Here is a 69992-nt window from a genome sequence, read left to right as displayed (position 1 = left end):
AATGAGAGCTGACTTAGGATCAGTTTCGCCTATTTGTTTTTTAACCTTTATTTAACTAGGCAAGTCGGTTAAAAACATATACTTATTTACAATGACGGCCTAACCCGGACAATGCTGGACCAATTGTGCGCCGCCCTATGGGACTCCCAATCACGGCCGGTTGTGATACAGCCTGTAATCGAACCAGGGCCTGTAGTGACGCCTCTAGCACTGAGATTCAGTGCCTGCTGCGCCACTCGGGAGCCCAAAATAATGAATGGAGAGGAGAATCTGATTAAGTCAGCACTCCTACTCTGAAACACTGTGAATACGGGCCCTGCTAAACAATAGAACTTAGTCTCATTACTCACCATTCACAATATCCTTTTCAATGTAAGAATGTACCAATATTCAAACATCCTCCTTTCCTGTTGACCTTTACCTGAGCAGCAGATAGGATCACACTGTTGACCCCCAGCTGACCTGCCAGGGGTTCCGTCCTGTGTGGTGAGGGAGATGAGAGGTGGCCTGACCTTTGACCTCTTCGGGGAGAGAGCTGGACGGTGTCGGATCTCCTCTCCCACAATGCACTACACTCGCTGCTCACTGTGTTTTTCATCTGGTTTCAGGTCCTGAATTAGGTCAGTTAACAATGTTTTACCTTCTGACATTGGTTGATTGGCACCAGAGAAGGAATGTACGTATGTGGGTTCGCATGTGTCAACAACAGCATTTTAGTGAAAAGACAATACTTAAATTTGGATGCAAAATGGAGGACAAAAAGTATATGGCAGGGCTACGCCAGCTGGCAGACAGCTTCCAGGTAACCCTACATCAGCCCTGGGTTCATAGAGTATTTGTTTTTTTTCAAACACTTTGCCAGATGGGCAAGGTTTACACTTCTGGGACTATACCATTGGTTCCATTGAGCCAGAGAAGCACTTTGAAAGAAAAACAAATTCTACTTGAACCCAGGTCCATCTACAATGTTGTTACTACAGTTATTACTGTGCAGGTACATAGGCATGAGGGCAACTTGAAGGTAAAGTGCTACCGTGAGTTGGGGAGCACACAGTCAGGTCTTGATCCAAGCTCTGTTGATTGTTCCTCAGACTGACTTTCATTGGCCCTGCAGGGGCATTGGGCTGAGGTTTCAGAGGTGTTACATTTACAGTTTGTTTCAAGTCAAAAGCAAAGCTTGAAAGTGACCAACTGCCTCCTCGGCTTACAGGGATTAACCTACTCCGGTGGTGTTTTGAAACAGCTCAGGATTGTTTTACCATTTAACTTCAAATCTCTCCTGTCACAACTCACATAATGATAGTTCACCACCTGTGTCCCCCTTCAGTGTTGTGGACAAACTAATGATGGAGTTGTGGACAGACAGGACTGGGGTACAGTAGTACATCACAGTGGAGTTGACATGAGCTAAACTATGAATAATCACATGAGATATAGGTCCCTGGTAAAAAACTGTGGTACACTAGATACACTGTAAACTCTCTGGCATTTTTACCTCAAATACTTAGTAAGTTGTACTCAGTCAATGACTAGTCATTATTACTTAAAATATTGATGTGGTACTGACTCAACTAAATATTTGTAAGATATGATAACAAATTAACATTTTTACCAGCATACTCTACTGCAGCTGGATTTTTTGGAATAGTTTTTTATATTTGTGTTTTTGAATGTACATTTAGTAATTTGTGTATCATAACATTTTTAAAAAAAATCTAAGATAAATCATTGTTTTCTAAACTAATCCAATCATTGGATTTTTGCACCCCTTACTGAAATTGTTGTTCCAGTTTAAATGGCTTAGGTTTCCTCCCACTGTTCTTAACCCTGGCAGTTATTATGAATGTAGGTTGCAAGTGAATACACATTTCAACTGTTGGATAGCCTAATGCTGGCTAGATTCCAATAGGAGTTACACATCACTTTGCAAGCCAGTATAATGTGATTTACAGTAAGGGTTGCAAAATTCTGGTGAATTTCCCAGGTTTCCAGAAATCCTGGTTGGTAGATTACTGTAAAAATGTAGGGAATTTTACAACCCTACTTGCAGGCCTGATGTGGCCTGTAAACTATGAGTTTCAGGCCACTGTATTAGGCCTTATTATATATGTAATGGTTCAATTATAATTTTCCCCTAAGAACACACTTGGTGAATGCCCCCGAACTGAAATTGAACGAATTCTACAACGATGTCTCTGTCACTAACAAATACAGTCATGGGTGGTAACTCTACAATTCAGTCGAAAAGGCGAGGCACACTGAGACATTACTGGAGGCGTGGCTTAATGGTGGCGTTAAATTTAAGTATACCTTACTCAAAATAAATGCATTTTTATTACTCATAGGAAGGTAGTACTGCTCACTTCAGTTATTTAAGTTTTTAGGTAATCGTTTCCTCAAAATGTTTGAGTAGACAGAATTTATCCGGTTTTACAGTGTAGGGAATAAGTTGCTATTTGGGAAAGGAATAATGCCCTTTTTGGGTGAGATTCAATGGATTCATAGACTACATAGACTACAATTTTCGATTTTACTCTCAATAATGCATATGTAGTTTAAAATGACCTACTACAGATTGTATGGCAGAAGGCTACAGGCTATTAGGCTACATTTATAGTCCATCCCCGACCAAATGTTTTCTCTTAACAACATTTTTCTTTCACATTTGTTCAATATAATCCTACATTAAAGAACGGAATTTATCGTAAATTTTGTTTTTTTTAAACAATTTATTTGCATACTATTGTTTGAAAGAGAGCTAATAACTAGCTTCGGACAGCATGCTGGCCGTTCGATGGTGTTGTGGTAGAAAATGGCGGTGGTCTGACGGTATCCCCCTCTCCGCAGGCCCACTGAAAGAAACACGCTCTAGTCTAGCGTAGCCTAGCACACTGCCATTGTTAGTGCGGCTGGTGGTGTGATACAGGGCCTAATCATTGTGAAAGAAAATAGTATTTTGTACCCTTAATTGGATATCCCTATCTTATATTTTATTCACTAGGCCTATACCGATTTGTAGAGGAACTATCAGGTTTAGAGCATCCTGTCCATTGACATGGTCGACTAGGTTAGGATTACAGCATGTCGTATTGTAATCAACGAATTGTGTTAAAATATTCAACCAAAATAGTCTGACAAGTGATCATAATACGTTTCCATATATTAAATATAATCATAATAAACAGTGCCATGGATTTAATTTACCCGTTCAGCACGTGCACATTATTCATAGTCTATTTAGTATAATATTATAATATGTTAATTGCAAACATATAGCCTAGTCAATTAACAGATTGGGTTTAGTTGGGAAATAATAACCACGTTGTCGACACTAATTGTTTAGTTTCAATACTGTAAAAAATAAAGATTTAAAGAGGCAAAAAGCATCAATCTCTTTCAACAGCGGGTTGAATTACGTAGTGTGAAGTAGTCGGCTATACTCTCCCCCCCCCCCTCCTCCCCAAGATGTAAGTTTTATAGGCTATAAAATGTAATTGTAGAACGTCAACAAAGTTACAGCTTTTGGCCGAGGACTCCCGGTATCCCCAATAGGAAGATTGTTTTTATTTGCGCATGTACTACGGCAATTAATCTCTTTAATGACGTCCTCAATCATAAACTACTGTGATTTATGGACTCAGAAACAATGTAATCTATGTCTCATTCAACAGCTCTAGTCCATAGCGTATGGTCAATTCAATCATCGCTACTTTCCAGGAAAAATATTCAAGAGCAAAACAAGATGCTTTTGGAAACTATTTATTGTAACTTAATTAGAAGTAGCCTATTATTACTGGAATTATTCTAAGTCTGTTATTTTATTGTTTTGGGGTGAAATTATCTGTGGAAATTATCGCATTGTCGATTTCAGTAGTTTATATTTGTGATTTCCGTTTATGAGATAAAATCTGCTCACTATTGTCCATTTAACACCACTTTATATATTTCAGGATGAAGAGTTTTGCCTGCCATTCTGAAGGAAAGATTTCATCATAAAAAGATCACTTGTTGCAATAATATTCTTTGTAAGTATATGTCTAAAATCTAAGAATATTCTAAGAATATTGAGACAATTCTTTTCAGACCCATTGCATGCTAAATTAAAACAAAATTGTTTAAATAATGGAAACAAACGTTCAAGTGAATGGAAAATAGTAAAGGACATGATGATTATCTCTCGTAAATAAGTAAAATTTTATTCTAAGAAAATAGGCTATTTATAACATTATTGTACCGGAAAATGATACAAAAATGAAAAGATGTTGTATATTATTCTTTGGAGGCATAATATTGGCATCATTTTAAAAAACTATTCAATTGATGATTTTGTTGTTTTGAAACTTACCTCATTGGAGCCATGTATTAATCAATCAAGCAATTACATCAAAATAAAAACGGAAGCCAGTTATTTGTAAGAACATGGAAGACAGGAAGCTCTTCCTAACTAAGATGTTTGAGTTGTTTTCTCTTTTAGAATAGTTAGTAGCTCAAGTGTTGCAGGTCGATTGTTGTGAGCGTTTCTGAGAAAAAATCGAAACCTTCAGATGATAAACCCATTGGACTATCTATAGAATCTGACAAACTTGGAGAGAAGGAATCCGATGAGAAAACGTGAAAGTCCTGCAAAGAGACGTCGAGGGCCGGGGAATGGGCATTGTCCCCGCCAGATGCGTAGTCCGGGCCTATTGTTGACACGCATATAGGAACAGTGGGTGCCGTGTTAGGAAGATTTTTCAGATTTTTGTCATCGCTGTTTAAATGCGAAGCAGTTGAGCTTTGGGAATCTCCATTGTCATTGTGTGCATTCTGAGACTGTTGTTGTGAAGTTAAGGTATTCTGTTGAAAAGAGCAGCTTTCCCTCTCTAGAAGCGCGCCGGCGGGTAGGCCTACATTGTTACCAGCCTGGTCGAAGTCCTCCTCTCTCCCGTCCTCCAGACTGGTGAATGTCCCCTCGCCGTTCTGGTTCTCCTTGCAGTGGGTTTGTCTCTTGTGCTTCATCCTGCGGTTCTGGAACCAGACTTTCACCTGTCTCTCAGTTAAATTCAGTAAAGCAGCTATCTCCACCCGCCGGGGTCTGCACAGATACTTGTTGAAGTGAAACTCCTTCTCCAACTCCAATAGCTGGGTGTTGGTGTACGCTGTCCTCAGCCTCCGAGATCCTCCGCCACCACTCTCTGCAATCTCTGGCGACCCTGAAACACATTGAAACACATTTGAAATGTTCAACCAATACAAAAAAGCAATTGATGATTGAATATAAATAAATAAATGACAGTTGGTAAAAAAGCATCAAGCGGTTCTACTGCGCCGCCCAGCAAATGGTTTGTGGGAGCACAGACACCGCGCTGAGACGATTTATGAGCCCGGAGCAGAATATGATGGGTCTGCGTGGACCAGGCCGACTGGCTTGAAGATTAATGAACATGCCAGCTGCCGGTCGGTCGGCCTGCAGTAAGAGTAATCTATCACTCTTCATTACTGTCACACATTAACATTCTTCCACTGCATCACCAGTCAGCAGCACACTGACCACTGAGAATGTTCAAATAATTACACTTTTGCTAATAGATATTCTGCAAGTCATGTGGGAGAATTGCCCCCAAAATAGAATGTTGAGACCAGACAGACCTTTGCATTTTGATAGGCTAATGGGCTACCTACCCAGACTGTAATTTCATTAAAATATAATAGAGGCTAATCAATCATGTCTTACCTTGGGGAGAGAAGTGAAGCGGCGCAGTGTCGGGAGATGTGGCAGTAGTCTGGTGGTTTTTCTTGGAGGCTTTCTTCTCCTTCATCCAAGGGTACTCCGGGGGTAGGGCTGCGGCTGGCTGAGGGCTACAGACTCCATTCAGATTCTGCTTTGACCGGCTGTGGCGTGGGTGGCTGCCCGGGTTGAGGCTGGGAATGGTCTGCTCAAAAGGAGGAGGAATCAGTGTCGACTGTGAAAGCGTCGAGTTCTTGATTGATGAACTTTGAAATGCATCACCGACAGGGGTAAAAGATGTCAGGCACTCAGCAAGCGACGGCTGACTATTGATAAAACCGCTCTCTCGCTCAAAATCGTAATTCATCTCCTCTCTTCTTGTCTTGGAAAAGTCACCGGTCGTAATTTTGTGGGCGAGGAGAAAATTATGAAATTTCGTGACAAGTGTTTTTTTTCCAACAATGTTGCTGATTACGGCCGTATGGGGACAGCGATGCCATTAAACTATATTGCTTTCATGGAGACAACGTTGAAATTGGAACGTATTACTTGTCACATGATTACCTCTGCCCAATGACAATTTGGGGTTTAATCAAAAGAAGCCACTGTCCTCTGTGATTGATGGAGAAAGTCGGATAGGTAACGCCTAGTTCTGGGGGTACGGCCTAGTGTGCTTTATTTACACACAGTACTGTCCCCGAATGGAGGATAGTCCATTTAACAAGAGCGTGTGTGTGTGTGTGTGTTTCTCTCCTTTTGGATCCAACACCTCATTGTCCAGGGTTTATGTCTTAATGTAACCACAAAAGACGCAGTCATTATCAAAGTGAACTCGTTAATTAGAAAGTAATTCTGAGCAAGCCTGTGGCTCTGCAGAGTGGTGCACAGAGACAGCCGAGCAGACACCCAGTCTTCTCTCTCCTTTTCATTCTGAGAGCGAGAGAGCGAGCGAGAGAGAGAAAGAGAAATATTTTTGCACAGTCTGTAAAGTTTGTATTCTAAACGTAGGTCTTGATATTTCCAAGAATATGAATCTATAAGAATCTGAATACCTTTAAAGATGAGGACTTTCTTTAATACTCACCCACGTATTACTTGTTGTTCTCATGTCAGACTTTGTAAACAAATGTATAAAATATTTAACACATTATTTATACATTTCTTGCCTTCATGGAAAGCCATTAATTGAGCACAGATATATTAGAAATAAAGTGCTATTTGCATGTGGAACTATCACGGGAAGCATGAAATCCATGTCTGCATGTTTCTGGTGACCTACTCCTATTGTATGGAGATATTACAGTGTGGCACGTGGTTGTAAACTTGCATCATATTTCTGGAGACGCAGCTGCTTCAAATCCCCGTAATCCACCATCAATCTGCCAACGATGAATTGCATCAGAAATTAGAAAAATGCATGTGGATGAGACGTGTATATAGGCCTACTGACACAGGAAGAGTAGCCTCTGACGAAATATTTAGAAGAAAAATAACATTGAGAATGTAATCCACAATGAGTGACGGTTTACGCACGGATTTTACGCCTCAAATGAGACATTTATTGGTGTTTGTTCAAGTTGAATGGTCCCAGATCCGTATTTAATACCTTATTTTCATCAGTATTACTGACACCTAAGAATTGGCCTATTGCACAATATATTAACAATTGGTTATAGTAGTACTTTGGATAGATGCCTTCCCATTCACCTCCCATAGAATCATCCCGATTTGAAGTAAAACAATAAGATCTATATTCTTTATTAATAATTAAAAAAAAATGTCTATATTGTTTTCCTCCCTGTGTTGAACTTTGAAAAAGTGCTAGGCCCCGGGCTGTTTATTGCTTATATCCAGACAAAGAGCCTGGAAAGCCTGCACGTTATCAATCTTGCTCGCCAAAAGGTCTGACAGCTCCTTGCCCTAAGAACACATTTAAACCATCTAACTCTGCCTTAGATCATATGTGGCCGCCAGGAAGACTGCAACAACGTGCTACTTATGGGGGGAAACTACACAACTTGGACGTTTCTTTAATAGGAATCCATTTCCGAATATGGATGTTCTACATAGAGCAGACAATGATATCGACATACACTATAGGTGGGTTATCTTATCCTGCTATATTTTCTTAAATGGAAGGAAAATCTACAACATTTTCGTTTTCAAAAGAACAACGTTAGTGGGAAATAGCAGCAAAAGAGTGGATTGACTGAGATGGCGAGAAAGAATCGAATGGATTTGCTTTTACACGGCGTCTATTGTCTGCAGAGGTGAGTGGGTGTTGGCATTCTGCAAAAACCCCATTCAATCCCACGCCGTTTCTGTCTTTGGGCTGCCATAATATATATATATATATATATATATATATATATATGATATCATCTTGTCATAACTTCTAAAAACATTCTCTTACTGTATTTCGTGTTTCAAATAACCTACAATATAGTTGTTTTGATATTTCATTGCAATAGAGGCTATCTTGCATTGCCTTCGGCGCTGACAGGCAGATCGTGTGTTATTCTATTCCAAAATGTCCGGGACGGACAACAAAATATATGAAACATAACACCTTTTAGTTCTCTGCATGCCGTGAGAGAAGCCCATAGGCTACACGAAAATGTGATTTATTTGTTATGATTAAAGTTGATATTTGTACATAGGCCTAATGCAGTATCACACTGTCATCAGAGAGACACATTATGGTAATCATTTCATCAGAAAAATATCATCCAAACAGATGCTCAGTATATTGACTGTTTATTCGAGAAAAACATTTTGTATATATTTAGTTTTAGAACAAAGACGTATATCTTATGGTAGGTCTAAACCATTCAAGCTTATTTGGATATCAGATGTTTTTTCAGATACGAGGTGTAGCCACAAAATAGGTCTAGCCCGTGTTAAAAATTGTGTGAGGAATACAGAGAATCTATCGAAAAATATTATTTTTAATTATGCTATCATCATTTATTTAGTTATATCAATAATATATGAACATATACATTATTTATTATTACAGATGCACTTTTACTAAACAAAAAATAGTTTACTTTTATCCTTTTCATTTCAATTTTACGGCTAGAATTATTGTTTGTGTGTCAACTTCAATCCGAGATATAGCTGCATAAATCAATGTGACATTTTTGGTTGAATGAAGCTTAACTTCATTGTGATATGTATCTGGCAGGGTAGTGGACAGGAGCTACATTAACCGTCTGTCCCCCAGTCAAGACAAGACACCTGGGAAGCATGGCAGAAAAAAAAGTGGACTAGAAGGGAACCTTTTTTTCTCTTCGAGGACTAACGTTACTTATCGGAGGAAAGTAAACGTTCTCAGATTGTTGTCAGAATACTTTAATATTCCACATGGAAATTGTTATCAACAGCAATACCAAGTAGTAGTAGAATAGCTGCACTAGGCCTATTCATTTTGGGATCAATATAATAGTGAGAATAACCAGACATTACAAATAGTGTTTTAATTGTAATTAAGGGTTAATAATCTTACTGATATTTGACATTTTTTACTTTCTTTTGAAGTTTTCTGTTTAAAAAATCAAGCATCCTGTTGTATAGCGGATTCGGTTCAAGTCAGTGAATTGTTAGATCGAAGACAGATGACATTGATTAAAGGTCAGTTAATAGTTTGATGTTTGCATTGTCTTATTTCTATTCCTGAATTTCCTGAGCACAATAAAACCTTCTCTCACATGGATGTTATGTTTTGTCTTATGAATGAATCATAACCAGTCGAGTCGAATTATTGTTGGACCAGTATGACAATGTAATCCATACCTGCATTAAGCCCTTTGGGGGGGAATAGCTATGGGACATTATTTTCATGGAACAGGAAGTGAACACATAACATATCGAGTATTCCTGAACAGACATGTTGCAGTGGGATAGGAGGGGAGTAGTAAGACATGATGGATAAGACTGGGTATCCATTAGAAACATGTGTAGGTCTGTATATGTGGGGAGGAGGATCATTCACAATGGCGATGGCAGTGAGTGGGACTAGAGAGATGACTATCCACCTACATATGGTCTTGTTCTGTAGATAAACCTCCCCCACACAGACACAGCTCAAAGGATGATATGAGTGTGTAGTTACATATCCGGACATATGAATTCCTGGTAAGTCATACTCCCTTCCTGTAGCTATAGGGTTTATACCTTATGAATATAGCCTATAGGTCTAGGACATTATGCTGCTATGTTGGTCCCGGATATGACGGTAGAAGATGGATTCTGCGGAGAGGAGTATGTCACTGAACCAAAGATGGTGAATAAATAAAGATGTCCCACTTTGCCGTTTATCATTGAAAAAAGTTGTCATTTCAATACCGCTTAACGGAGTGGTTCTCCCATAGGAACCAGTGCATTAGCAGATGGGTCTGTTCTGCTTAGTTCATTGACTACATGAACCAGAAAGAAATAGGGAGTGGGATGTCTTGCTTCCTCTCCCCTCTCTGACGACATCAAGGGCGTCCAGGAATTGGGTCAGGAGACGACAAGGCCTTGTGCTGAATGATTTAACAACGTCATTTGTTTTCAAACGTGTTTTGTAGTTATGAGGTAATATTTAGGCCTTTTTCAAATCATGTTTAAAAAACCCACCTTTTTTTTAGCTTGGCCTTTAATCAGAGATGTTATTGTTTAAAGCATCCTTTTGTGTTTTATGCTTTTTTATTCATCTATTTTATTGCTTCTGGTTTGCTTTTAAATCTTTCATGCTTTACTGTAACATGTGATGAGATTTTAAATGCATTTTAAATAAAGTTTGATTGATTTGATTAAATACTTTCTTAATCATTATTTGATATTTAATGCATAAAGGTGTAAATAATAATAGGCTTTCATTATTTTCAGGACCAGTATATTATGTAATGTTACCACTTGCCTCTCCGGCATTATTTGAAACCATTTCCAAAAGAAAAGAAACGGACAAATATCATATGACCTTTGCATTAAAGTGGTGTATATTGTATCATATGACCTTTGCATTAAAGTGGTGTATATTGTATCATATGACCATTGCATTAAAGTGGTGTATATTGTATCATATGACCTTTGCATTAAAGTGGTGTATATTGTATCATATGACCTTTGCATTAAAGTGGTGTATATTGTATCATATGACCTTTGCATTAAAGTGGTGTATATTGTATCATATGACCTTTGCATTAAAGTGGTGTATATTGTATCATATGACCTTTGCATCACAAGGGTGTATATACTATAGGCCTAACTGTGTGTTCATGGGCTCTCAATAATATCACAAAGCAAACAGAAGAAAATAACTGTTCTTCTAATCAGTCCAAATATATATTTTCTGATTTGACAGGGCACTGCTGTACATGTTTTAATCAGAGTTGTAATTTATTGTGGTAATTATATGGTTTAATAATTAAAGGAATTTGGAATTGGATTTCTTTTGCAACTTTTCATTGCAAAAGAGTCCACATAACTATGTTTATATCCTATATTTTGGGTTCCCAGGTGGTGCAGCGGTCTAAGGCACTGCAGCGGTCTAACCCTACACTACACTATACTACTTTTGACCAGAGCCCTGTTTCCCCTACCGGCCCGGTCAACAGTAGCACACTATATATATGGAATAGAGTGCCATTTGGGACGTAACCCAGGTGTTCATCATCACCATGACAGCTCTGTGAACTTCTCTAGTGAATCCTCAATAATGGCCTCTGTCATTGGAGCTGACATGGGACTTGATGTATTGGGGGCCGGGAGGGGGTCGGGAGGGGGCACCGCAAACAACATCCAAGCAGCGCTCTGTTTGAGCTAGCATGGCTCTTCAAATGGTCGCTTCCACCAAATACACGTTGAAAGTTGTCTACCCCTGACATAGTCAACTGAATGGAATCTACATTTTACATGCTGGACCTTTAGCTCTCTCTGTCTCTGTCTCTGTCTCTGTCCTCTCTCTCTCTCTGTCTCTCTCTCTCTCTGTCTCTCTCTCTGTCTCTCTCTCTCTCTCTCTCTCTCTCTCTCTCTCTCTCTCTGTCTCTGTCTCTCTCTGTCTCTCTCTGTCTCTCTCTGTCTCTCTCTCTGTCTCTCTCTCTCTCTCTGTCTCTCTCTCTGTCTCTCTCTGTCTCTGTCTCTCTGTCTCTCTGTCTCTCTCTCTCTCTCTCTCTCTCTCTCTCTCTCTCTCTCAGAGTGATTTACGCTCAGTACATAAACAACCCAATAAAACTAGGGTGCTCTGTGCTCAAGAACCATTACAACAGTAGGCTAAGACGTTAACACAACATTGAACTCACTTTGGGAAGCCTGAACAACAACATGTTGAGAGATTATTGACACCCTTGATCAAGATAAGCAAAAAATATTAAATAAATACTGAGCTACGTTGTATGCTCCAAATCTTTGTAAATGTCTATTATTTTATACTAATATAATTGCTCAGAGAAAGAGATTGTGTTTAATAAGTAATACTTTTTTTCAACAAAAAAAATAGGAGTCAAAAAATATTGGCACCCTGTTTTCAATAGTCTGGCACCCTCCCCTTGCGAGGATAATGTCACCTTTTTCTAAAATGGTTTATTAGATTGGAGAACACATTGGGAGGGAACTTATCATTCCTCTGTACAGAATCTTTTCAGATCTTTGATATCCTTCGTCTGCACTAATGGGCTGCTCTCTTCAAGTCAAACCACATGTTTTTCAATGGAGTTGAAGATAAAAGACCAAAATTATATTTAGCAAAATGCTAATTTTGTGGTCAATTAAAATATTTTGATGTGTTTTGGGGGTTATTGTCTTGCTGGAAGATCCACTTTCAGCTGCATCTAAGTTTGCAGAGGCAACCAGGTTTTTGGCTAAAATATCCTGGTACTGGGCAAATTTCATGATGTCGTTGACCTCAACAAGGACACCAGCACCAGTGGAAGCAAAATAGCCCCATAACATAAACAATACTTTTCTGGATATTTTCATGTCATCCTGCAAATAAACATCTGGAATTTTCTAAACCGCATTGGTACTTGGGCTGGTGCCATGGTCCGATGACATGAAAATATCACTTTTTGGCCATGCACACCAGTGGTGGGTTTGGCGTTGAAAGAAGGACACATATTATGTAACAGTACTGCTTCCATCCCTCTACTCGCCCCAACCTGGGCTCAAACCAGGGACCTTCTGAACACATCAACATCTGCCTCCCACGATGAAGAACCGTTTCCCACCACTCCACAAAAGCCACGGCCCTGCAGAGCAAGGGAAACAACTACTTCAAGGTCTCAGAGTGAGTGACGTCACCAATTGAAACACTATTAGTGCTCACCCCACTAACCATTTCACACCGGTTACACTTAACCTCCTCCTTTTCTGCAGCAACCAGTGATCCGGGTCACGGCATCAATGTAACAGTATTGCTTCCGTCCCTCTCCTCGCCCCAACCTGGGCTTGAACCAGGGACCCTCTGAACACATCAACAACTGTCTCCCATGAAGCATCATTAGCTATCGCTCCACAAAAACCGTGGCCCTTGCAGAGCAAGGGGAACAGCTACTTCATGGTCTCAGAGCAAGTGACGTCACCGATTGAAACGCTATTAGCGCGCTAACTGGCCTCCCTGTGGCTCAGTTGGTAGAGCATGGTGTTTGCAACGCCAGGGTTGTGGGTTCGATTCCCACGGGGGGCCAGTACGAGAAAAAAGAAATGTATGAAATGAATTGAAATGTATGCATTTACTACTGTAAGTCGCTCTGGATAAGAGCGTCTGCTAAATGACTAAAATGTAAAAAATGTAACTAGCTAGCCATTTCACACCGGTTACACATATGCAGAAAAGTACCTAATACCTACTGTAAAATATGGTGGTGGATCTTTGATGTTATGCGGCTATTTTGCTTCCTCTGGTCCTGGGGCCCTTTAAGGTCAACACATCATGAACTTACAGTAGCAGGATATTTTAGCCAAAAACCTGGTTGTCTCTGCCAGGAGGCTGAAACTCCGCAAGTGGATCTTCCAGCAAGACAATAACCCCAAGCAAAAATTCCCCCCTGAAATAAATGGTTCATTCAGTGCCATTATCGACGCAAGGAGAGGGTTGCAGAGTATATTGACAACAGGGGTGCCTATAATTTTGACCCCTATCTTACAAAAATGAAAATAAATTACTTTACTCTTTCTCTGAGAAATTGTATTAGTATAAAATAATTTAATTTCCCCATGTTTTTGAGCATACAAAATAGCTCAACATTTGTTTTTGCTAATATTTATCAAGTGTGCCAATCATTTCGGAGGTGACTGTAACTGTTCATCAGAACAGGTGAGAGGGACAAATATAGTTCTAAGCATTATTCTGATGAGATGAGAGGGGTCAAGACAAATCACCTCAGCTGTGACATTGCAACAACATGTCCAAGGGAGCTAAGCAGACAGAAGGGTTGTGGGGAAGAGAGCCCACTACAGCAGAACAACTAGGGAATAGGCTATTTGGAGACAGTGGCTAGATTCCAAACAGATAAACTCTCCCCCTCGGCCCCTCCCTTCTGTCCTTGATGACCCTCCCCCCTCAGCACCTCCACTCTGTCCTTGATGGCCCTCCCCTCTGCCCCGTCAGCCCCTCCTCTCTGTCCTTGATGACCCTCCCCCCTCAGCACCTCCCCTCTGTCCTTGATGGCCCTCCCCCCTCAGCACCTCCCCTCTGTCCTTGATGGCCCTCCCTCCCTCACAGATAAACACAGAGACTGGATTGGTGCTAGAAACAGGCAGAGGACCTGCATTATCAAACAGCTCAAGCAGAGGACCTGCATTATCAAACAGCTCAAGCAGAGGACCTGCATTATCAAACAGCTCAAGCAGAGGACCTGCATTATCAAACAGCTCCAGCAGAGGACCTGCATTATCGAACAGCTCAAGCAGAGGACATGTATTATCCAACAGCTCAAGCAGGCCAAGCCGAGGACATGCATTATCAAACAGTTCAAGTGGAGGACCTGCATTATCAAACAGCAGGTAGAGGACCTGCATTATCAAACAGCTCAAGCAGAGGACCTGCATTATCAAACAGCTCAAGCAGAGGACCTGCATTATCAAACAGCTCAAGCAGAGGACATGCATTATCAAACAGCTCAAGCAGAGGACCTGCATTATCAAACAGCTAAAACAGCAGGCCAGGCAGAGGACCTGCATTATCAAACAGCTAAAGCAGGCCAAGCAGAGGACATGCATTATCAAACAGCTCAAGTGGAGGATCTGCATTATCAAACAGCAGGTAGATGACCTGCATTATCAAACAGCTCAAGCAGAGGACCTGCATTATCAAACAGCTCAAGCAGGCCAAGCAGAGGACTTGCATTATCAAACAGCTTAAGCAGAGGACTTGCACTATCAAACAGCTCAAGCAGGCCAAGCAGAGGACTTACATTATCAAACAGCTCAAGCAGGCCAAGCAGAGGATCTACATTATCAAACAGCTCAAGCAGGCCAAGTAGAGGACTTGCATTATCAAACAGCTCAAGCAGGCCAAGCAGAGGACCTGCACTATCAAACAACTGAAGCAGGCCAAGCAGAGGATCTACATTATCAAACAGCTCAAGCAGGCCAAGCAGAGGACCTGCACTATCAAACAACTGAAGCAGGCCAAGCAGAGGATCTACATTATCAAACAGCTCAAGCAGGCCAAGCAGAGGACCTGCACTATCAAACAACTGAAGCAGGCCAAGCAGAGGATCTACATTATCAAACAGCTCAAGCAGGCCAAGCAGAGGACCTGCACTATCAAACAACTGAAGCAGGCCAAGCAGAGGACTTGCATTATCAAACAGCATAAGCAGAGGACATGCATTATCAAACAGCTCAAGCAGAGGACTTGCATTATCAAACAGCTCAAGTAGGCCAAGCAGAGGATCTACATTATCAAACAGCTCAAGCAGGCCAAGCAGAGGACCTGCACTATCAAACAACTGAAGCAGGCCAAGCAGAGGACTTGCATTATCAAACAGCATAAGGAGAGGACATGCATTATCAAACAGCTCAAGCAGAGGACTTGCATTATCAAACAGCTCAAGTAGGCCAAGCAGAGGACCTGCATTATCAAACAGCTCAAGCAGGCCAAGCAGAGGACTTACATTATATCAAACAGCTCAAGCAGGCCAAGCAGAGGACCTGCATTATCAAACAGCTCAAGCAGGCCAAGTAGAGGACTTGCATTATCAAACAGCTCAAGTAGGCCAAGCAGAGGACCTGCATTATCAAACAGCTCAAGCAGGCCAAGCAGAGGACTTACATTATCAAACAGCTCAAGCAGAGGACCTGCATTATCAAACAGCTCAAGCAGGCCAAGCAGAGGACTTACATTATCAAACAGCTCAAGCAGGCCAAGAAGAGGACTTGCATTAGCAAACAGCTCAAGCAGAGGACGTGCATTATCAAACAGATCAAGCAGAGGACCTGCATTATCAAACAGATCAAGCAGAGGACCTGCATTATCAAACAGATCAAGCAGAGGACCTGCATTATCAAACAGATCAAGCAGAGGACCTGCATTATCAAACAGATCAAGCAGAGGACCTGCATTATCAAACAGATCAAGCAGAGGACCTGCATTATCAAACAGATCAAGCAGAGGACCTGCATGATGAAATACTGCATTATTGCTCTCTCTCACATGCTGAGAATGTGTTTCGTTTGAAATGGATTAATATGGGAAAATCTACCAATTAAAGCTTAACTACTCTTTCTTTTATTGGTTTGGTTTCATTGGTTTCATTTTGGTGATAAAATTGGTGATTTATTGGCGATATTCTATTTATTAACACACCAAAGATATACAATGAATGCCCATCCATAACATGTAATGGGGTAAAGATAATTCTGCTGAACAGCCATTTTGTCGATGCAGTATCTCTATGATAATTAACATGAAGTCACCTCTCAAACCTCTCTCTGTTGCTCTGTTTGTGTCACCTTGGTCTCCTGTTTCAAAGTGAAAATGGACAAAAAAAACGGACTTTCAACTGCATATAAGTAGCCCGACGTCTGTCCACATCTTGGACAGGCGTGTTATTCTCGTATTTCCTGCGTGCATTGAACTACACACTAGAATACATGGTCGTTCGTCCCTATTGAAGCAGCCCAGCTGCAGGACATTTCGATCTCTAACGTGACGTTGCTTCCACCTGCTGGTTATACGACGACAGCAACACAAAATGACCGCATAGGTCAGTAAGTAGTTAGATAATGCATAGGCCTTTTTGTGACTGAATTACCATAATGTTGTGTTTCAACACATTAAATATATAGTTTTTAAAAAATGATAAGTTCAAATTGTTTAAATTGCTTACGATTCCTATTGCAATAGGACAACAAAGGCGAGGATTTGAGATTAGTCATTGGTTGGAAACGGCAATAAAACGTCGGTGTCAGCCAGCCTTTTGTGCCGGAAAACAACAAATGGATGTCTGGGCGCTGAAACAGTGTAATTGTTGGTGAACAGTCATAAAGTAATTGAAATAGAAAAAGCAGACAGCATGGCTGAGCCCGCGTTTTATGGAGCAGCTTTCTGGATTAAGACCTTTGAAGACCCATCTGCGTCACAGCGCGGCTAAACAACACCATAGCAGGCCCTGTGTGTGTGTGTGTGTGTGTGTGTGTGTGTGTGTGTGTGTGTGTGTGTGAGAGTTTGTGTGTGTGTGTGTGTGTGTGTGTGTGTGTGTGTGTGTGTGTGTGTGTGTGTGTGTGTGTGTGTGTGTGTGTGTGTGTGTGTGTGTGTGTGTGAGAGTTTGTGTGTGTGTGTGTGTGTGTGTGTGTGTGTGTGTGTGTGTGTGTGTGTGTGTGTGTGTGTGTGTGTGTGTGTGTGTGTGTGTGTGTGTGTGTGTGTGACTGGAAACATAGGTGTTTTCGTGTGTTTGAATATATGTTTTTTGAACGACGTGGTTAACCATGGTTGTGTGTAATTACAACCATTAAAATGTTTACCCCTTTAAAAATAGCCTGTATGAAAAGCATATTATAGTGATATTCAGACGCGAGGACTTGCATGGTGTTGCTTCCTTTCCGCTCTCAGTCGCTTTGCACCCCATAAACAGTTAAAGCTGTGATTGTGGTTTATTGCTGCATGGCAACCAATATCGTGTGCCAGTGCACATTGGCCAATAGCAAATAGCATGGGGCTGGCTTGTCCAATGTCCAGCAATGTGTTTTATATGTACTGTATGTTGGGATTCAGAACTCATGGTCGTGCTATTAACAAGGCCTAAAGGAAAGGGAGAGAAGGGGCTGTTGAAATGGTGTGTGGTGGTACTAAGCCAACATGGACTACACGGGAAATGCCCGCTTTAAATCCACTAATCCCATATAGGCCTGTAGGATTTACATCTGTTCGCTTCTTTACTACCTGTTTGGATATAATTATGCTCATAGGCCTAGCCTACCTATACTCTCAACCTTTTACTAAATAAATAACATTTTCTGTAAATATTGAGTAGGGATGTGTTTAATGTTGTAATAAATAGGCCTATTCATCCTGTGATAGTTTATCATACACAGCATTTATATCAGGCATAGGCCTATACATGAAAAATATGGTTGCCTTTTGAAATGAAAATTCTAACTGAATAAGATGAAGTGCTGTAGCAACTATAGTTCTGTTTTGGATAGAAGGAAATAAATACAAATATCTTATCCGATGTTGGACATTTATCAACAATTAGAATCTTAGTAACAATTCATTCTCTGATTTCCAAACAATAAATATGGATTGCGACGCACAAAATAATTTGACATTTTATTTGATATTTCATACAAACGACTCTTCATTTTAGAATCGAAATACTCTGACATTGAGGTATTTTGCGTGTGCACAGTGTTGCTCTAATTCCATAGACAAAACTGTTAAGGATTTTTATCCTAGCAATTAAAAAAAAATCTCACACCGACTAAACATGTTGCTTTCGGCAAAAAAAACTCGAAATAAATAAATAGTCTGACAGGTAGTTGAAACACATTCAGGTAGTCAACGCATAAACATTAATAGGCCAATAACAGACTAAACTCTGGGTGAAAAAAACACAACCAATTCATGAAACATTTCATGCAACGAACATTAGACAATGTCTAACATGTAATCTGTGTGCATTAATGAAATGATTTACCAATTACATCCAAGTTATTGAGATAACATCAAGGTACCAAACAGAACACTCTAGGAAGAAAACAGGCCGACAGATTTTACAACGACGACAACACAACAGTCCTACACAACACAACAGACTATAGATCAAGCAAAATGTGGATAGATTGGCAACTATTTTCTAGAAATATCTTCGTTTCCTGAAAGTCCACCAATTGTAAGTATTCACAGTTTATTCTACGGGTCTACAGGCCCGCACTGCTCGCATTTTAACATGTCTTTCGACGGTCCTTATTCCCTTTCTTCATCTTCATCCGGCGGTTCTGAAACCAGATTTTAATTTGTCTCTCAGTCAGATGAAGAACTCTTGCTACTTCGTATCTACGGTCTCGGGGGAGATACATGTTAAACAGAAACTCCTTCTCCAGTTCCAGAATCTGATGCTTAGAGTATGGACAGCGCTTTTTTCTGCTGGATTTTGCATGAAGCCAGTTGGAAGATGGGTCATCTGAAAGAGGGTTCGACAAAAGCGAGACAGAGCTCATGAGAAAGTGTTTTCCACAAGAGTCAGAATGGTATTACAAACTGTGGATGACGAACAACAGCAGCAGGTCTTGCTGAAATAGCCAACATGCAGTAGCTAATACAGTCAGCCGTTTATGTGCTCGTTTCGGCCTTCTGACCCTAAGGCCTAGTCTACTGCCCACAACAGTGGGAAATAGTTTTGTCTATCATAATCCAAACAGCAAAATCATGGTTTCTCACAGTAAAAACTAAGTCGAGGAGGGGACGACATTTTGCCGCTGTGAGGCAGCTGCTTTGGTCCAACATGTAGCAAATAGCAAAATCATATTATCTTTCACAGTAGGTTACAAACTAGATCGAGGAAGGAGGGGTTTTGCTACTGTCGGTCAGTGGTACTGCTTTGGCGCAATATGGATCCATTCGTTATCAAATAATGGATACAATAATTCGACGTAAACTCAACCTTTACAGCAGGCCTATATTATATCATAAATCATTTATTAACGTCAGCCTCTGACCTTATATTTCTAGATTCCTGCTTAATTCAACATGAATGAATTCCAAAGATCGAGACATATGAGATCATGATCACCATTACGCATGAAGCCAAATGAAAGATGCCGTGCTTACTTGTGTTGATCTCCCTCTTTTCCTCTACGGTTGATGTGCTGCTCTCTTCGTTGGGTTTGGAGAAAATGGCATCACACGCAATCGTATCCTTCTCTGCGCGGAACGGTCCGTTGTCAATGTCGGACACAAGAGGTGTGTGCGTTTCCAGCGTTGTGCAGTCCCCATTTCCTATCAGCGGCTCCGGTTTGATATCATAGTTCATATTTGACGATAATCCCGTTAAACATATCGACGTAGAAACCGGTTCCAACGCCCAGGAACGCATAAACATCCCATCGGTATCTCCTGTTGGACAATGGTGGTGTAAATAGGGCTGGTGTGTTATAGAGGCGCTGCTCGGGGGCTGATGAGCAGAAATGGGACTCCAAGACGCACTGAAAATAGAAGATTTCGTCTGCAAAGGGCAAGATTCCTGACCGCCATATTCAGTTAGCATCGGCTGGCTCGCCTGTTCCAGCCCTGGTCCGCTTGAGTATGTGTGTGCCATAATATCCCCTTGGTCGCGGGGAAGATGAGAGTCTGCATAGTAACTAAGCGTGCCTAATGTCGACATGACAACAAATACACAAAGCCAAAGGCAACTAAACTTCCACTGGAATATATTTAGAAAAACAGGATCATGATACTACTTCGCTGCACCAAGAACCACCACATTCGTTCAATAAATTGAACCTTGGCTGGGATTGGATTGGGTGCCGCAGACACGTGACCGTGGGACAGAACAATAAATAATAAATCAGTCTACTCAACGAGCTAAATGGTCACCATTTTCCTCCGTTATATTTTTAATAGCAAAGTCATATGCCTATATCATTTTATACCAGCAGTAAGGTTTATGATTTTGGTTTTGAAATGAGACTTTAACGTTGATATGTTTTATATATGTCTAGAAAGTGAGAGAGTATAGAATGTTTTTCTAGCCTCCTTAAAAAATAAAGGAATGCAGCAATGTAGTAAGGCGCTATATCTCCATTGTGACATATAGTCGTTACTACGCGCAGAATAAGAGCCATTTATTTCCATCTAAGAACTCTCACCACCGATCTAAAATGTGGAATTCTATAGAATGAATTTATTCAATAAATGATCCAGTATCTATCAACATAATTCAGTCCATTATTTCCTATAGGCCTATAAGGGCAAAAACTCCGAGGTTATTCCAAAGACTTGATAGCATTAGATTGGCGATATCGTTATATAGAACTTATTAAATAGGACTCTGAAAGAAAATACACGCAGCAATATTATTTGGCCAAATACATACCCACATTTAAACATAGTAGACCTGTGAGTTAATAGGCCCATGTACTATAGGTACGCTGATGTGAGTGTGTTGACATTTGCCATATTAATCATATTTGCCATGATATGCCATTTGATGTATTCATAGTAAAGTTACAAGCAAACCTATAGGTTACCATATCTGCTGTGGCGTACATCGTATTCATTGTTATTAGGCTTTTACATGTGTTATTCACCTGATATGCCGATTACCATCCGAGTAATGCTCTTCAAATGGCTTGAGATTATTCCATTTGGCTTCACTTAAATAAGGACAACAGAAACAGAAAATATTGTAGTGATACTGTCTCCATTGCTCTGGGATATGAACGTTTAAATGTAAAACATTATATATGTAGACCTATGTAGCCATATAGGATAAACACACCGAGGGCCTGTTTCCCGGACACAGATTGAACCATAGTCCTGAACTAAAAATAATGTTCAATAGAGAATCTCCAATGGAGAACTCCCATTGAAAGGGCTTTTCAGTCATACATTTTTTAAAATTATTTATTATAGTGTGTATTATTAATTCCAACGAATGAATTAGATCTTACTTACCAAATTATTGTCCAAAATCAATTCGAAAAAGTTAAGACCGAATCTAAAAATGCATACCTCACATAGGCTTTTATTTGATAGTAAGACCAGGACTATTATTTCTATTTAAGACTGCAAAACACAGGCATATACAACCATTTACACAATATGTGTACACAAGGAACAAGCTCTGTGTATTCTACCATCGAATTAGTGTTCAGAAATAAAAATACTTGTACATAGTAGCATCAACATATCCACGTGTCAATAGATTGTGGAGAAAGATCCCGTTGTGTTAGTGTGGAAAACCAGAACAGACCTTACTATTTATGGACCAATGAGTGAACACTAGGACTGTCTGCGCGGCGCTTTTAGCTATCAAAGTGGGGAGAGAGAAAAAACGTTAGGTGCTATAGCAGTCTGTTTTTATCACGGGGGCTATTTAGTTGTTTTTCTTTAGGTTACAACCTGGCTGTCTGGACTAAATATCGCCAATAAAATCCATCCTTTGTGTCCATTGTGTGGCGCAGCAGACGCATCCGGCACTTCGAATGCGTGCCACTGGGAACGCTGCAGCAGCGCACGAGGCATTGGCCAGACTGCAATGATCATAACCGAGGCCTTGCAGTCCTTCCTCTCCCTCAAGCCAACTCGCTATCTCTCCCTCTGAGACATACAGGCCGCGTCTATTGCTCGTCTTTTGTTGTTGTTTTGAATAGATATGGCGATATATGTGAGGAACAAAATGTTCCTTGCAGCCCTGATTTTTTTTGTTCGTTTTTTATTTTTGTTATATACATCAGACCCGGCGCCAGGATAAAGTGACTAAGGGGGCAGTTGAAATTGGGGAATGGACTACATTTGGGGGGTTCTTGCATTGGAATTATATTGAATTATGCTTATATCACGCTGTACCACAATAAACATAAAGTTAAAAAATGCAGAGACTCCGAGATTTTTTTAGTGCTTTTGAAGTCACCGATTGGCGCGATTGGCACTGTATGCATGCTTATAATAGCCTAAGGTCGACATGAGAGACAATACATTTCCGCAGACACATGACATAAATAAATGCATCGGATTTGTTATAGAATATTCTACACACGACTAGGCCACTCGGTAAATGTAGCCTTCTTCCTTCGGGGCACAGCTCTGTTGCCAGAGACAATTTGGAGTGTTCTGTGAAGCGCAGAGTTTTTACTGAGGCAATTAAGGCAGTTTCGTGTGGTGGGGGAAAATACAGCCTAACAACACGAAACTACCTGAACCCCTCAACAGCCCTCTTTCCTCCTAAAGAAATAGATATAGTCTACAAGCATTCATTCATTCCGTTCGCACAACTGGAACATATACCGTGGAAATCATAGGGATCCTATAATTCACTCTCATTCTATGCGTAATTGTAATTAGATGGTCAACATTCTAGCATTTCTCAATGTTCACACTTCTTTTACGCATAACACAACATTTGCACACCTGAAAAGATACAGTCCAAATGGTGTGTCTTATTGCGTGCATATTTCACAGCGCTCCACATGTCGACAGACTTAGTGTCCTTTCATAGATAGCATATGATGATGAACCAAACTACCGCCAGTAATGTCCTTGAGAAAATAATGTTGTTTTCCGGGTCATTTTGCCACCGGAAAACATAATGTTGTTTTCCGGGTCAATATCCAATACACCCTGCAGTAAACAAGATCTATCCCGATGGAGTGTCTTTGACCATAAAACTTCGCAATGGTCATTTCATTTGTATCTATTTAGCCAGGAGAGTCCACTCAGTAACACATGCCACTCTTTCCCAGGGAGTCCTAGACAACAAGGGTAGTGCTTGCATCATGTCTATGACTCAGGCAATGATTCCTATTGACATGAAGGGCATCAGCGTCACACAAGAGGAAACTGTTGTTTTTTTCTTTACTGTAAAACCAACCTGCAACTGAAAAATGGAAGCTCGTGGAATAAAGAGGGGGGCTATTCCTCTCGTGTGTATGAAAGATGACATTCTATACAGGAGAGATGATCTGTGGACTAAAGCATTCCAATGCAAGGTAAAAACGTGCCATGTTTTTATTCACTTACTTAGTGAGGCCAACAGACAACATATCAATTCATTTCACAGTATAGTCTCTCTATAGACAAAGCAATGACAATATGGGCAATATTATTAAAACGGTTTGGAGAATAAAAATATGAATACAAATATGAGAAGGCAAACTGTAAACAATATTTACAAGTCTCAGATAAGTTTCTTGTTTATAAATAAAACCCTTAACAAAATAGTTATTGTGTGATGCTTTTAGTATATATGGCTATAATACCAGCAAAATGTGCAGATATTAAATATCAAATCCATCGAGGGTCTTTAGCCATGACGTAACGTAGGCCTATATTGCTACAGGTTACAACATTTCCCCAAGAGCTATTCCAGCATGCACAGATGTCAAGGTGGCTATATACATTTATTATGTACCACGAATGCCGATATTGTGCAGCTCTGAAACACTTAAGTCGTTCCATATCTATATTAACTGTTGGTATATACATAAAGGGAGCAACCATATGTTATGACAGTATAAATACATAACCACGACAAACAAAACAGAGACGTATTCAGGTAAAATGTCCACAAAACGACATATCAATAAGTTAGCAATAGTAGCCCTAACCTACACGGTCATATTCACACGACAAGAGGTTCTCGAAGGAAGGCGCTCTGGCCATTGATGGAGGACGGAGTCAAATACTGCACGAATGTCTCACGAAAAACTGAAGTTGTTCGCTAGCTCCCGATAGCTCCTGTTTTCCCGACTCATTTTTTTCAGTTTCATTCTTCGGTTTTGGAACCAGATTTTGACTTGCCTGTCTGTCAGGTGGACGCTGCGGCTGATCTCCAGGCGACGCTCACGAGTCAAGTACATATTGAAGAGAAATTCTTTCTCTAGCTCAAGAGTCTGGTGCTTGGTGTAGGGGCAACGCTTTTTCCGGCCACTCTTCGCTGTCAGCCAGTTAGCTTTGGTTTCAGATGTTCCATCTCCTGTAGAAAGAAATTGAAAGAGAAATTAGTGCGGGCAACATATCTTTTTTTCATGCTACTGCACTGATGTAACTTTAAAATAATTGTTACCCAAATGTAATTATTGTACACAGAAATAATGCATTCCCCAATTCCATAACATGTTTGCATCTATAGACAAACACTGACGTAATACCTATCAAAATAAAAAGTGTTGTCTAAAATGATCTTTAAATAGCCATCCTGAGCCCATGAGTTTATTTGACAGTAATACGAAGTTAATGTAGACACACACACACACACACAATGCCCGTTGTATGCACATATTTTGTATATATCCAAAAACCTAAGCTATTACATCAACGTTGTGCTCAAGATTCACTTAATTATATTTCAATGTAATAATAGGCCTTTATTAAGACATAAAAGTAACTCATAGTCTTCTGAAATGATGGCTGCAGTTGATGGTTTATGGGGAAGACTGAGGACATCAACGCGTTGTATTAGACAGATGGACTGGACAGGATTGGCCTTGCTGCTCCTCGTCATAAAATAATATAAAAAAACTGGAGGAAATCCCAGCTCGTGGCCACTCTGTCAAACCCCACAAAGACATGCCTTTACCGCTGCGCATATAACCCACATATGGGGAAGTTTTCATGTCCACAATATAATCAGTAGGATATGCCTCTAAAAACCAAGGTTAACGCCAAGGCACAGCTACACTGACTCGGGGGCATTGACACTACACTCTCTCCATGTACACCCATCAAGATCCCATTGTCATAAACGTCATATTTTGGATTTAGAGCAGTACTCACCTTTAACGGGTTTGTCTGGACTTTCTGCACAGCTCTCGGTGGGTTCGGGGGAGGACAAACCATCTACGGTCGATGTCCGGGTGTCCTCATCCGGAGCACATGGCGGTGGTTCAGGCAGTGCTTCACTCTCCCTCCTGCCTGTATCCACCACCGGAGTAGGAGATGGCGGTGAGGGGTCGAAACGGGCCGGACGTTGTAGAGCGAAGTGATTATGCTGTGGGTTCCGCTGAACGTCTTGATAAACCTTTGAAGAGCTATATGTCTGAGACAGGCGGAAGTAACCGGGAACAGGCACGGTGCTGTTTGTAACCGGGCATGATCCCGGTGTTAACCGGGAATAGGAAATGTCTTCCCTCGTTGTTGACCCTTTAAGACACTTCTCTGATTCATACAGGCAATACGCATTCTCCTCTTTGATGCTCGGAGAGAATGAACAATGAGCAATTTGCTGGTGGTTGTTCGGTTGATCTACTCGACAAGATCTCGACGTCTCTAGCCACGTTTCCGTCCCTTGAATATGTGAATACGGGCCAGATGAGGGTACCATAGTTTGAGAATTGCTCTCGTTGCGTTTACTGAACCCCGAGAAAAAAGCGCGGTTGGGTAGTCCATAGGAGTACTCCGAGCCTGGTGGCATATACACGCCGTTACTTTGGTAGTATGAGGCACCGCTCTCGGTTCGTCCGTGGATTAAGGAGTCCACTAAGAACGAGTTTCCACTGTGGTTGTCAGAGCATGACATCGTTGGTGTATAATTTGACGGAGGATGAGGATAGCCCTTTCTGGCTGACATTTCTTGTGCAAAACATGCTGAATATAATTACAGATACTCACACTTCTCTGCACTTCAGCTGACAGCCAATTAAAACACAAGAAGAGAGACTCCTCCCATTGAAAGCACGTAATGCCAGTATGCTATATTCATTTTGTTTAGAGATTTAATATAATACATGAAAAGTAAAGGTAAGTGTTGTATTTAAAGGTATCAGTTCAACCTAAAATGGTGGCTAGATAGGATAGGTGATATGACATGGGCTGCATTACCTTTTACGATAATCTGTGTTGTAAACATTGACCTCATGCACCCTCTCACACACACACACACACACACACACACACACACACACACACACACACACACACACACACACACACACACACACACACACACACACACACACACACACACACACACACACACACACACGAGAGAGAGGGGAAGATATAATCATACACAAATAACTATTTACATGTGAAGGGACAGTGCAAATAACTGCAGATGTCTTCAGACCTTAAACAGTTTAGTGGAAAGCTCGTTACACTTTCCTCTCCAGGAAGCGTCAAAACATTGCACTGTTCAAGTTCACAGAACATTGTGACAAAATATCTATTTGACTATTAGTTAATGTCCCTTAGTTACAAGCGTGAATGTGAGCTATTTAGCTACCAATTACAGATGATTTTACATGCGTAAACAGTAATCAACAGCCTGGACATTATAAAGGCTAATAAGGCCTACATGAAGCCACAACAACATTCGTTTTCTACTTTGCTGCTGGTTAAGTCAGAAACAAAATAGGCTGTGGCAAAGATTGTTTACCTATCTTGTTAACATAATGGGAAATATAATCTGAAACAAATACGTTACAAACACGTTATTTATCAAAGACGTGCATTTGTTATGAAAAACCTTGTGCGTAATTGGTGCGTAATGCATTTTACAAGTGTACAACTCGGCACGTTTAGATGATTTTATACACCGGCAGAACCAATTTCTGTGGGATCCCATTTATTTCCTTCAGAATCCAATTGAAAACAATATCCTCAGACTCATATCCCCAAACTGATTAGAAATAGATTAGGCCTATGGAAATCCTAGCAATAGCTGAGTTGTGTGCTTCTAACCACAGCCTTTATAAATACCACTGCCTTTATTATTCCCCCATGCAGTTGGGAAAAAGCTCATCCTTGCTATGTTTGTTACTATAATTACCACGGTTATATTACGTTATTGTTCTGACACCAAAAACCCTATATGGTGCGACTTATTTGGGGTTTTATCTGATTTAGAAATTAATTAAAAAAAATGAATAGCCTAAGCCATTGATTTGAGTGGGTACTAGTCTCATGACGTGCGTAGAATAATTTCAACAGCCTATTTATTTACCTCTAGCCAGTGGTACTTTAAGTTATTATTAAGTTATTATCATACTTAAAATCATTTAATGCATGTCTCCTTATAGCGGCTAATAAAATCACATTAACAATGTTTCCTCTGTTCCAAGTTATTCTTGCAACAGGACAAAAAAATATGCCTGCGCCCCTCGTGCGTAATGTGGCACTTTACTACATCCGCTAACAGCGATTTTATTTTTCACTGGAGACTAAAAAGCCCTCCGGTAGGCTATGGGATACTCAGCTAGAATGTTCCCCTTCCCAACACACACACAAACCAAACACATTTTATAATCTAACGTTTCGTATGACTTAAATAAGAATCATTTGAATAGGTCCTGTTATTTTCCCAGAAAAACGCCATAGACATCTCTAGACAGGATAAGGCCTATGTTTAAAACAATTTTCCATTTAGAATACTGGTTATATTGAGATGTATACTGTGTAAAATAACCACAAGCTATTCTGTGCTGTGAAACGGTAGGCAGGCCTATTCACTCATCCTCTCCCACACGGAATACATTGGTTCTAATACATTGTGTCATCTAATATTATATTTCCAATAATGTGTATTTCAGCTATAAAACAGCTTTATATATTATTTTCTAGCAGGATAGAAAGGCTCCTTACAAAAACGCCTCACTTTATCCCATTTTACCAAGAAAAAATGGACCACACGCGTATTTGTTTTCCCATTTCGAGCATTTTGAAATATATTTCGATAAAAATAAGAGAATATGTAACAATTATACACACATAGGGATAATTACCTGAACAATGAAACCCTGTAATGTAATGAGTCTGTGAATCGTTGGATGTTTGATGCATGGGAAGTAGTCTCGGCCAGAGTTCCGTCCACATCCACGGCATTGATCCATGACATTGATCCGAGCAGCGCCTCCCAGTGGAACAAACAAACAACCACGTTCGAACTGCAGATTCCATCCGGAATATATTCCTGCCCGTGCACGCTGAGCTGCTGAGACAAATGAAGCAGGAAAAGTCCGCGAACACAAGCTTTCAATGCTCCCAGGCAGGCCGCCGTTGTTTTTAAAGCCCTTAGTCACAGTTAATAACCTTGGTCTCAGACGGTTTATTGCACTACACTCCAATTGTACAAATGCTCCAGTCGAAGGCGCGTTTTATGGCCAAGTTGCTGCAGCAACAGGGAGGATGTCCGTAAAGGCGGCATTCCGGCTAGCCTGACCGGACAGGATGCACGGCCCAAGACCATCACCCGGACTGGCTGCAGCCGGCCATCTACACCAGCTTAATGCTGCTATCCCTCTTAATTGGTGTTTTCACTAGCCCACTATTCATGAACGCCCATAGGCTTTGAACTATAAGACATTAACCGAAATATTGACAAACATTAGCCAATTTTACACATAGGCCTAATACACAATCAGTAGGTCTAATATCAACATTTGGCAATATAATAAAACAACAACTGATGAAGTTTATTTGAAATGTAGGCCTACCTTAAGTATTTAGCTTGATTTATTTCAAGTAGGCTATACATTCTCTTTTATAGGCCTAGTATTATTTTTGAAACAATAAACTTAAACGCGGGACATTTCAACTCCAGAAGGTGATTGTATATAAAAGTCGTCCGGTGATAGATGGTTTAGCATGGTACATAAAGTTGAATAAAATAACGTGCTAGTCAACCTTTTGGGTGGAACTTCCGTAATGGATATTTAACATTAATGGCAGAGGATCCCATTTCGGCCCATGGGGGCAATGTAAAGTCAAATACATCATACATCTGATATGACCCACGCAGCCAGGTTTTATGTCGAGAATCATACAAGCAGATATTTTCTCCAGACATATAGACCCATTCATCTAATTTAGAAAATAAACTAAGAAAACAAACGGAAAGGTCTCGACCTGTGACTCGTATGTCTCCAATAGGGTGTGTGAAATAGGCTAAGCCTATATAGGGCCTAATCATTCCAAAAACCATCGTAGGGTATTTACACCGAGGAACATTTGAATTGGCTCAAAAATGAAGACCAAGAACTAAAATGTCCCAGAAATAGGCCGTTTCAGACCAAGAACTAAAATGTCCCAGAAATAGGCCGTTTCAGACCAAGAAGTAAAATGTCCCAGAAATAGGCCGTTTCAGACCAAGAACTAAAATGTCCCAGAAATAGGCCGTTTCGGCTGAATGTATTGGAGCAGCTTTTCTCTTACCAAAAACGCAGGAAAATAGCTGATATGTTCCGACATTGAGAACTTAAACAAAACGAACACTTTCAAGTATCAGGGTTGATTGAACAATTTTACAATATAACCTATGTATGTCGAATATTTCACGAGAACAAAAACAATGACAATCAATGCATAAATAACAGGCCTATTTTAAACTATAGCCTTGTCCTTCTGCGCGTGTGTAATGGCGACAACAAACAACCAACACAGTTTGGGATAAATCATGCCTTCTCGTCATGGAAAAGGTATGTCCCCTTTGTAGGCGTATATATAATAAATGTAAAGATACAGGTTGTTAAATACGGTACAGGGTTAAATGTCGAATTTGACATAAAATGGGCGCGCGTAAATCAAACGTTCGTGTAATTCATGCATTATGCATTGATGCCAATTAAATAATTTGTTCGAAAATGTGACTTTTACGCAAGTTAGGATTCGACCAAATATATGTTCTGTTTTGGTGGCACCACACTTTCGTAACAACAAATAGCAAGATCAAAAGATCAACAAGAAAATCACCTAAAATGAAAATAGGCCAATAGACCTAATAATAATAATAATAATAATACACTAGATATTACTCTCAACAAATTAAGTATGGTGGACAAATAAATCTACAAATGTCCGTCCATCACCGGAGGGGTGTAATCAGGAATTTGCAGACCAACGAACTTGAAATTAGCGATTGAGCTTCATGCATGCCTTGTCTGAGGGGAAGAAATCCATCAGCCAGTGTTACAGCATAGGGTTCGTGGTATAATACTGCAAACGGTCTCTGTTCAGTTTCTTCTCTTTCATCCTCCTGTTTTGAAACCAGATTTTAACTTGGCGGTCGGTGAGATTGAGCATCCTCGAAAGTTGAAGACGTTTCTCCTTGTTGATGTAAACACTGAAAAAGAACTCCCTCTCCAATTCTCTGATTTGGTATTTGGTGTATGGACATCTCTTCTTACGGGTTCTCTGTCCACCTGAAAGGAAGAATTGCAATTCAGATAGAAAGATCAAATAGGGAGCTGCTTTCGTTCTGTGAAAAATACATAAATGGTGTCAAAAGGGTAATAAACAAGGGTCTAAATAGACTGACAACAAAATAAGTTGTGGCTTTTGTAAAAAATATATATCATAAAAACTAAAACTGAAAGCCTAAAACTGGATAAATGTTTTTGGCCATGTTTTGCTTTTAATAAGCATGAAATCCCAACATTTCTATGCATATTTAGAGACATTATGCAACATAATCATGACATTTCTTAGAGTTCAGTAATGGAAATGAGGGGTGGTAAAAAGCAATAGCCCTAATAATAACACTTCTGGACAACATCAAACACCTCACAAAAGGAACATCATTAGAACAACGCAGTGGTAAACGCTTTCTAGTGCTGTGTATACTAGCCTAATGTATTCTACCGTGTATGCTGTGCTTTCTACACATTTTCTATGTAATGTGTATGTTTTTATAGATTTTATGGATCCCAGGACTCTCTGGAAAACACTGCCCACTGTGCAAAAACGGGTTGAATCAACGTTGTTTCCACGTCATTTCAACAACAAAAAAATCAATATGATGACGTTGAATCAACGTGGAAAAACTGATTGGATTTGCAAAAAGTCATCACCATAAGGGAATTCTTTTTCACCCAACTTCTAACCTAAATCCAATGACATGGTGAATTGTTTTGTTGCTTTCATGTTGAATTCACGTTAGTTGGCAACTCAACCAAATGTAAATCAAAACTAGACGTTGAACTGACGTCTGTGCACAGTGGGTGGCAATTGTTAGTGAGTGGACTATCCTCCTGGCTAAAAATATTAAAGAATGAATAACATTTTTTAAATTATTTACTTTCTCACTTTATACTATATCACTAAGATTATATTAATATAATAACAATATACCATTCAGGTTATAGGGGGAACCATGCAGCACATATTCAATACGTTCCTGAGTTATAATGTATAAAAATATAATTTTGCAATAAATCTATCAATTCATTAATTTCTCGTTGCAGTCGTTTGATACGTTATGAAAAGTAAGCCAAGCTATGCGTCTATAAACTGGAACAACTAATAGGCCTACAAAGAATGCTGGAATATTTTACAATGGGAAATTCTGTCTTTCTCGGCCAATTTCAGTTCCAAGCACGTGATCTTGTCGTTTATAACAACGTTTTTGTTGGGGTAGATCTCCAGCCCCACAATAAACCTTATGCGCTTATAAAACAGCATATAAACGCCTTAACAGCAGCGCGTTAGATTGCAAACTTTCTCCCAGAACTGGTGCACGTCGTCTTTATACTCACCGCTGGCGCTATATTTCTCGTCATTGTTGCCGGAAGAAGACACGGGGCTGCAGCTCACCTCGCCCGGCGGTCCCTCCTCTGTATCCCGGCACTTGTCGGAACCGGTCACCGGAACTGTAGGTTGTTTGGTGGCAGTTCTGTCCACGGAGTGTTCGCTTGTTGGTGTGGTGTCTGCGCTCCCTTGAGCAGTATCGAAAAACTGATCAAAGGATTGCGGTAACACTCCATTCCTACTCACACTGCCCTGGAGACTTGATGTAGGATTGGAGCTGCTGAAGTGATAGACATCACTGGAGTTATTTTTCGTGAATATTTCCCCCAAGGAGGTCGAGCTTGATAGACAGTCCCTATGCACCGTGTCCTCAGTGGGGTAGCAGTGTGACATACCGCCCCTATGGTGGTGCCATTTACTGGAGCTACCAATGCCATGATAGTCTCTGAAAGCTACTTCTCTGACAGACGGAAGCTGTGGCAGAGTTGAGGATGGGTAGGAATATGTCATGGGACAAGAAGACTGACTCTGATGGGACAAAAAAGGAGGGAGGCTTGAGAAGTCTGTTCCCGAGACGTAATAGGTGCAGCTGCCGGGCAAATACATATTAGACCCAACTGGGACCCGCTCATCAAAATCCATAATGATTCGATCTTGCGTAGCCTGTAGCCTACTCTAATAGTCTACCAACCCTCCCTTCGCATCGTTCCTATGTGCTGCTAGGCTCCAGTCACTTTGAAGCAGATCCGTTGAGCAACAAATTCTAAGACGTGAAGCTGACGTGCAGTTTGTTCTCCATCCATTCCTCAGAGCGCCAGTCATGTGACCAGGGGCAGAACTGGACAGATACGTCTGTTCAACTGATGCGTGGCAATGAGTGAATGCGTTTCTTAATTAAAGTGTGTGATATGAAATAATTTTCCAAATGTATAAGTAACCATACCAAAAAATGTATTGATATGATTTCAAACACCTTTGAAGTCACGGTAAATCAAGGCCTTGTTGCAGCATGTGCCTTTCTTACTAAGTAAGAAAGTAACCTTTCTTACTAACGACAATCTTGGTGTTAATACTTTTTGAATATGATTTTCATGTGTTATATTCTCACATCTTTATCTCTGGAACATACATTGGTCAATATGGCGCATATGCTGTTGTATGGACACATAAAGGCATTGTAAAGTGTATGGGTAAAATACCATTTGTATGAAATATATACCAGAACAACCCAGAGCATTCTATTTGCCATAAAAGGCTCTGGATCAGTCTATTTCCACAACCACTATGCCTTTTCCACTAATGTATTACGCTAGTAGTAATATTAGCTTACAGCATGTGGGCTAAGGCTGCAAGAAGAATACAATTGTATTATACAGAAGCCCATCTCAATATAGCGCTATATCAATATATTTGTACTCATTTGCATTTCTATATATCAATATATTTGTACGCATTTCCATTTCTATCAGTATATAAATGGATAAGCTTTATGCAAATTCAGAATCCGTTTCCGTTTATATTTCCTATAAGGCCTAGCCGAAGTTAGAATTGTCACTTGTTGACCAAAACAATCTCTCGTGTCTCAATCTCAATCTCTTATGGCTAAACAATTTGGTGCAGGGCCGTAGCATAGCAAGACTAGCGTCAGATTGTAATACTATTGTGGGACACTCTGAAAATGAATATTGCGTCCAACATTCAAGGAAATGGGACATCTCTTGGATATTGTAATACACAAATAGCTTAAAGTGAAATAGGGTTAATAATAAACGAAACTATTGCACCTAGTGAGTGTACGATACATGAATGGAATGGCAGCATACGCGCGTAATGCATTCTCTTTCCTATCATCTGCATCAGTGGTCACGTTTTGCGCTGACATCAGTGTTTTAAAATGCAACAATAGAGTTCAGGGTATAGAGCACCAACCAACAAAATCAGCTCGAGTCAGACATGTTTTATTGCACTTTGCAGTTGGCTGTGTAGTTGCCATTGTCAGAACAGACATGTGGGGACTGCTGCGGCCGGCGTGCTCACCAGACGACTAGATGGCATTCATGAAGTTCAATGAAACGAGACTCAAAACAAGGCTCCAGGTGAGTACTTAGGCCTGTGAGTAAAATGGACACTGTCATGTCTTGGAATTGTTGGAATGCATGTAATTTGTAGGCTACGAAATATTAAATGATTAAATGGTTCGTTAAAGAATACAACTTTATGGCAAAAGCCTAATGGTTGTATTCTCTGTGAGCATGACATGAGTCCCTTAGGCTAATTATATATAGGTTCAAAAGTATTTTAAACCAAGTATGTCGTTTGTTGTATCCAATTCTTTAGATTGCAGTCAGTCTCGTTTTGTGTGCTGCAGAACTCAAGTTCGGGGGAGGAAAAGGGTCACCATTTGAGAGAAAGGGGCCACAAACACCCCTGCCCTGTGCCCCGGATGAAGTTCGTTAGTTTATTACCGTGACAAATGTCTCAATGGTTCATTCGCTTTAACTGTTTGATAGGCCTATTGCAGGTTTTCCCAAACTCGGTATGAAACGCCTATAAATTCGAATTAAACGTTGTCAACAAATAAAATAGGATGCTAAACTTTACTTTTGAAAAATAAATGACATGAAAAATATAGCTATTTGATACGAGTTGTTTGTTTTACCTTTTTTGTTCAGATGTAACATGGCTGATCAACAAATGGGTGGTCACTTTCAAGATGAACACATATACTCCACCAAGCTCATCAACAAGGATATATGCCAAAGATATTGGTGAATTTCTCAAATGTTGCAGTGATTTGACATGTTTAGCTAAATTATGGTGTTTTCGATGACTTTTCCAATCTAGCAGAATGAAATAAGCCTATACCCATAGCCACGAAGGCAGTTTTTAAAATGGAATGGTCTCGTTAAGAACTCGTCAACATGTGAGAGGCAGGTGTTATAGAACAAGTGGTAACTTAGTTATGTATCTTACACGCTCCATTGCCATTGACTTTAAATAGAAAACATTTGTACTTTACCACTACTTGGGTGTGAGCCATTTTTCCACTGGCGCGCCCTCATATTTATGCCATTTAGATGTTGTTTTTCTGTATAGGCGCTATAGGCTTTACTGCCTTTAACGAGCATTTCTTCAGGCTGGGGGGAGTTTAGCCTATATCTCTACGACACAAGTGCCTTGCACTTGGAAATGTGGAACATCACAGCTTAATGTCTCTCTATACTGCCTCTTTACAGTAGATGAGATGGGTGGCGGGAACATTACAGCTTTATGTCTGTCTCTATAATGCCTCTTTAGAAGAGACGGCTGACAGCAGGAGAAGCATAGCACAGAGGAGGAGAAAATAAACATCATAGACCTAATCTCATCTCTAAAGACATCATGATAAAAGAAGACGTACGCCAAGAGATGCTTATATGGAAGATGTACGGCAAGAAGTGCTTATGGAAACGAAAAGGGAGGAACCGAGTATGCTTTAGTTGGCGGTGCCATAAGAACCCTGGATGCATTGGATATGTTGTTGAACAAGCGGAAGTCCCATCACCATCCTCCTAAAAGTCTCGGATAGTTTAAGGACATACTGCAGTGAAGAGTCATGGAAGCAGGATTTAAAACACAGCTTTGTGTGTGGGACGAACCATTCAACATGTGAACCCCTTAGATATTATTTACTTGCGTTATAAGGTTAGAATCGTTGTAATAATGACGTCATATTTGTAATAACACCATTAACTACAATTCTTTCTTATTATAGACTATTATTATTATTATTATTATTATTACTACAGTTACTATTAGTAAATAGCAGTATAGTTCTTGCAGGCATACTTGTTATTTTATTACCATAACTAATTATAATGATAATGACTATACACTCAGGAAAAAAAGGCGGATTCTAGAACTTATGGGTTCTTCGGCTGTTCCCATAGGAGAACCCTTCAAATATAACAATTTTTTGTTCCAGGTAGAACCCCTTTGGGTTCCATGTAGAGTCCTTTCTATAGAGGGTTCTACCTGGAACCAAAAAGTGTTCTCCTATGGGGACAGCCGAAGAAGCCTTTTCGAACCATTTTTTCTAAGAGAGTATTGTGTAGCATTGCATTTGATCATTTGGTCGACTGGGGCCTACTTTGAGTAAAACGTCACATTTTAAAAACGGAAATGTGTCTGGACCCCGGAGCCATTTCATTGCATGGTGAAGCACCGTTAACAGTCATTACAATAGTTATGTTTTGGGGTTGGTGTTGGAAATTGGACAATAACTAATGTGCTGAATATTCTAATTGAATCCATTGAAAGTCCAGGCTGTAAGGCAACATGTTTAAGCAGGATACTTTCTATGGGTACTGTACATGTCCAAGGCAAACATACTGACGTTTACAACAGTTATTTAAACGAGTATGTATATTTCATTCAATTAAATTGATGTGTACGGACTTGCTCACTTTGAATGTCAAACTTCAATTGCATGATTTAGAAAAATATGAATATGAATAGAACAAGAGTATAACAAGGATGGATTGGAATTCCCATTGCCCCTTTTATTGAAATGATCTTTCTGGTTTTAGAAGATATCTGTATTCCATTGACTGTTCTTGCTATATGTATCTCATGCAGGGAACTGAACAGTCCTCTGCTGGTCTACTATAGACCACTACTATAGACCACTACTATAGACCACACCCAAGTGTACACCGCACTGGAATCACTGGAAGTGTTGCACTCAAATTAGCCTTTGGGTGGCAGCAAAAACAGTACAATCATGAATTGTATCCATTAGTGCACACCGTAGCAAAACGTTTTGCAATTGAAAACCTTCCACAATGAAAACGGGTGTTTTTTATTGGACAAGTTCAGGTTAGCCTCTCCCTTTTTCCAGTTTGTTTTCTTCTCTTTGGTTATCAGTGAATAGGACCCAGGTTATATATGTAAGACGCTCCAGTCCAGACTTGCAAAGTCCAGCGCCATAATTTCCCTCGACACCGCACCTATAGTGGGACCTCTCCTTGGTGGGACCTCTCCTTGGTGGGTCTCTCCTTGGTGGGACATACTGAGTAATGTGCGTGTAGCATAAAGGGACAGTTCAGTGATTTTACATATTTACACATTTGTTTCCTTACCTTGAAAGCAGTCTATGGACAAGTGACTGCAATCCACACTTTTAGAATGCTTTACATTTAATGCCCCAAAAAAATCAACTCAATGTTCTAATTTAAAACCAAGTCATTGAGTAACAATCCATTTAAGAGATGATGTGGGCCCTTTTAAACGAGACGTGGATCCACGTCCTGGACACAGTTGTTCCTATTGGTTTAACCTATTGGTTTAACCTATTGGTTTAACCTGTTTTCTGGAACTACTATACCTATCCCATGTCATTTTTTAAATATATAGTTGACATCCACGTGATTAGTCCGTGTATTCTACATCATGGGGGTCTTCTGATAGATGGAATGTTGACTTTTAAGCACGCATCACGCACGCATCACGCACGCAACTACACAGTATTGTTATTTTTTTTGCACACACATTTTGATATGTATGTATTACCATAGAGTTGTCTTTGCATTATGAATGTTTATACCATGGCATTGTTGAATACTCCTTTCTGATTGGCTTGAAGGGCATTCTAGAGCGTGCATTATTTCCCTATAATGCACGGTATATTTGGACGGTAGAATTGAATGACTATATTTGTACATGTTTTGTTTGAGCTGCTTTTGAAAGCAAAAGTCGAATTGAAAACAATATTGTTCAATTCTATTTTCACAATAGCACACTAGGACTGATGGTTTGGTTAGCTAAACTAGGAAGTCTGTTTGGTTACCACTGCAACTAACGTTACTGTAGCTATCTCGTTAACTTGCTAGCTACTTCAGTGGATGTTGAACACATTTATAGCGGCAAACTAACACATTTCTAGTGGCAAATGTGTTAAACTATAGCCATGGTATAAAAGGGATAATCAACTCGGTGCTCTGTGTTCTCTGGAAAATACTCGCTAGCACGTCGTGTAACACACTTTCCATGTCGTTCATTATTTCCATAGAAGCATAGCCCCTCGTTGATTATCCCTTATATAATGTATAGCTTGTATTTGGTTATTGTGATGTTGTCATGTGATGTTTTGCCTGATGAAGACCCTGTTCCGTGGAGACGCGTCCTCCTAGCCTGTCGATCTGCTCCTACCATACAGTATAAGGTATGTTTGTAAATAGTTCACAAAATAGTTAATTGCACGACACAGGCCTGCTTGTCATTTTCTGAGAATAATTTGACGCCAGTCGGTAAAGCTTCAGTTGGAACGTTTGATTGGTCCTCCATCCTTTCAGTCATAGTTAGTGCTATGGGAACAATTAGTGCTATATAATGACTATAAAAAAATACATTTATATTGCCCATCTTTTGATTTTAGGTATAATCTATTGATTAAAGGTATAATCTCTGATATTTAACTATTTATTTAATTATATATTTGTTTTTCTGGTCATTTTATCCATAGAACAGCTATACCCTTTTTCTGCTGAATTAATATGAAGTTTTAAATAGTCTAGCCACACTAATTCCCTTCGCATTTCTGAGCATGTCCAGTTTTCATAGCATTACATTGAAAGTTGTTATAGGCTGATCGGAGATAGGACATATTGAGTAGAATTTTAACGATTGAGCATTTGATCATATATCCACAATAGTGTCTGCCTTCCTTTAAAAGTGATTCAAAAAACGACGGGCGCATCGAAAACCCGTACATTTCTATATAGGCCCAGGTTGGAGATTCATTAAGGAATCTGTAACAAAACGTAATCAGATGACTAAATATCATGCACGCATTATTGCCAAATATTAGCCACATTTAAATCAGTGCATTAATTCCCATTTGGAGAAGAAAATAAATACCCACAAGGCAGTACTACCTATACGTTTCCACGACTGCAGTACATATTTAAAGTTCTCAATTGAGAAGACAAAAAAAGTGTGTTTCCCTTTGGAATGTGTTTCACTCTTTGTTTTCTAACACACAAATTGACAGTTTCGCTATTATTGCCATATTAAGGAAAAGCATATAAATATTACCTACATCAAGGTAAGCCTTTACATTTCCTATAGTACTCAATAGTGAATCGTTTCCATTCGGCAACATTACTCACATGAAGAAATCTTGGATAAAATATCATTCCATGTTTTTAACCTGCATGGGTTAGGCAATGGTCGGAGCCATATATCAATATATACTGAACAAAAATATAAACACAACATGCAACAATTTGAACGATGTTACTGAATTACAGTTCCCGAGTGGCGCAGCGGTCTAAGGCACTGCATCTCAGTACTAGAAGCGTCACTACAGACACCCTGGTTCGAATCCAGGCTGTATCACAACCGGCCGTTATTGGGAGTCCCATAGGGCAGCGCACAATTGGCCCAGCGTCGTCCGGGTTTGGCCGGTGTAGGCCGTCATTGTAAATAAGAATTTGTTCTTAACTGACCTGTCTAGTTAAATAATTCATAATAAGGCAATCAGTCAATAAATTCATTAGGCCCTAATCTATGGATTTCCCATAGCCAATCAGAATGACTTTTTCCCCACAAAAGGGAATTATTACAGACACAAAAACTCCCCAGTTTCATCAGATGTTCGGGTGGCTGGTCTAAGACGATGAAAACGCCTCATGTGGAGGTCCTGGGATGGGGTGACACATGGTCTGCAGTTGTGAGACCAGTTGGACATACTGCCAAATTTTCTAAAATGATGGAGGTGATTTATGGTAGAGAAATTAACATTGAATTCTCTGTCAAGAGTTCTGGTGGACATTCCTGCAGGCAGCATGTCAATTGCACGCTCCGTCAAAACTTGAGACATCTGTGGCGTGGCGTTGTGTAAGAAAACTGCATATTTAGAGTGGCCTTTTATGTCCCCAGCACAGTGTGCACCTGTGTAAAGATCATGCTGATTAATCAGCTTCTTGATATGCCACACCTGTCAGGATGCGTCATCTTGGTAAAGGAGAAATGCTCACTAACAGGGATGTAAACAAATTGGAGAAAAACATTTGAGAGATATAAGCTTTTAGTGTGTATGAAACATTTCTGAGATATTATATTTTAGCTCATGAAACATGGGACCAACACTTTACATGTTTCGTTTATATTTTCGTCCAGTTTGACCATGGTTAGGCCTACACCTGAACTCATCAAATGCAATGACGCAGATCCGGCAGCAGATGGCAACATTGTCATCTCATCATTATCAGTAAGGCATTTCTCATACAATAGCCTAATGGTATTATAAGGGCTTAATGTTGCAAGCCTCTACAACATTAAAATTATAAAATGGAAAGCTGTTTGACTCGTTTTATCAATGCTAATCATACGTCTAATCGGCTTGTAGCCTACCTAAATTCAAGAAATTAAATTAAAAAGTTAATAAAATGTCCCCGACAAACATTATTACAAAATAAATGCTCATTACTAGTCTGACTTTTAATTTGTCTGATAAAAAATATGAACAACGTAGTAATGGGGTTTCTCCAGCTTTTATTGGGAAGAGCTTATTGGCTATATGTTTGCAGTCAAAAACAGGGGAAACTTTAAATGCAACTGTTCATTCATTGCAATCAGATGTATTTACATTTGTTATAATAGAAAACGAAATACAGCATTTTCAAACAATGATGACTGCGCAGATAACTGTTGCGTAAAGCAGAGTTAAGATGATTATTCCTGTATGGGAGAAAAGACGTAGCCTACTCAGACAGAATAAAAACATCTAATCGTTTATAATTAACTGAATATTGACAGAATGCATAGGGTAAATGTAAAGCAATGTACTAATTAATAGCTCAATCATTATGTGATGAGAAATGTTTCAGCTTCTAAAATTATATTCGTAGGCATAAACGATTTACGGGTTGCGCGCTATAGCGCTATAGCACATTTCAATATCAATCAATTCAGGGAATGTATACTCAAATTCAACGAATAATCTCAAACCCTCAATATCAATGCTGCACAATTTTTTGAATCATTAATTCTTACTCTGATGGAGCTAAAATAGAACACAGATTTGAGTGTTTACGTTTCCAATTACAGGAGGCTATGTTCTTCTGAGTAGATATCATATTTTAGGCTATGAGTTATTTAGCGTATTGTATTTGTAGAAAATTGTAGAAAATTCTAAAAGCTATATGTCCGTCGAATAGAGTATGACACAGAATATATAAACAAGGAGGAAGTGATTTCCCCATTTCCTTCAAACACAGGACATCGAATGGTTTCAATTAATTACGACAAAAAAACAAAAAAAAAGCCAAGTGGACCTCCAAAAACAGAGCCAACCCATGGCGAGCGAGAAGGAGACGCCTTATATTGTGTAATAAATTATAATATAGTTCATTTTCATTGAACAACCTTCAAGTCTCTTCTTTTTCGGTCTTTTTGTTTCAGTAGTTCCATATACAGCTAACTGGGACTCTTAAATTTGTTGACAACCTTCTTCTCTTTTACTCGCCTGTTCTGAAACCAGATAGTCACTTGTCGCTCTGTCAGGTTTGACTGATCAGATATCCTTCGTCGTTTGTCCTTTGTGATAAATTTATTGGCGGCATACTCCCTTTCCAGTTCTTTCAGCTGTACCTTGGTGTATGGCACGCGCTTCTTCCTCCCACGTCGAATAGAGCTGCCATCCCCTCCAGATACAGTGTCTGTGTGAAGAGCATAAACACATGCTTAATTAACCTAGAACCATCTGGAAAATTGCTAAAATCGTAGTATAGTTTCTAATACCGATGGGATCTGTCGTGTCTATCCACAATTCACATTACGGTGACAAGATGGATGACGGTTTCTTCTAACGAATTATTAATATGCAAATTGTAAACGGAAAAACAACGCAGGGCGAATGATAAACTGATGCTTTTGATAAACTGAGGTTTATAATGTGGAAATATGCATAAGCTTGTGAAAACATTTAAGAATATATAGCCTTAATTCCATACCTTGAATGGATGATTTCCATAGATGGTTTGACTGTGGCTGGTCCTTAGCGCAGTAAACCGGCCCATTCCATCCGTTGGTGATAGCCCATGGCTGATAAGGCTCCACTGGCAGAAGAGGCTCATGCCTGGGCTCGGTGGGTCCGCTGAGGGTGGGTACCACTGGGACGTCCAGATAGCTGGAGACAGGTTGGTAAGGGCTGGAGGAGTAGCCTTGGTAGAAAGCGAATTCCTTCGCCCTGGACCCTGGGAACTCCTCTCCTGAAACGGATGTGTCCATGTATTTGTCCCCATAGGCAGAGGAGGGTTGCGCGCAGGACTTGACGCTGCCGTGTGACATCCTACACGGGTAGTAGCTGCTGCCAAAATATCCATACGGCAAGGACGCATTTGATGAACTTTGGGCTGCGGAACAGGGGCTGCATTGTTTGACAGCTTCGCCCATGCCAGGTACTGGCACCTCGCTCGACGTGTAGGTAGTGCTTGGAGCCAGGGACGTCGGATGCGCCAACAAATTCCTGCACTGATTTGCTGCAAAATTGCCTCCTGTGAACCCCTCCATGTTTTTATTTATCTCATCCAAACCGTTATCATACAGAAACATGACTGGGTCAATCCAGCGCGAATGGAGAAGTAATGACGCTGTCATAGCATGCCCTACATCGAGACAACCTGCTCTTTTTAAAAAATCCCCACGACTGAAAAAAGAGATACGGAATCTGGGAGAGTAACCGATACTCACGCGCCTGTGTGGACCTAAAGATCGCAAGGTTATTGGGCAAAGCCAGGCACGTGATATGCAAAGGAGCTGATAAACGTCTAGACTGCAGATAATGCAGCTCCATGCCCAAAGTGTTTATACTCTAAAACAATATAGCATTTAGGAGGAAAAGGACTACACGTTTTAAACAAGATGAACAGTTCCGAGATATCATACAGATAACCATAGGCCTACACTCCATATAGTTGTTATTCATGAATCTATTGGAATCTGTCTGATGTCATTCTTGGTTTATAGCCTAGCATTTTGCTGAGGAAACATCACATGGATGGAGACTGACATTTAAATACTTTTTGTCAAAATGCTGATAAAAACAGTAGAATGGAGATGCGGTGGACGCAGATTTATGTATGCCGCCGTTACGCATTAACATTTATCAACAGTTATATGGCCAAGGCAGTTTGTACGAAATATGGGTTGATTTAAATTAAATAATTGATATTCTTTTTTTACATTTTATTACACCGTGTATGGAAAATCATTTATTAAAACTACCTTCTAATTGACCAGAATGCGCTGAGCTTGGAAACAACATGCTGTTAGATAGTTTTTTTTTATCCCTCCCATTTTTTTTATATATATACACGAAGTAGCATACATTTTGTTTTGGGCTAATAGGAAAATATCAAGGAAGGTGAAACTACATTAAAATGCTTTGGTGGAGAAATATCAGTCATTCAAACTGTAAAGGAAATCAAGAATAGTCTGTGCGTAAAACTCACTGAAATGTAAACCATGCATGCCACGGCAATATTCTGAAATACACTGCTATTCTAGCTGCTGTTCAGTCTCTTATAGGCTTTATAACCTACCGACAGAAAGCAGCTAGCACACTATTTGGCAGCGAGCTCTTTTACACATGGGTTAGACTGCTGGGGGCCAAGGACAAGGTCAAGTTGAAAGTTAGTTGCAGTCCGTCTAGCCAGAGATGTTATTGTCATCCAACTACTGACCGTATGGCTTGAATTCCTTCAGGAGTCCTTCAGGAGAGGTGAGAAAACAAACAACTATATTGTTGAATAAACCCCTTGGTGATCTTTTGTCGATGTTTAAAGAAACCTCTGCGCTTATTCAGTAAAGGCCGTAGCATTTCATAGTGACTTGGGGGGGTATGTATTCATTTGTCCATGTGAGCTTTTGGCAAAGTAGTGAGGAAATGATGTAATTGCAGAAACATGCTGAACATAAACATGTAAGGGCATCCGACCGGTTTTCGTGTTTACCGACATGGCATTTATCCAGGGGTAATATCACCTGGGTAAAGACATAGGCCTGGCAACCTAGGAACTAAACCCATTCCATTCGCATTTCAGACGTGTAAAACATTAGCAGACAATAGGAAACTGTGGTTTCAAAGAGAAGTTCAACTGCACCATATTTTCAGCTCATTAAGAATGAGAGAAACATTCTGCTCTCCCATGTTTTGTTAGGCATGTGGTAAGAGGCTATCTCAGTTAGGCTACAGGCTACGAGAGGAACGAATTGAGCTAATCAATTCGAATCAATGACAAAGTAGCTGTTTGTGAAATGGCATTTTACTTGTGCACAAATATAAAATGTGAAAATTCGGCCTAGAAGAAAAAGAAAAACGGAGCTAGACTATATCTTATTTTAAGTTAGAATGAGCAAAAGACTATAGGTTACAACATCGCCACTGGCTTTGTCTGTGACAGAGAACGAACGACACATTGCACTGCATTTCTTCCATTAGACATAGTTGCGTGGAATATTTGAATAACAATGTATTCGAAATTTTACAAGCAAGAACACCAATACAATAGGCCGAGAAGGTGCCTTTTATGGATAAGGTATTTGCAGGAGAAAATTAGCATTTGGTTGTGATACTGCACCAAAATGGCTTAACCCGTATTCTTCATAGCTATTCAACTGCCCACGTTTTCCCGGAATCACCGTTCCCAATATATATAGCCTGTCCATATATGTTTGAGGACACAAAGTAGACAATTGTGCTTATCTATTGAAATCTGTTTCCACGGTTTCGGTCGATGCTGTTAGCAAGTTATTCTGGAGGGGATGAGGGATATACCATACCTATGCTTTAAGCATACTGCTATACTGAAGTGTTTCATTCCAAACCTTGGGCGTATTGTCACCCAACCGAGTGGGCAGGAAATATCACATCCTGCTAATGGCTGCTACATTCACAGTCAGAACTCCTTCCCTTCTCGTCGAATGGAGCCGAGTTCAATGAGGCTGGGCTGTCATGTTAAACCATATGTTAGGCCTATGTTATGTTCATGCGGCTATGAGAGAATTCAATGGTCGCAGTAGAGACATTAGCGGCCCTACCGCAGACATTGAAAAAGCGTCCTGTAGCTAGTCATAAATAAAGCAATGACGCGATGCTACTACCAACATCGAACATGGCCAGACCCCCAGTGCAGTGGTGGAGTGGGCCGGTGTGGGAAACGAGGGGATCTAGCCTATACTCCTATCTGCCATGATGGCCACACACTCAGGCTCTTCTTAGACAAATAATGGCTAGCCACACATTGGCTCTGGGCGGTGAATTTCGCGGTCAACAATGTCGTCAGCTTTTCTGTGCGGGACCAGTTACAGGATATGTTAATACGCCATGTCGTACGCACCTTATCGTTTCTTATTTGGTAAGCTACTTTAATATACTGGTAACATCAGCGTGGACATATAGCGCACACAGTAGAAAGAGGCGATACATTGGACCTATAGCGTTAACAAATAATATCTGGGTTATTGTGTAAATGCATTCATCACAAGGCGGATAGATCAAGAGAAGATGGTAATCGAGGGTCAATTAATTTTCAAATACGCTTTTGACCCGCTGAAATATGAAAAAGGGTCCATAACCTCATAATCGAATGCTGTAGGCTATATAACTTTATAGAAATTCGAGAGGAAATCAACGATGTGCAAGTATCTACTACCACATATCTACAACACAAAATCTGTGTTCGTGTGTGTATAGTGCGTGTGTTATCCTGTGTGTGTGCGCGTCTCTTCAGTAGGGCTTCATAGGTGTATTTTTCGTTTCACAAAACAAAACACATAGGCTCAGATGATGGTAGAAGTAAATTAAGACCTTTTAATAATTAAAATTATTGTTGGGAAAAATATGATATATTTTGAAGACTTTGAATAATTTAGGAATAATAGTAGTAGCCTTGCACGAGCTTTGGCTTGTGCGAGACGGAACTGCTCATAAGACTGCTCATCTCCTGTTTCTGTAGCGCGAGACAGCTTGTACAAGTACACCCCCTGGACAGGATGCTAGTCTGTCCCAGGGCCTTACCCCCCAATCTATCTCCTTAACGCTGAGTGCCAAGCAGAGACCCATTGGGTCCCATTTTTACAGTCTTTGGTATGACTCGGCCCGGGATCGAACTCCCAACCTGCCAATCTCAGGGCCGACACTAACCACAAGCCCACTGAGGAATAAATAGGCCCACTAGAAAATAGGCCTAATACTAGATATACTGTTTCGCATTTTTTACATTTTAGTCATTTAGCAGACGCTCTTATCCAGAGCGACTTACAAATTGGTGCATTCACCTATAATATCCAGTGGAACAACCACTTTACAATAGTGCATCTAAATCTTTTAAGGGGGGGTTAGAAGGATTACTTTATCCTATCCCAGGTATTCCTTGAAGAGGTGGGGTTTCAGGTGTCTTTCGCGAATGATATAGACCTTAACAACAACGCCGAATCAGTATACCTCATTTATGCATAGTTATTAGAACGTAGTTTTTTTTTTCAAATAAATTGATGGTCTATTTAAGAACTGAGTTCAGAATGTGACTAAAACGTGTAGATCAGTGGCCGGTGTAGATGGTAATGTACACGTTTTGTTCAATCCAATCAACCGGTTTGAACTGCATTTCTTAAATATGATTGTATTGTTTATTATTTGGCTGTGGCTCATTAAGGATTTCGCTTAATTGCAGCAACCCACTATTTAGATGTTAATTGGCCAATAGCCTACTAGCTATAATTTGTCTGAGTATGACCCTTTAGAAGTTATAGAAATAAAATGTTCGTTAAGGGTACATTTTGAAATAGAAACATTTCAGAAATAATAGGCTCTACAAGCTTTTACAAAAATATTTTTAGTTAAGCCTAACACAAATGTGAATATCAAACAGTGACGTTCTATGCCAATTGAATAAATACAATTATTAAACTAATAACACAACTACTAACTTTAACATCATTATTAAACCATTAATCATAATTATTATTATATTTGACGTCCAAATTGACATTAATGTTGAAGTAGCGGTAATAGAGCTAAAAGAATCAGCGAATGACGCGTCCTGTCTGATGAGCGTTGCAGAATTAATTTAAATTAAACAATACAGGCTTCTGCTTACTGACTAGTGTGTGTAGCTCGTTCGATAATACAAATACAATGACGTGAAGATACACCTTACGCCGCGTGCCAATTTATAGGAGAGATAGTGAGATTATATTGAAAAATGCATGTATTCCTCAGAATCTTGTTTTATTCCACTGAACAAAATCTCTAGAAAGGAAGGTAATATCACATTAAAATCCTTTAGCCTATTTCGTTTTTAAAAAGACTGGATCACCTGCTTAGTTTATAAATAGCGTATGTAATATACTGTAATTTTCAATGAGTGGACAGCCATTATTCATCCCTGCTAGTCAGAATTTGTGCTGGCATGGGATTTAATTCACTAACAGCAACACATAAAATAGTGCTGAATTATTTGTGGAGACAAACCTGGTAAATAATGACCTTGATGCCTAACACTTGGGAGCAAAATCCTTACATTTCCCTAAAAGTCAGTCGCTTCCATAACCTCTGTATGAAACAAAAAAAACACAAACTTCAGAATATACAGAGGTGGAAGAGGTGTCAGTGAGGTTGGCTGCTGGTCGGTAGACTACAACCTACAGAGGTGGAAGAGGTGTCAGTGGGGTTGGCTGCTGGTCGGTAGACTACAACCTACAGAGGTGGAAGAGGTGTCAGTGGGGTTGGCTGCTGGTCGGTAGACTACAACCTACAGAGGTGGAAGAGGTGTCAGTGGGGTTGGCTGCTGGTCGGTAGACTACAACCTACAGAGGTGGAAGAGGTGTCAGTGGGGTTGGCTGCTGGTCGGTAGACTACAACCTACAGAGGTGGAAGAGGTGTCAGTGGGGTTGGCTGCTGGTCGGTAGACTACAACCTACAGAGGTGGAAGAGGTGTCAGTGGGGTTGGCTGCTGGTCGGTAGACTACAACCTACAGAGGTGGAAGAGGTGTCAGTGAGGTTGGCTGCTGGTCGGTAGACTACAACCTACAGAGGTGGAAGAGGTGTCAGTGAGGTTGGCTGCTGGTCGGTAGACTACAACCTACAGAGGTGGAAGAGGTGTCAGTGAGGTTGGCTGCTGGTCGGTAGACTACAACCTACAGAGGTGGAAGAGGTGTCAGTGAGGTTGGCTGCTGGTCGGTAGACTACAACCTACAGAGGTGGAAGAGGTGTCAGTGAGGTTGGCTGCTGGTCGGTAGACTACAACCTACAGAGGTGGAAGAGGTGTCAGTGAGGTTGGCTGCTGGTCGGTAGACTACAACCTACAGAGGTGGAAAGGTGTCAGTGGGGTTGGCTGCTGGTCGGTAGACTACAACCTACAGAGGTGGAAGAGGTGTCAGTGGGGTTGGCTGCTGGTCGGTAGACTACAACCTACAGAGGTGGAAGAGGTGTCAGTGGGGTTGGCTGCTGGTCGGTAGACTACAACCTACAGAGGTGGAAGAGGTGTCAGTGGGGTTGGCTGCTGGTCGGTAGACTACAACCTACAGAGGTGGAAGAGGTGTCAGTGGGGTTGGCTGCTGGTCGGTAGACTACAACCTACAGAGGTGGAAGAGGTGTCAGTGGGGTTGGCTGCTGGTCGCTAGACTACAACCTACAGAGGTGGAAGAGGTGTCAGTGGGGTTGGCTGCTGGTCGGTAGACTACAACCTACAGAGGTGGAAGAGGTGTCAGTGAGGTTGGCTGCTGGTCGGTAGACTACAACCTACAGAGGTGGAAGAGGTGTCAGTGAGGTTGGCTGCTGGTCGGTAGACTACAACCTACAGAGGTGGAAGAGGTGTCAGTGAGGTTGGCTGCTGGTCGGTAGACTACAACCTACAGAGGTGGAAGAGGTGTCAGTGAGGTTGGCTGCTGGTCGGTAGACTACAACCTACAGAGGTGGAAGAGGTGTCAGTGGGGTTGGCTGCTGGTCGGTAGACTACAACCTACAGAGGTGGAAGAGGTGTCAGTGAGGTTGGCTGCTGGTCGGTAGACTACAACCTACAGAGGTGGAAGAGGACACACTCCTATTCAAGATCACACCATTTCAATTCCCTTTTCTCTAACTGCACTGCATTTGTAGTCACAGTAGATTGAATGCACATCTACCAATATTTTTTAAATAAGAGTAAAGTCCACGACACGTGCCAGTGACCCCCCCAAGATAAACAAGCAGTAGGCCTATGGGGTGAGGGTGCAACCAGCAACAGCATCCAATTTGCTCTGCCTCTTCCTGAGACAGGGTCCAATCTGAGATGAAACCACTATTCCTACTACCTGTGACCAGGGCCAATAGGGCTCTGGGGAATATGGTGCCATCTGGGACAGACACACTGTGTAGAACTCCCAGGCTCTGTAGCTAACCCAGAAACACCCAGAAGGACCTTTCACTTTGGCCTGTCTGGCCTGGTTGCTCTGCTCTATAGGATCTAGGACCAAAGTGGTGCTCTGTTTGTAATAGCTGCCAAGCAGATAACACAGCACTTAGTCTCCAGTGCTTAATGGACTTTTTATGGGCTAGTCTTGTGATCGTGTGACCTATGGCATCCTGGCCTCTGTGTCTCTTGGTAAACTAGATCAGAAACATGCCGCTCTCTCCTTTTGTCTTGGGAGAGCGAGAGAGAGTGAAAGAGAATCCTACAGTTTTTCTATTTCCATCAGAAAACACAGACCTCCTTGTTGACCATTTCACCCCTTAACTGAAGAGCCACTTCAATCTACAGAGTTTTACTGTATCCTGGAAGCACTTCCATTCTTGCTTCTATAAGTTCTGTTTTTCTGACACGCTTTGGAAGGCCTCTCCTACCTCAGGGTTAACGCAGTGTTATATTGGCAAACTTTATAGGAAACATCTACATTGAGTGTACAAAACATTATGAACACCTGCTCTTTCCATGACACACTGACCAGGTGAAGGCTATGATCAATTATTGATTACTTGTTAAATCCACTTCAAAGCAGTGTAGATTAAGAGGAGGCGACAGGTTAAAGAATCATTTTTAAGCTATGAGACAACTGACATGAATTGTGTATGAGTGCCATTCAGAGGGTGAATGGTCAAGACCAAAGATTTAAGTGCCTTTGAACAGGGTATGGTAGTACATGCCAGGTGCACTGCTTTGTGTCAAGAACTGCAACACTGCTGCGTTTTTCTACACCCAACAGTTTCCCATGTGTATCAAGAACAGTCAATCCAGCCAATCTGACACAACTTCGTAAAGCATTGGAGTCACGGGCCAGAATCCCTGTGGAACGCTGGACACCTTGTAGTCCATGCCTCAACGAATTGAGGCTGTTCTGAGAGAAAAAAAGAGTGAGGCACCTCAGTATTAGGAAGCTGTTCATAATGTTTGGTATACTCAGTGTATAAGAACCACTATTGAATTCTATAGGCTTACTACACAACCACCTTCAGCCAGTCACGTGCACTCTGGCTCACTCCTCTCCGTCTGGTTGGCTGGTTGCATAAGGCAGCAATAGAGGCGCTCCACTTCTGGTCTTTGGCCATCTTCTCCTCTGTATGTACAGCACATTGCATGCTCATTTTGCTTGACCTATAGGAAGAAGCTATACTGTAACAGCCAGTCACAGTTCCTGTGCATGCAGAATTCACACGCGCTTATGTTAAATCAGGGCCAGGTGTATTATTTAGTTCACAATGTAGCAAAAACATTTAGCAACAAAAACAAGCATTTCTTACAGGATAAATTCTGGTAATGTCCTCCCCATTTCAGCCATTTGTTTTGGTTCCTAGTGAAGACACCCCAGTTTACACTCTTATTTCCCCAAAAGAAAAGCAGTCACCTACAGACATGAATGTAAGTATGTGGGACAGCTTAGTAAACACCTCAGACATCTTTGATAGAATACATATTTGTACCGTGATGCAAAACTTTAAAAAGTGCTTACCCTCTAACGAGGAGCTTAATAAAAATATAGAATGATGCAATTATCTAGATCAGTCTCATCAGGCACCTTGTCTTCCTCCTGCTAACAGACAGTACAGACACCGGTGCAAGGCTTTAGAGTTGTGGGTCAAAAAGCAATCCAATATCACTGGAAGGAAACATACATATAATCTCTCACCTTTTATTAAACAATAAAACACATACAAATAACACCGGAACATTCTATCCCTCCACATGTCAAGAGTAAATAAAACCACCACAGGAAGAGAAAAACAAATCAATGATCAGGATCAACACACGTGACGTTGCAGTGAGGTGAGTGGCGACTAGAACTAAGAATCATCTGAAGTCTTAGTGGTCTATTGTTGACGAGTGAGTGTGGTCGTTAACAAGTATAACGCGGGTCATTTCCTTGACAACGCTTGGGTCTGCTTTCCATGACGACGTGTGCTAAGGTAGCACCGATATCGTCATGGTGATAGCTGTAGTGGTTAGTCAGCCTACTGAGTGACAGTGACTTTGGAGAGCCTCCCCACACCTCAAAACATCCACTGTCTTCTAGCCTAGCCATCTAAAACATTAAAAGAAAGCTACTTTAACAAAAGGCAGGATCACAGAGGCAACACGACTCCCATCTTACAGACACAGTGTAGTCTAGTACTGTGCTGAGATGATCTGTCACATCACGGCTGGCTGTATTCTCTTGGCTTTGACCCAATACACACATCTTGACAAGTCCTGGGGAGAGGGGGGGGGCAAACCGACACCCCAACTACATGGTAGTAGTCTTGTATGGAATAGACCCTGGTGAAGCTATGGATGGGGGGGGGGAGGTACTGTTCCCCCGCCCCTATTGGCCCTCCTTGTCCTCATCCTCCCGCAGGAACTGGAAGACAGAGGAGAAGTCTTTACCGGCGTAGCCCCGAGCACACATCATGCGGTATATCTGGTGGGCCAGGGAGCCCAGAGGGACAGGGGTCTTGGTGTTGGTGGCTGTAGTCTGGGCTAGCCCCAGGTCCTGAAGAGGAGAAACACTCATTAGCCCTCTGCCATCACCGCTTGTTGTACACAGTTAAAACATGTCAATCTCTTTCGAGTTACATGAAAGTTAATGTCTCTGTCAATAGTATTAACTAAAATAAAGTCACAGGAAATGGAAGAATCAGCTTCTGTGACACTCAAACATTTGTGTACTAAACGTCGAGAGAGAGAGGAGAGGGATGAAGTAAACGGGAGACCCACCTTGGCCATGAGTTGGGTCCCGAAGCCTCCCTGGTAGTTGTTTCCAGAGGGGACTCCCTCCATGACACCAGGTACAGGGTTGTAGGTGTCACTGGACCAGCAGCGGCCTGAACTCATGTTCAGGATCTTAGCCAGTAGCTTAGGGTCCAGACCTAGTCTGCCAGGGGCCAGGAAATCACAAGCATTAAAACAGAAACATTTTACAAGTTTAAGGTGGGTTACTGTTTACCGTGTGGCATTTCTCTGACTGCTGGTTAGTCATAACTACAAGTAAAGGACGAGTCAGAGACAACATGTAGACAGTTGAAAGAGTAGCAGCTTTATAAAAAACAAAAGGAGCTTTTCCATTGGATAGTTCCTTTGCGTGACTATAGTGGTAGTGTTACAGATCTGTACGATACTCACAGCATGGTTCTGTTCAACAAGCGTTAAGTGCAACAAGACATTTTGTTGGAGATGCGTTCTCTGCTGTGAATGCATTAGGAATACTCAACCGGATGCCAAGGTTCATGGTCTCCGAGGTCCCGATCATGCCAATCGCCAGCAGCATATTGTTGCAGATTTTGGCTGCCTGTAACAAACAGTCTCCTGGTTACATCCCATGTCGTTTTGGAATAATCCTCCCATAATGCTGCTAGTAGGAATGTAATGTGTGTATCCCCAATGGCACCCTATTCCCTAAAGTGTTTTACCTTTGACCAAGGCCTCGGGGACAGGTAGCCTAGCGGTTAAGAGCATTGGGTCAGTAACAAAAAGGTCGCTGGTTTGAATCCCTGCACCGACTTGGTGAAAAGGCACTTAACACTAATTTCTCCTGGGGGCCATTTGAGACAGGTCATGTAAATGTGTATGACTACCTGTCCAGTGCCGACGGCCCCACAGTACACCACGTTGGCTCCCATACAGGTCAGCAGCTCCTGGGCCGCAGTAAACTCCTCCTCTACTCCCCCCACCATGAAGGTCAGCTTCCCTGAGCTGGCAGCCCCCACACCTGGAGAAAAGGAGGGTGAGATGAACATCCTAAACTTGAGAATATCTGATGAAGTGGAAACGTTGTACATTTGGGTACATAGCGCGCGCCAGACAAGCACACTTCTAAAACATGGCGGTTTCATTACAATAGTATGTCAGTCACTGCTGTTGCTTCTCAAAACTGTTATGAGGTAATCACAGAAAGATTGATGCAAATCTACAGAGCACTTTACTAAACAACAGCTTGTTCCCTTGTCAAACACCCAACCTTCTCTCACCAAGTTTGGCTGAGAAAGTAATTCCACATAAAATCAACTGAAATGAAAAATGAGGCAAGCCCTAGGCTTGTGGATTATTTCCATAGCAATAGTTTCATACTCAGTCAAACATAAGGTTGTGGGGAAAGTAAAGGGAGCTAAACATATTTAGACAAAATGAAGTGGCAGCAAAAAGCTGGCTGAGAGAAAGAGATGTCTCAAATCCCATGACAAATGTGGGGTAACCAGTTAAAAAAAAGAAAAGTGGGGAGATTTTCTTAAATGCATTAAAAACTTAAGCTACACAGCCCCAAAATGCGTAGATAAAAATGCAACCCTTTCATTTCTGTTGCCAAAGTTACAGGCCCTCGGTCTCTCTGCCATAATAATGAGCAGTGTGTGTGTGTGTGTGTGACAACTGCATCTCTGCCATCTCCCACAGCCTGGGAACCAATACACACAAATTACGGAGTCTCTAAGGACATGTATTACAGTGAATGTGTTTGTTGGTGGCTACGTAGCTAGAGTTCTGTGGTCAAACGTTTTCATTCCAGTCAGCACAGTAGTCTTTCATGATAAACATTTCCCAAGGCTTTACATACAAGTCTAATTGATTTCAATTAAAATGTATAAGAAAACAATAGTATTTTTCTGTGTCGTAATGACTGGATTTGGGACTAGGTTATTGTATGATGACTACGCTGACAGCAGGGGAGCGTTCCAAAATAGAACCCTACCCCCCTATATTGTGCACTACTTTTAACTAGCTCCCTGTGGGCTCTGGTCAACAGTAGTGCACTATATAGGGAACAGGGGCCCATTTGGGCTGCATCCCAGGTTGTGTGGCTTTCCTATTATTGCTCCAGAAAACAAGGCATTCCTTCCAACAGTGAGTCTGCTGCCAAACCTCTCTGACGCACTGTGGGCTCTGGCTGGAAGAGGCAACACATGAAGGACAGAGAACCAGAGGTCTCTCAAAAGCACAGGGAAACAGCCTGATTATAGACCATCTCACTAAATAATACTACAAAGTAAGTCTGGGTTGGAGAAGGTATTCTGGATATGTCCATACTGGGCTACAGCAAAGCTCCTTGCTGGATTCAGAACAAGCAGAGCTGGAAGTTCTAAACATGATGTGCGGTCTCCCCGGGGGTTTGGTTTGGTGCGGTCTCCCCGGGGGTTTGGTTTGGTGCGGTCTCCCCGGGGGTTTGGTTTGGTGCGGTCTCCCCGGGGGTTTGGTTTGGTGCGGTCTCCCCGGGGGTTTGGTTTGGTGCGGTCTCCCCGGGGGTTTGGTTTGGTGCGGTCTCCCCGGGGGTTTGGTTTGGTGCGGTCTCCCCGGGGGTTTGGTTTGGTGCGGTCTCCCCGGGGGTTTGGTGCGGTCTCCCCGGGGGTTTGGTGCGGTCTCCCCGGGGGTTTGGTGCGGTCTCCCCGGGGGTTTGGTGCGGTCTCCCCGGGGGTTTGGTGCGGTCTCTCCGGGGGTTTGGTGCGGTCTCTCCGGGGGTTTGGTGCGGTCTCTCCGGGGGTTTGGTGCGGTCTCTCCGGGGGTTTGGTGCGGTCTCTCCGGGGGTTTGGTGCGGTCTCCTGATCAAAGGCTCAAGTCTTGGTTACAGTACCATCATCTGGGTAACAATGACACCAGTCTCATCACATTCCCCTGTGCTCTATTACGACCATGCAACTCCTTTTGTCTCCCCCACCACACACACGAGAGGTTTCAGTTTTCTGACCACAGATTACATGTTCAACCACAGGCATTCCAGCACAGTATCAAGGTAGTAACATGCTGCAATACTTGACTCTAACCAAACACACACCTCTGTGACCTGCAGCCACCCAAGTTCAACGTGGGAAGCTGGACAGCCTTAATCCAAGAGCACTGCCACAGGAAGGATGCGTATAAATCATTACTAATCTTTAGGGCCTGATGGTAAAATATGCCAACATCAACTCAAAGTGGCTTTCCTCAAGTTAAAAGGCTGAGTTCAAACAAACAGTGTATGAGTTTCCCCTGAAGACTGTGATAGTGTTTTACAGCTTGGAGCCTTTCTGAAGGCCAGTAGGGCTCTTCCTCATCTTCCCCATGACCCAGGCTGTCAGGTAGGTCCTCCTCCCCATGACCCAGGCTGTCAGGTAGGTCCTCCTCCCCATGACCCAGGCTGTCAGGTAGGTCCTCCTCCCCATGACCCAGGCTGTCAGGTAGGTCCTCCTCCCCATGACCCAGGCTGTCAGGTAGGTCCTCCTCCCCATGACCCAGGCTGTCAGGTAGGTCCTCCTCCCCATGACCCAGGCTGTCAGGTAGGTCCTCCTCCCCATGACCCAGGCTGTCAGGTAGGTCCTCCTCCCCATGACCCAGGCTGTCAGGTAGGTCCTCCTCCCCATGACCCAGGCTGTCAGGTAGGTCCTCCTCCCCATGACCCAGGCTGTCAGGTAGGTCCTCCTCCCCATGACCCAGGCTGTCAGGTAGGTCCTCCTCCCCATGACCCAGGCTGTCAGGTAGGTCCTCCTCCCCATGACCCAGGCTGTCAGGTAGGTCCTCCTCCCCATGACCCAGGCTGTCAGGTAGGTCCTCCTCCCCATGACCCAGGCTGTCAGGTAGGTCCTCCTCCCCATGACCCAGGCTGTCAGGTAGGTCCTCCTCCCCATGACCCAGGCTGTCAGGTAGGTCCTCCTCCCCATGACCCAGGCTGTCAGGTAGGTCCTCCTCCCCATGACCCAGGCTGTCAGGTAGGTCCTCCTCCCCATGACCCAGGCTGTCAGGTAGGTCCTCCTCCCCATGACCCAGGCTGTCAGGTAGGTCCTCCTCCCCATGACCCAGGCTGTCAGGTAGGTCCTCCTCCCCATGACCCAGGCTGTCAGGTAGGTCCTCCTCCCCATGACCCAGGCTGTCAGGTAGGTCCTCCTCCCCATGACCCAGGCTGTCAGGTAGGTCCTCCTCCCCATGACCCAGGCTGTCAGGTAGGTCCTCCTCCCCATGACCCAGGCTGTCAGGTAGGTCCTCCTCCCCATGACCCAGGCTGTCAGGTAGGTCCTCCTCCCCATGACCCAGGCTGTCAGGTAGGTCCTCCTCCCCATGACCCAGGCTGTCAGGTAGGTCCTCCTCCCCATGACCCAGGCTGTCAGGTAGGTCCTCCTCCCCATGACCCAGGCTGTCAGGTAGGTCCTCCTCCCCATGACCCAGGCTGTCAGGTAGGTCCTCCTCCCCATGACCCAGGCTGTCAGGTAGGTCCTCCTCCCCATGACCCAGGCTGTCAGGTAGGTCCTCCTCCTCATGACCCAGGCTGTCAGGTAGGTCCTCCTCCCCATGACCCAGGCTGTCAGGTAGGTCCTCCTCCCCATGACCCAGGCTGTCAGGTAGGTCCTCCTCCCCATGACCCAGGCTGTCAGGTAGGTCCTCCTCATGACCCAGGCTGTCAGGTAGGTCCTCCTCATGACCCAGGCTGTCAGGTAGGTCCTCCTCATGACCCAGGCTGTCAGGTAGGTTCTCCTCATGACCCAGGCTGTCAGGTAGGTCCTCCTCCTCATGACCCAGGCTGTCAGGTAGGTCCTCCTCCTCATGACCCAGGCTGTCAGGTAGGTCCTCCTCCTCATGACCCAGGCTGTCAGGTAGGTCCTCCTCCTCCTCCTCATGACCCAGGCTGTCAGGTAGGTCCTCCTCCTCCTCCTCCTCATGACCCAGGCTGTCAGGTAGGTCCTCCTCCTCCTCCTCATGACCCAGGCTGTCAGGTAGGTCCTCCTCCTCCTCCTCATGACCCAGGCTGTCAGGTAGGTCCTCCTCCTCCTCCTCATGACCCAGGCTGTCAGGTAGGTCCTCCTCCTCCTCCTCATGACCCAGGCTGTCAGGTAGGTCCTCCTCCTCCTCCTCATGACCCAGGCTGTCAGGTAGGTCCTCCTCCTCCTCCTCATGACCCAGGCTGTCAGGTAGGTCCTCCTCCTCCTCCTCATGACCCAGGCTGTCAGGTAGGTCCTCCTCCTCCTCATGACCCAGGCTGTCAGGTAGGTCCTCCTCCTCCTCATGACCCAGGCTGTCAGGTAGGTCCTCCTCCTCCTCATGACCCAGGCTGTCAGGTAGGTCCTCCTCCTCCTCATGACCCAGGCTGTCAGGTAGGTCCTCCTCCTCCTCATGACCCAGGCTGTCAGGTAGGTCCTCCTCCTCCTCATGACCCAGGCTGTCAGGTAGGTCCTCCTCCTCCTCATGGCCCAGGCTGTCAGGTAGGTCCTCCTCCTCCTCATGACCCAGGCTGTCAGGTAGGTCCTCCTCCTCCTCATGACCCAGGCTGTCAGGTAGGTCCTCCTCCTCCTCATGACCCAGGCTGTCAGGTAGGTCCTCCTCCTCCTCATGACCCAGGCTGTCAGGTAGGTCCTCCTCCTCCTCATGACCCAGGCTGTCAGGTAGGTCCTCCTCCTCATGACCCAGGCTATCAGGTAGGTCCTCCTCCTCATGACCCAGGCTGTCAGGTAGGTCCTCCTCATGACCCAGGCTGTCAGGTAGGTAAGGTACTTTCTATAACCCAGACTGAACCATCTATATGAGAAGCAGAGACTGAATGGATTCACAATTTTGTCACATGAAAGGAAATGATCCCGTGTCGGCCATTTTAACCTGAACCAAGGCCCACATGGGAGTCTGCTGTCCTGGGTATTCACCAGGTTGTCAGGAGAAATACAAAAGCAGTCTTCCTCCCAGTGGAATTCACAGAGATACACGTGTGGCAACAGAGACATGAGTACACATATGATCATGACGGAGATGGTTCTCTTTATATAACTTGGTCAATTGGTTTGCAGTAAAAAGATGTGTAATTGTTGCGAAGTTGTGCTATGAGAGAGAGATGCACTGGTAGTAGACTTTAAAAACCACGTTTTCAGAAAAGGGGGGGCACAAATAGAGCTTTTCGAGCTGCTGGGATCTGAGAACGGAGCATTTGTGTGGAAGGGTCATCGGGTCAAACTCCAGATGCTGGGTTCTGAAATAATCCACATCATGGGCCACAAATGTGCTAGAGAGCTCCATCTACTAAATCTGGTCCATTTCAACAATTAGGGAGTGGAGAGGCTGGTCCTCTCAGATTGCAGCAGAGACCCCCAAGGAAATTCTGCATCCCAAATTGCACTCTATTCCTATGGGCCCGGGTCAAAAGAAGTGCACTATATTTATCTACATATGTTTTGTTATTTAATTAGGCAAGTCAGTTAAGAACAAATACTTATTTACAATGACGGCCTACCTAGACGACGCTGGGCCAATTGTGCACCGCGTTATGGGACTCCCAATCACGGCCGGATGTGATACAGCCTGGATTCGAACCAGGGACTGTAGTGATGCCTTTTGCACTGAGAAGCAGTGCCTTAGACTGCTGAGCCATTTGGAACAAAGCCTGTATTAGTCCTTACCTCCTGACACAGGCGCGTCCATAAAAACTGCCCCCATCTTCTCCGCGGCCACGGCCATCTCCTTGGAAACGGCTGGGTCGATGGTGCTGGAGTCAATGAGTAGCGAGCCTTTCTTAACCTTCCTGTAGAACAGTAAAGTACCCACCTTATTGTTTAAAACAACAGTCTGAAGGGTTTCTGTTAAAGACAGATAGCTAAGTGACTTGGACTTGAATCTTGTATTAGGACTCTGGTCAAAAGTAGTGCACTATAAAGGGAACAGAGAGCCATTTGGGACATAGCCAGTGAGTAATCGAGAGCAAGGGATCTTACTTGAGGATACCGTTGGGCCCAGTGTAAACCTCGATGACGTTGGGACTGGAGGGCAGCATGGTGACGATGCGGTCTGTCTGGTCTGCCACCTCTGCAGGGTTATCCACAATCTGACAAAACAGGGCTTTATTCATTAGGGCACGCCGTAGCAAAATGTTTCAAATACAAAAACTAGTGTTTCCTATTGGACAAGTTCAGGTAGTCCCTCCCTGTTTTAGTCTGTTGGTGCCTAATGAATAAGCTACACCCCAGGCAAGCACAACCATTAGGATTCAATTAAGAAGTAGATCGGCAATGACGAGAGTAAAATCTTATGATGGACTCAGTTTGCTTGGACACTCATTTAAGTGGTTCCATCCATCTACAATAGATTATTTTTAGTCCTGGTATTTTGTTTGTGTTTTGAGCCCCTACCAGCTGACATCACATCAGAGAGCTATGGCATGCCATCAGCCGGTGCATTTCCCCCAATGCGCTGCCATTAGCAAACAAGCAAGTTTTTTTTGTCCCACCTGGGCACCCAACTCTTGCAGTTCTTTGCAGGACTCAGGGAAGACGTCAGTGGCGATGACGGGGTATCCGTGCTTCAGTAAGTTCTTGGCCATGGGTTTTCCCATGTTCCCCAGGCCGATGAAACCCACCTGGGTCTTAGAGGCCATGGACCTGCTGGAGACTGGGAGGTACAAGGGTGTATTCATCAGTGCAAACCGGTGCAATCTGTAGCGAAACATTCCAAAAGAAAACTAGTGTTTCTTATTGGACAAGTTCAGGTAGGCCTAGGTCCCTCCCTTTTTGGTTCCTAATCCACCCCAGGAACAACTTGTAATGAGAATAGACTACTACCAGAAGCCTTTTGTTATCCTTTCAGCCAAGCTGAGACAGCTAAAGCTTTTCTGTGTAGGCCTTCACTAATAAAAATAAATTGTCAGAATGTGAAAAACTATAGTCTCTTGCAAAATGCTGTTAAAAGGCTCCCTAGTCCATTGAAACAGCCAGGACACTTCTAATCTAGGCCTTGCCGTTCTGGTTTAATGAAATCCAAACATAACCCAGCCCTATCAATAGTTACCCAAGACCTGTATACTATATCGAAGTGGGTAATGGCAGAGGCAAGCTTGATAAAACTAAATACGACCAAGGAAAGTTGGCCATACATTTCTACATTGATTCCAGACATTCATTTTTTTCTGAGAATGAATTTAATTTCAAATCCTAAACCATTTGATATGAAAACCCACTGTAGCCCTTGTAGTGCCAAAGTCAAGCAAATGCTAACACGATAATTGCATATCAAAGAAGTAAACAGGTAGTGAACTCATTCACCATTTCCTATAAAAACACAAGTATGAAGGCTGAAAGTAGAGATGTATTGGCCAAAGGGCATCTTATAAATAAACTGTGGTGTGTAAATGTGTGAGAGAAAGGGGGGGGCAGTCATCCAGGCTACAGGTCTCTCACATGGCTGGCTCTCCCAGCCAATCTTTATAGTGGCTTCAGTGGAAAGACACCTGACCTGCCACTGTTGGACTGACGCCGCGTTCACTTCCTAGTTGGAACTAGGAAACTCAGAAATGTACGACTCGCTAACTGATTTTAGTCATACACGTGCAACGAATCAGCAAGTTGTAAATGTCAGAGTTCCGACTAGCATTTGAACGCGGCACAAGGCTACTACCACACACACAAACTGCAGCACACAAAACCCCATGGCTGCGTCTCAATAATCTCTACTTCCTCCTGAACTGTGTCCTCCCACAAATGGAAAGGCATTAGAATGGTGTAGGCATGGGCTAGAGGGAGTTTCCATGTACCAGTGCCAGTCAATTCCATGAAGGGACGTGAACAAGAGCATACGCCGAGAGATTGTTGGGAAGCAACCCCGGTCTTGTGTGGTAGACCTACTGCCATTGCAATGAAGGTCACTGGCCCTTAATCATGACTCAGTTCCATTACACATCAGAGTCATTGGAGAAAGTAGTCTTCTGTATGGGGGAGTTTTGTTAAGCGCCCAGACGCTCAGTCTGAATATTAACACATCGCTTGCGGTATGGTTTTGGAAGCATAAATGTTATTTCATATCAACGAGAATATATATATATTTTTTTTTTATGGATACATTTATACACACCTTTATAAAGGTTAGTGTTCCAACATAGCCATATCTCCATGTTACAGCCCTTTTGAACAGAAAACAGACAGAAGACAGGCGACCACCTACGCTAATTAGCTATCTAGCATTCTCCGAACACCTGTGTGCCAGCGTATCTGTGCAAACCTGCTACAGCAAGAGCAACTTTTTATATTTAGGATTCTGTCTCGCTGATGTAAGGGCCATGCTTCAAAAGCCGCGATTATTGTTTTGCAAGCGATAATTATTAACGTTTCTAAACGTGAAAACACAGCGTCGGGATTGTAGTTGACACAAGCCAGTCGTGGGCGAAGCTAACCACTGAAAACTGTAGGGAGAATGCCGCCTAGAGTTTGAGAGCTACGAGGTCACGTTTTTCACAAGGCTGGGTTATCAAGGTAAGAGTTGAACTACCTTGAGGACAGTAGGCTGGGTTATCATGGTAAGGGTTGAGCTACCGGCGAGGACAGTGGGTTGGGTTATCATGGTAAGAGTTGAACTACCGGCGAGGACAGTAAGCTGGGTTATCAAGGTAAGAGTTGAGCTACCGGCGAGGACAGTGGGTTGGGTTATCATGGTAAGAGTTTAGCTACCGGCTTGGACAGTGGGTTGGGTTATCATGGTAAGAGTTTAGCTACCTTGAGGACAGTAGGCTGGGTTATCATGGTAAGAGTTGAACTACCGGCGAGGACAGTGGGTTGGGTTATCAAGGTAAGAGTTGTGCTACCGGCGAGGACAGTGGGTTGGGTTATCAAGGTAAGAGTTGAGCTACCTTGAGGACAGTGGGTTGGGTTATCATGGTAAGAGTTTAGCTACCTTGAGGACAGTGGGTTGGGTTATCATGGTAAGAGTTTAGCTACCTTGAGGACAGTGGGTTGGGTTATCATGGTAAGAGTTGAGCTACCTTGAGGACAGTGGGTTGGGTTATCAAGGTAAGAGTTGAGCTACCGGCGAGGACAGTGGGTTGGGTTATCAAGGTAAGAGTTGAGCTACCGGCGAGGACAGTGGGTTGGGTTATCAAGGTAAGAGTTGAGCTACCGGCGAGGACAGTGGGTTGGGTTATCATGGTAAGAGTTTAGCTACCTTGAGGACAGTAGGCTGGGTTATCATGGTAAGAGTTGAACTACCGGCGAGGACAGTGGGTTGGGTTATCATGGTAAGAGTTTAGCTACCGGCTTGGACAGTGGGTTGGGTTATCAAGGTAAGAGTTGTGCTACCTTGAGGACAGTAGGTTGGGTTATCAAGGTAAGAGTTGAGCTACCTTGAGGACAGTAGGGGCACAGCACTGGTATGAGAAGAGATGTAATACAGACATGCAGCAGAACAGACTAGCTATGGCTGGGCTACATCTCAATGACCTGAACTGGCCTCACTCACCCTCTTTTCCTTTCCTTCCATTGTGCATGAGAGCTGGTTGATAAGCTGAAGCAGTGGTTCCCAACCTGGGGGTATTAGGACCCCTGGGGGTACTTGGTCTATTGGTAAAAGACATCCCGGGGGAGGAAAATACAGTTGTACAGTAACTGGAAAAGGTTGGGAACCACTGAGCTACAAGCTATTACTAGAATCACGGAAGAGTCTATAACAAACACGTGTACAGTACAGCATACATCTACAGAAGGCGTGACATTATAATTGACAATATTTGTGCAAACAATCACCCTATTCAATACAGAACTCGCTTGGCTAATGACTGACTTGCTGACAAGAGCTGTGGGATTTGACTTGACCCTCAACTTGTTACTTGTGCGAGATGCACACTGACACACCTTTGATAAGAACATTTGCTGGTGTTGGCTGTCGGTCGTCTTGATAAACAACAAATGTTTTGATCAACCAACGTCCCATGACTTTAGCTAGCTAGCCATTTCAGCAAACTAACGCTAGCAGAAGTGAGCGAGCCACAATAGCCAATGCTAATCAACTTTTGTTCAACGTTGATTTTGCACACAGCGGTGCCTTTTGTGTCATAGACGGGAATGGTCATCAAACAGGTCCTCAACATTGATGGTAGACATATTTTTGTTATATTTTTAAACTCCTTACCCAAAGTAAAGTCAACATGTTTGATGCTCCTTCCCCATAAGGTCCGAGACCCCCTTAAAACAGCGGCCATGCTTCTTTCCTTTCTGACGACGAATTCAGCGTGACATAATTAGGTGGGTTGTAAATGGCACGTTTTCTGTCCAATCGCAAAGCCGTTTACCCGGGTTTATATGCGATGAGAAAGAGTGGGGGCGGGACATCTGAACTGCATGAACTTGAAGGACATGGCTGATTTCATACATCTAGCACTGAAATGCACAATCAGAAGTTAATAATACAATTTCAATGGTCTGCTCAGGCGGTGGAAACGCGTTTTCAATAGCTCAACCCAAAAGAAACCTAACGTTATCAGCAAATACAAGCATTTCGCCACACCCGCAATGACATCTGCTAAACGCGTGTATGTGACTAATAAAAATGTGATTTGAAATAACCTATATAATAACGGCATAGGGGGCATACTGTACTGTATGTATCATAATACGACGGTCATGTTACATACAGGCTTTGGCAGTCAGGGTTTCCCTAAATATGTCAAGCCCCCCCTAACTATATCAAGTCTGATCGAGTAAATTTATATTATAGAAGAACAGTATCTGGGGTAGCGGAATATTATGGGGAGGAGTATCTGATGTTGGAACATTTTGCTATATTATGGAACATTATCTTATGGGAGGAATTTGAAGAACATCCGATGGGGATGGGGAATAGTAGGTTATTTAAGCAATAAGGCCCGAGGGGGTGTGGTATATGGCCAATATACCACGGCTAAGGGCTGTTCTTATGCAAGATGCAAAGCAGGTGCCTAATTGCTATTTATTATAATCTGGTTACCAACGTCATTAGAGCAGTAAAAATACAAGTTTTGTCATACCCCTGGTATAAGGTCTGTTATAAACATGGTTCTAGCCCTGAAGGCTGATTGCCTGACAGCTGTCGGCTCCCGAGTGGCGCAGCGGTCTAAGGCACTCCCTGGTTCGAATCCAGGCTGTATCACATCCGGCCGTGATTGGGAGTCCCATAGGGTGGCGCACAATTGGCCCCGCGTCGTCTGGGTTTGGCCGGGGTAGGCTGTCTTTGTAAATAAGAACCTGTTCTTACCTGACCAGTTAAATAAAGGTTACATTTAAAAATTTATATCAAATAGCTCGAATCCTCGAGCTGACAAGGTACAAATCTGTCGTTCTGCCCCTGAACAAGGCAGTTAACCCACTGTTCCTAGGCCGTCATTGTAAATAAGAAAATGTTCTTAACTGACTTGCCTAGTTGAATAAAGGTTTTTTAAAAATGGCCCAAATATATTGACATCTACCAGTTTGAAGGGTCCTACTCAAATTTCAGAGTTTCATTCCTGTAACCGAAAGTGAGTTAAATATCTATTCATTGTGCCATTCATTATTTTTCAGATCGTTAGCTACACGTTGTTAACAATTTGTTACATTGTAACAAGTTTGGAATTCCCACATGACAAATAACGGTCTTTTTCCGGAAGTGATGTCGCTTATGTTGTTATTCTATTCCAGGAAGAGAGGACGGGCATTGCGTTTAACATCGAGCAACTGCGTCAATAACAGTTTTGACGAATATCTTTGGTTTTCCTCTACTCTTCAGCATGGCAAATGGGTATGTTATCATCTTATGTGCTCTTGTCGATAAAAAATAACAACTATTGAAAAATGTATTCGTCTTGCCCTGGTAACTTGATATGCTAGCTAACGAACTAACTGGCTAGCTAACTAGCCAAACCAAAGGGTCCCTGACAAAGCCAGGGCAGCAAACAGATAACTAGCTAGCTAGGTGGGTGGACGGACAACTCGCGCTATCTTGGGAGGACATAGTACAAGGTTGGCTGAAGTATTTGCCCCTTATCACGTTTTCGAGAATAGTCTTTCATCTCTGTTAAAGCTAGCTAGATAGCCTAGCTAGCTTGTTCCTATAGCTAGCTATGTATATTTAAGGAGTTAGCTAGCAATATGTTAGATTACTAGCCTAAACAAGCAGTTTACAGCAGGATGCTAGTTTAACTACACGATTTAGCTAGGCCTTTTTCTTTGTTTTGCCACATGGCTATATTTATGTCTGGCAGCCATATGATACTTGCCCAGTTAATTCTAATTCCATTACATTAACTAACGTCAGCTAGCCCTAAAGTTACATCATTGTGTGATTCATTTGGCTCTAACACACTCACTGACACACGCACTGGGTTGTCAACAGTTCAGATAAAGATGCTATCAACCTGTAAAACCAAACTAGGTAGGTTCATGTCACTCATCACAATCCATATAATAAATGTATAATTTCAGTATAACAGTTATTTTTTTTTAGGTCACATACATTTGGCATGTCGGACAATGCTCTGCTATTGTCTGGTAATGATGAATTGAATAATTTTGGAAATGTTTTAGTACGAGCCTGTTTTTAGACAATAAGAGAATAAGTGGTGTGTGTTATTGGTGTGTTTTGTCTAGATTACAACCCCTGGCCTGTGTTTTCTTTCTCTATTTACCAATGTTGTCTTAGATACTTCTCATGTGTACCATTTTCCTGAACACGTCACTGTGACTGAACAGAGGGACTGGAAATTCCTGCTCATCTTGTCTGGTCTTTAGGTTTCTTTATGTAGTGTTGTGGTGTCTCTCTTGTCATGATGGGTGTTTTTTTTCTCCAATACATTTTTATCCCAGTCTCAGTCCCCAAATGAGGTGTTTTGGCTCTTGGTAGGCCATCATTGTAAATTAGAATTTGTTCTTAAGTGACTTGCCTAGTTAAATAAATGCGTTTTATAAGACTTTTAGCTAGACTTCAGTGATATAACTTTTATCTGTTGAGAATGAGATTGTGGACAGCATTTTTGCACAAGTCCTTTGACTGTTAACTTCTTTCTCGTTGCAACAGTGTGGAATGTAGAATCTCTTATCTTGTTTCAGGGAAAATGCTGACAGATGTTGTGGCCAGAGGAATTCATCAGCACATTTAGGCGACAGTTTAGGCCAGGCTAAATCTATACCCTTCATAGTTCACTATATGAGGAATAGCATTTGGACATGAAACGTTCTCTCACTGTGGTCGCTGATCAAGTCCTTTGTCTAAATATACAAACAACCTTTAGTTTGGTTCTTTCCTCAGAGGTCTCAGCGGATGAAACAACTGGAGGCCGTATCTGGATTACTAAATAAGAACAGTCTGAATGAGATGGTATCCTTGCTGCTTTGTGTGAACCAACCACACTGCAAAGCCAAACACAGGAAGAACACCGTCCTAACCAATTTGATTTGCATTTTTAGATAAGACCTTTGTTGTTGGTACATTTAGATTACATTTGACATTTTAGTGACTAAGCAGACACTCTTATCCAGATCGACTTATGATGTTGGTATGTTAAACATTCTGCTTGTTCAGTCATTGACTTCATAGTTTTGTGAAGAACTGGGGAACAGACCGTAACAGACCAACCCTTGTCAACTCTAGTCAGGGATGATGAGCGTGTCATAGTCATGCACGCCACGGCAACAACAGTAGTCATGCACACCACGGCAACAACAGTAGTCATATTCACCGTGGCAACAACAGTAGTCATATTCACCGCGGCAACAACAGTAGTCGTATTCACCGCGGCAACAACAGTAGTCGTATTCACCGCGGCAACAACAGTAGTCGTATTCACCGCGGCAACAACAGTAGTCGTATTCACCGCGGCAACAACAGTAGTCGTATTCACCGCGGCAACAACAGTAGTCGTATTCACCGCGGCAACAACAGTGGTCGCGCACGCCACGGCAACAACTACATGGACAAGATTGATGACGGCATTTCTGGTCCGGGATGAGCTTATCAGACAGCTACTAGAGATGAATATCTTTATGACAGACTAATGAGCCGTAACTGAATGTACCGGACTAATAGGCCCACTGTCATCTGCCCTTCTGGAGACTGAGCTTTGTTTAGAAATATTAAGACACTCCAGCTTTAAAAGAAGACATACGGTTGAAACGTCTCAGCTTTAAAAAAATAACTTTAAAAAAACAACACCATGAATTGAAAACCTTGTTGCAGTTATTTGTAGAAGATGCTGTCACCTTTCACCTCTTCCCATGCAGCCTGTGCTGAGTGACCCATGCCTCTCTGTTGTCCTCCTCCTCTTCCCATGCAGCCTGTGCTGAGTGACCCATGCCTCTCTGTTGTCCTCCTCCTCTTCCCATGCAGCCTGTGCTGAGTGACCCATGCCTCTCTGTTGTCCTCCTCCTCTTCCCATGCAGCCTGTGCTGAGTGACCCATGCCTCTCTGTTGTCCTCCTCCTCTTCCCATGCAGCCTGTGCTGAGTGACCCATGCCTCTCTGTTGTCCTCCTCCTCTTCCCATGCAGCCTGTGCTGAGTGACCCATGCCTCTCTGTTGTCCTCCTCCTCTTCCCATGCAGCCTGTGCTGAGTGACCCATGCCTCTCTGTTGTCCTCCTCCTCTTCCCATGCAGCCTGTGCTGAGTGACCGATGGCTCTCTTCCTGGACGGGACATCAGTAGGCAGTGCCATGGACACGTCAAACTTTGCACACGTCATCTTCCAGAACGTGGGGAAAAGCTACCTGCCCCACGCCGCTCTAGAGTGTCACTACACTCTCACCCAGTTCATCAAACCACACCAGAAGGACTGGGTTGGCATATTCAAGGTGAGTCCGTCCACTCTCCTTCTCTCCCATGCGTCTCTTTTAAGGTGGACTCAGTAATATAGCGTACATCACGCAGGGTTACTTTCAGCTTACAGAAATCAAACACAATTCCAAATCTGCCATTATTTAGCTCTTCCCAATTAGTCTGAGTGCCATTGTGTTTATGCTATCATGCCAACACCTTATCACGCAAAACATTTTCCCACAGCGATGGAGTTGGCAAGAGCATAAAAGATCTGGGACCAGGCTAGTTCCCAATGTGTTCCATAGTGTTAGTCTGGTCAGATATGGTCATCGTGTTATCGTTGAAGCCTGTAAGCAGGAAGTACCCCTGGCCACACTGTGTAGAATAATAATGTCATGTTGCTGATTCATCTGCCCATAACAGGTCAATTCTATTATAAAGGACCAAGGGCATCTGTCTTCCAGACTTGATTACATTTCTAGAGTGGAACCTGGACACCTACTGACCTATAATTGCTATCTGGCCCAATCCACTCACTGTGAGCAAGCATATTAGAATTGTTGTGTGTCCCTAATAGTTACCTATCCCCTTTTATAGGGCACTACTTTTGGTCAGGTTCCATATGGCTCTGGTAAACAATAGTGCACTATATAGGGTGCCATTTAGTACTTAACTGAACTCTCAAGACTCCTGGTTTATCTGAGAGAGGTTTTGCTTTACTCAGGTAAAAAAAAAAAGTTGAGTGTTTTTTAAAGGGGGGGGGGGTTGTCCTGCTCTGCAGACTGGCGTGTCCCAGATGGATCTGGTTATAGGAGCCCATTAAATCCAATGCACTGGCAGGTATTGATTTGAGCCTCTTCTGTAGTGAAAGATGGCGGGCAGAGTGGAGCTGGGGCGAGGGCTTCCTCCAGCAGTAGACTAGCAGCAGGAATGCTACTATAAAGGAGATGTGGAACTGATGAGAGGTGGTCTGTATGTCTGGGCTCACATCTCATCAGATCAAAGCAGCAGTCTGTTTCTGTTTTCTCTCTATGTGGGCTGGATTGAATGCAGTTCAATGAACACACACACGATTGCTTCTGTTTCTCTGTAGTTTTATGGCACTGCAGAATTTGTTTTTTTTATCAGAGCGTATGGCAGAAGCCTTCAGTAAAAAGTGACTTTCAGTGTCATATAATTATATCTAATTGAACGGATAAAATGATTAAGTTTGAGTTTAAACCATAACCATAAACTGGCTCCATAAAAGCAGAACACAAGTTTATTTTAAACATGAACCTGCTGTTTAATCTTCTGTGTGAAGTGTAGCATGGTAGAGAAGAGGCCAAGCTCCAGTCAGTCTTGTTGTTATATTGGGGCTGAGACTGTCCCAAATGGCACCCTGTTCCCTATATAGGGCACTATGTAGGGGATAGTGTCATTTGGGACGCAACGTCCGACACAAGGGGGAGGATCAAGGAACATCTGGGAATTTGTTTGAAATATTGGAGTCGGGGATTTGATTGGAGTGTTGTCTGATGGCGATGTCATACCACAGCACCTAACTGCAGCAGTGGTGCAAGTTCTCCCAAACCCCAAACACGCTAATTCACCAAGGTGGAAAAAGCAGAGCAGTGTGGAACATAAATCGTGTAAATGTTCCCGGGCGTGTTGACAGACAGGAGGCTGGGGTGCCAAGCTGAGCTCCAGGCAGCACTCACAGGAGGACAGATACCTGGACCATGACTCATTCTC

General features: G+C 42.4%; 7 protein-coding genes and 1 non-coding gene across 11 annotated transcripts in view; 2 read left to right on the top strand and 6 right to left on the bottom strand.

Moving 5' to 3' along the window:
- Positions 1-4463: 4463 nt before the first annotated feature.
- Positions 4464-6529, bottom strand: LOC106598329 (homeobox protein Hox-A2b). The gene is made up of 2 exons (XM_082975824.1): positions 5714-6529; positions 4464-5192 (listed from the first exon to the last, which is right to left on the bottom strand). Exons 1-2 carry the CDS (start codon positions 6072-6074, stop codon positions 4480-4482), a joined length of 1074 nt encoding a protein of 357 aa, XP_082831950.1. The 5' UTR covers positions 6075-6529; the 3' UTR covers positions 4464-4479.
- A 6769-nt stretch (positions 6530-13298) lies between these two features.
- Positions 13299-13373, top strand: trnaa-ugc (transfer RNA alanine (anticodon UGC)). Its single transcript has one exon. It is a non-coding gene; the product is annotated as a tRNA-Ala (tRNA).
- A 5616-nt stretch (positions 13374-18989) lies between these two features.
- hoxa9b (homeo box A9b) lies at positions 18990-20561 on the bottom strand. The gene is made up of 2 exons (NM_001139572.1): positions 19965-20561; positions 18990-19317 (listed from the first exon to the last, which is right to left on the bottom strand). Exons 1-2 carry the CDS (start codon positions 20515-20517, stop codon positions 19079-19081), a joined length of 792 nt encoding a protein of 263 aa, NP_001133044.1. The 5' UTR covers positions 20518-20561; the 3' UTR covers positions 18990-19078.
- A 3285-nt stretch (positions 20562-23846) lies between these two features.
- Positions 23847-28552, bottom strand: LOC123743204 (homeobox protein Hox-A10b). The gene is made up of 2 exons (XM_082975823.1): positions 25629-28552; positions 23847-24828 (listed from the first exon to the last, which is right to left on the bottom strand). Exons 1-2 carry the CDS (start codon positions 26419-26421, stop codon positions 24551-24553), a joined length of 1071 nt encoding a protein of 356 aa, XP_082831949.1. The 5' UTR covers positions 26422-28552; the 3' UTR covers positions 23847-24550.
- A 2132-nt stretch (positions 28553-30684) lies between these two features.
- Positions 30685-33083, bottom strand: hoxa11b (homeo box A11b). The gene is made up of 2 exons (NM_001141672.1): positions 32321-33083; positions 30685-30988 (listed from the first exon to the last, which is right to left on the bottom strand). Exons 1-2 carry the CDS (start codon positions 32952-32954, stop codon positions 30756-30758), a joined length of 867 nt encoding a protein of 288 aa, NP_001135144.1. The 5' UTR covers positions 32955-33083; the 3' UTR covers positions 30685-30755.
- A 7747-nt stretch (positions 33084-40830) lies between these two features.
- On the bottom strand, positions 40831-43031 carry LOC145879588 (homeobox protein Hox-A13b). Its single transcript, XM_082975822.1, has 2 exons — positions 42308-43031; positions 40831-42013 (listed from the first exon to the last, which is right to left on the bottom strand). The coding sequence occupies exons 1-2, from the start codon at positions 42951-42953 to the stop codon at positions 41772-41774; spliced, it is 888 nt and encodes a 295-aa protein (XP_082831948.1). The 5' UTR covers positions 42954-43031; the 3' UTR covers positions 40831-41771.
- Positions 43032-51445: 8414 nt separating this feature from the next.
- LOC106596865 (3-hydroxyisobutyrate dehydrogenase, mitochondrial) lies at positions 51446-63785 on the bottom strand. The gene is made up of 8 exons (XM_045719195.2): positions 63629-63785; positions 59967-60127; positions 59455-59564; positions 59143-59264; positions 53380-53513; positions 53017-53093; positions 52523-52679; positions 51446-52298 (listed from the first exon to the last, which is right to left on the bottom strand). The coding sequence occupies exons 1-8, from the start codon at positions 63696-63698 to the stop codon at positions 52131-52133; spliced, it is 999 nt and encodes a 332-aa protein (XP_045575151.2). The 5' UTR covers positions 63699-63785; the 3' UTR covers positions 51446-52130.
- Positions 63786-65108: 1323 nt separating this feature from the next.
- Positions 65109-69992, top strand: part of LOC100380771 (tax1-binding protein 1 homolog B) — a 31195-nt gene continuing 26311 nt past the window's right edge. For 2 of the 4 annotated variants that reach the window (XM_082975821.1, XM_082975818.1), the window contains exons 1-2: positions 65109-65251; positions 68100-68293. In XM_082975821.1, coding sequence (XP_082831947.1) covers positions 68117-68293 — 177 coding nt within the window. In that variant the 5' untranslated portion in view covers positions 65109-65251; positions 68100-68116. Of the gene's footprint in view, positions 65252-65454; positions 65473-65860; positions 65885-68099; positions 68294-69992 lie in introns of those variants that run through there. The other 2 variants (XM_082975820.1, XM_082975819.1) reach the window with 2 other exon arrangements.

The sequence above is a fragment of the Salmo salar genome, chromosome 05 (genome assembly GCF_965601325.2).
Source record: "Salmo salar chromosome 05, fSalSal1, whole genome shotgun sequence".
Classification (NCBI taxonomy): Eukaryota; Metazoa; Chordata; class Actinopteri; order Salmoniformes; family Salmonidae; genus Salmo; species Salmo salar.
This window is presented reverse-complemented; position numbering and strand designations above follow the sequence as displayed.

Bases quoted from the DNA above. Each gene is read 5' to 3' on its own strand.
- hoxa11b (NM_001141672.1), bottom strand. From the start codon at position 32,954: ATGGATTTTGATGAGCGGGTCCCAGTTGGGTCTAATATGTATTTGCCC. The intron at 30,989-32,320 runs GTGAGTATAAAG...TCTTCCTTTCAG, and splicing joins CGAGAAATATAGCGCCAGCG to GTGGACAGAGAACCCGTAAG.
- hoxa9b (NM_001139572.1), bottom strand. From the start codon at position 20,517: ATGTCGACATTAGGCACGCTTAGTTACTATGCAGACTCTCATCTTCCC. The intron at 19,318-19,964 runs GTAAGCACGGCA...ACCCTCTTTCAG, and splicing joins AAAGAGGGAGATCAACACAA to ATGACCCATCTTCCAACTGG.
- LOC145879588 (XM_082975822.1), bottom strand. From the start codon at position 42,953: ATGACAGCGTCATTACTTCTCCATTCGCGCTGGATTGACCCAGTCATG. The intron at 42,014-42,307 runs GTATGGAATTAA...CTCTTCACACAG, and splicing joins ATGGAAATCATCCATTCAAG to ACACTGTATCTGGAGGGGAT.
- LOC106598329 (XM_082975824.1), bottom strand. From the start codon at position 6,074: ATGAATTACGATTTTGAGCGAGAGAGCGGTTTTATCAATAGTCAGCCG. The intron at 5,193-5,713 runs GTAAGACATGAT...AATGTGTTTCAG, and splicing joins GCTTCACTTCTCTCCCCAAG to GGTCGCCAGAGATTGCAGAG.
- LOC123743204 (XM_082975823.1), bottom strand. From the start codon at position 26,421: ATGTCAGCCAGAAAGGGCTATCCTCATCCTCCGTCAAATTATACACCA. The intron at 24,829-25,628 runs GTGAGTACTGCT...TTCTTTCTACAG, and splicing joins TCCAGACAAACCCGTTAAAG to GAGATGGAACATCTGAAACC.
- LOC106596865 (XM_045719195.2), bottom strand. From the start codon at position 63,698: ATGGCCGCTGTTTTAAGGGGGTCTCGGACCTTATGGGGAAGGAGCATC. The intron at 59,565-59,966 runs GTGGGACAAAAA...CTGTTTTGTCAG, and splicing joins TGCAAGAGTTGGGTGCCCAG to ATTGTGGATAACCCTGCAGA. The intron at 52,680-53,016 runs GTTGAGTATTCC...GGCCCCTGGCAG, and splicing joins ACCATGAACCTTGGCATCCG to ACTAGGTCTGGACCCTAAGC.